The sequence below is a fragment of the Rhinoderma darwinii genome, chromosome 3 (genome assembly GCF_050947455.1).
Source record: "Rhinoderma darwinii isolate aRhiDar2 chromosome 3, aRhiDar2.hap1, whole genome shotgun sequence".
Taxonomy (NCBI): Eukaryota; Metazoa; Chordata; class Amphibia; order Anura; family Rhinodermatidae; genus Rhinoderma; species Rhinoderma darwinii.
In genome coordinates, this window is record NC_134689.1 from 395,262,677 (window position 1) to 395,315,197 (window position 52,521).

Genomic DNA, 52,521 nt, shown 5'->3' on the forward strand with positions numbered 1-52,521 from the left:
TTATCATCTCACTGCCCCATTATCATCTCCCTGCCCCCATTATCATCTCCCTGCCCCATTATCATCTCCCTGCCCCATTATCATCTCCCTGCCCCCATTATCATCTCCCTGCCCCCATTATCATCTCCCTGCCCCCATTATCATCTCCCTGCCCCCATTATCATCTCCCTGCCCCATTATCATCTCCCTGCCCCCATTATCATCTCCCTGCCCCATTATCATCTCCCTGCCCCATTATCATCTCCCTGCCCCATTATCATCTCCCTGCCCCCATTATCATCTCCCTGCCCCATTATCATCTCCCTGCCCCATTATCATCTCCCTGCCCCATTATCATCTCCCTGCCCCCATTATCATCTCCCTGCCCCCATTATCATCTCCCTGCCCCATTATCATCTCCCTGCCCCCATTATCATCTCCCTGCCCCCATTATCATCTCCCTGCCCCCATTATCATCTCCCTGCCCCCATTATCATCTCCCTGCCCCATTATCATCTCCCTGCCCCCATTATCATCTCCCTGCCCCCATTATCATCTCCCTGCCCCATTATCATCTCCCTGCCCCCATTATCATCTCCCTGCCCCATTATCATCTCCCTGCCCCCATTATCATCTCCCTGCCCCCATTATCATCTCCCTGCCCCCATTATCATCTATCTGCCCCCATTATCATCTCCCTGCCCCATTATCATCTCCCTGCCCCCATTATCATCTCCCTGCCCCCATTATCATCTATCTGCCCCCATTATTATCTCCCTACCCCATTATCATCTCCCTGCCCCATTATCATCTCCCTGCCCCCATTATCATCTCCCTGCCCCCATTATCATCTCCCTGCCCCCATTATCATCTATCTGCCCCCATTATCATCTCCCTGCCCCATTATCATCTATCTGCCCCCATTATCATCTCCCTGCCCCATTATCATCTCCCTGCCCCCATTATCATCTCCCTGCCCCCATTATCATCTCCCTGCCCCCATTATCATCTCCCTGCCCCATTATCATCTCCCTGCCCCCATTATCATCTCCCTGCCCCCATTATCATCTCCCTGCCCCCATTATCATCTCCCTGCCCCCATTATCATCTCCCTGCCCCATTATCATCTCCCTGCCCCCATTATCATCTCCCTGCCCCCATTATCATCTCCCTGCCCCATTATCATCTCCCTGCCCCCATTATCATCTCCCTGCCCCATTATCATCTCCCTGCCCCCATTATCATCTCCCTGCCCCCATTATCATCTCCCTGCCCCCATTATCATCTATCTGCCCCCATTATCATCTCCCTGCCCCATTATCATCTCCCTGCCCCCATTATCATCTCCCTGCCCCCATTATCATCTATCTGCCCCCATTATTATCTCCCTACCCCATTATCATCTCCCTGCCCCATTATCATCTCCCTGCCCCCATTATCATCTCCCTGCCCCCATTATCATCTCCCTGCCCCCATTATCATCTATCTGCCCCCATTATCATCTCCCTGCCCCATTATCATCTCCCTGCCCCCATTATCATCTCCCTGCCCCCATTATCTTCCCCACGTCTGTATTAGTTTACACTGCAGCATAGGATTGTATCACTATCAGCTCTACGACGGCTCTTTTCTCCTGTCCTGTGTAAACAGAGGGAGAAGACAGGTTTATTGCACATGTTACACAGGACGGGAGATAAGAGCCGTAGAGCTGATACAATCCTATGCTGCAGTGTTAACATAATACAGAGGTGGGGAAGATATTTACTTTCTATGGGGGCAGGAGGAGATTTTTGCAGGAGGCTCCGGGCAGCAGCAGCCGGACACAGACATAACTTAGTACTCACTGAAGACGACGACTGCTGCTGCTGCTGCTGGACGTATCCTCCGAGGCTGAGCTCATAACTCCCGCTGCTGTGATGTCTCCTCCCCACACGCTGTCACACTGTTGCGGAGGAGGAGGGGCAGGCACATGTCACTCTCCAGCGGGCCCTTACGGTTTTATTCTGATGTAATGAACGGGCCCCTGCTTCGTGATGGGACCTGTTCCTTTCACCGAAATGAAATCGTAAGAGTCACACTGCCGTGAGTATATTAATTCCAGCGGCAGAGTGCGGGCCCCTTTTTTTAAAATTTATGCCCGGGCCCCTCACTGCAGTACCCCCAGTCCCCCCCTGATGGCGGCCCTGCTGGGAAGCGTGGTACGGAGTGGAGTTATAGCATACCCGGGGTGATACCACTGTAGCTTATATGGTCACGGCTAGTGGTTTAACTCCTTCCCCCTGCATGCAATCTGGACCCTAATGACCAAGCAATTTTTTTCGTTTTTCCAGCGTCACATTCGAAGTGCTATAGCTTTTTTATTTTCACATGGACATGGCTGTATGAGGACTTGCTTTTTGCGGGATGAGTTGTATTTTTCAATGGCACCATTTTGGGGTATTTAGAATTTTTTAATTAACTTTTATTAACTATTTTTTGGGGGGGGATATAAAAAAAACCAGCAATTTAGCCATTGTTCTATGCGTTTTATATTTACGCCGATTACTGTGCGGCATAAATAACATGCTAACTTTATTCTATGGTTCGTTACGATTACGGCGATACCAAATCTGCATAGTTTTTTTTGTTTTACTACTTTTGCAGAATAAAAACACTTTTGAACTAAAATAATTTTATTTTGCATCGCTGCTTTCCAAATGCAGCAGTCGCTAATGACCGTGGCATTTGAGGGGTTAAACAGTCACAATCGAAGTAAACTTCTATCGCTACCGTTCGGGCAGGAGCCCAGCTGTCGTCAGACAGCCGAGCCCTGGCTCCAGCCTGCATGGGAGACCCGTGCACGACGTTGATTAGGCCGCCGTGAAAAGGCGGCGGCCTAGAGTAAAGCCTATTAATGACAGCAGTGAAAAGGTGTATCAGCGGTCATTAAGGCGTTAATTGTTGCTTTATTTATATTTGGAGGTTGTCAAGGACTTAGCCACATAATGTTTTCTTAATCTGTTAACTATGTTTTTTATATATCTTAGGTCTTATTCACACGACAGGGTCCGAGTGTCGGCCGATAAAAGGCCATTTTGCATCCGTTTTGGATACGTTCCGATTCCGTTCAGCGCCATGTTGCCGTTTTTAACGGCCGATTTTGACCCGTTTTGCATCCTTTTTTTCCCTGTCTGTTTTAAAATCGGATGAATTTCATTTGTAAATTTTTTGCAACACACTTCCCTCTGTAGATAATGCCACACACTGCCCTCTTTAGATACTGCCACAGCCCCACTGTAGGTAGTGCCACACAGACCACCTTGTAGGTAGTGCCACACAGACCCCCTGTAAGTAATGCCACACATCCCCCCTGTAGGTAATGCCACACAGACCCCTGTAGGTAATGCCACACAGCCCCCCTGTAGGTAATGCCACACAGCCCCCCTGTAGGTAATGCCCCACAGCCCCCCTTGTAAGTAATGCCACACAGACCCCCCCCCCTGTAAGCAATGCCACACAGCCTCCCTGTAGGTAATGCCATACAGCCCCCCTGTAGGTAATGCCACACAGCCCCCTGTATGTAATGCCTCACAGCCCCCTGTAGGTAATGCCACACAGCCTCCCTGTATGTAGTGCCACACAGCCCCCCAGTAGGTAATGCCACACAGCCCCCCTGTAAGCAATGTCACACAACCGCCATGTAGGTAATGCCTCACAGCCCCCCTGTAGGTAATGCCACCACAGCCCCCTGTAGGTAATGCCACACAGCCCCCCTGTAAGCAATACCACACAGCCCCCCTGTAAGCAATGCCACCACAGCCCCCTGTAGGCAATGCCACACAGCCCCCCTGTAAGCAATGCCACACAGCCCCCCTTGTAGGTAATGCCACACAGACCACCTTGTAGGTAATGCCACACAGCCCCCCTGTTTACTAATACCACACAGCCCCTCTGTAGGTAATTCCACACAGCCCCCCTGTAAGAAATGCCACATCCTCCCTGAAGGTAATGCCACACAGCCCCCCTTGTAGGTAATGCCACACAGACCCCCTTGTAGGTAGTGCCACACAGACCCTCTGTAAGCAATGCCACACAGCCTCCCTGTATGTAGTGCCACACAGCCCCCCAGTAGGTAATGCCACACAGCCCCCCTGTAAGCAATGTCACACAACCGCCATGTAGGTAATGCCTCACAGCCCCCCTGTAGGTAATGCCACCACAGCCCCCTGTAGGTAATGCCACACAGCCCCCCTGTAAGCAATACCACACAGCCCCCCTGTAAGCAATGCCACCACAGCCCCCTGTAGGCAATGCCACACAGCCCCCCTGTAAGCAATGCCACACAGCCCCCCTTGTAGGTAATGCCACACAGACCACCTTGTAGGTAGTGCCACACAGACCCCCTTGTAAACAATGCCACACAGCCTCCCTGTAAGTAATGCCACACAGCCCCCCTGTAGGTAATGCCACACAGCCCCCCGGTAGGTAATGCCACACAGCCCCCCTTTAGGTAATGCCACACTGCCCCCTGTAAGCAATGCCACACAGCCCCCCTGTAGGTAATGCCACACAGCCCCCCTTTAGGTAGTGCTACACAGATGCCTTGTACATAGTCACCCCCCATAGATGGCACCACCCCCTACTTTCCTGTAGGGGACGGCTCCATATATGGACCGTCAAGTGAGGGACTTCTCCTGGATCGGAATCCCCGGCCACTGGGGTGGGGATTCCGGTTCAGAAGTCCCTGATGTCACTGTGTCCATATATGGACAGTGAAGTGAGGGACTTCTCCTGGATTGGAATCCCCAGCCACAGGGGTGGGGATTCCGCTTCAGAAGTCCCTGATGTCACTTTGTCCATATATGGACAGTGAAGCCAGGGACTTCTCCTGGAGCGGAATCCCCGGCCATCATTGAACGGCCGGGAAACCCTGTCGGGTGAATAGGGCCTTATAGGTTCTGTAAAAGAACAAAGAAAAACATTTAATAAAGCTGTGACAAGCACCTTCCAATTTTACCTTTATGTCATCCTGTATTTATTAGTTAGGAGGGTGTTTGAGTGCCCCTTGTCACCCTTGCCCTGTTATGAAGGGACCTTCACTTATATATTACAGGACTACATTACCTGTAACTCCTTGCTGATACCTCCAGGACAGCAGCTGAGTGGATTTCATTTTATTTTATTTTTAAAGCCCGAGCCGTGCTTTCTATCACCCAAGTGCAAAAAAAAGTGCAAGGGTGCCACACAAAAAGTGCACAAGGATGCAGTCTATCGCAGCTCTTCTCTTAAAAGAGCGAGGCCCCGCATAACCATTCCCCGACCCTCCAAGCCTAAGGCTGGGTTCACACGACCTATTTTCAGGCGTAAACGAGGCGTATTATGCCTCGATTTACGCCTGAAAATACGGCTACAATACGTCGGCAAACATCTGCCCATTCATTTGAATGGGTTTGCCGACGTACTGTGCCGACGACCAGTAATTTACGCATCGTCGTTTGACAGCTGTCAAACGACGACGCGTAAAATGACTGCCTCGTCAAAGAAGTGCAGGACACTTCTTTGAAACGTAATTTGAGCCGTTTTTCATTGAATTCAATGAACAACAGCTCAAATGTTCGGCCGTCAAAGACGCCTCGCATAATGCGAGGAGGAGCTTTTACATCTGAAACAACGCAGCTGTTTTCTCCTGAAAACAGTCTGTCTTTTCAGACATATAAGCCAGTTCTCGTGTGCACATACCCGTAGGCCAAGAGGATCGATGATCCCCCCTTGCCAGAGCTCAGGGAGACCCAACAACACTCCAAGGCTTCTACGTGGGCTGCCACCCCAGTGTCCACCTTGGAGCCTGCTTCTACTTGCACCTCCTTTCTGAAGAAGGGAGGCCGGGTTGCAGGGAAAACCGGAACCAGATGGCCACACATTTTCCCCCTAGACCTTGGAAGGGTCCCAAAAGGGCACCGTATTAGAAATCCTGTGACAAACACACAGTGAAAAACAAAATTAAATAAGTGGATGTGCGCTGTGATACAGCCTGGACATCCGCCAGGTATAAAAATTGCTGAGGGGATTTCATTGCCCACCTAACACTGTTATTACTGATTTATAAAATTTTTGGGTTGTCGAATTTCAAAAGCCATCATTTTTTTATTTTTCCATAGACATCGCCGTGAAAGAGGACATGTTGTATTTTTTTAATGGCACCATTTTGGGGTACATATAATTTATAGATGAACTTTTATTAGCTTTTTTGATGATGTAAGGCTGGCATGCAGTTGTTTGGTCATGGAAACCCGTGCCATGAAGCTCCCGGGCGCAGTTTTTGTGCGGATGGGACTGAATGAAAGACCTGAATTCAATGATTAAGACGTGTGTCCCAATACTTTTGTCTATATAGTGCAGGGGTCAGAAATCTTCGACACGCCAGCTGTTGGGAAAAGGTGTCAGTGCATGCTGGGAATTGTAGTTTCACAACAGTTAGAGTATCCATATAGTGCTAAAGGTGGATAACCTCTTAGGCCAGGGCTACACCTAGACTTGTAGTACTACATAATTGATTGTAACTATTGAGCGTTAGCTGCAGTCCAAGATAACATGCAACTAAATGTACTTATTAGACATCAACTGTAGCTCAAGGTGTTGTCCAGCTAACTAGACTACTTCGAAGACATCAATTGTACAGATCCGCTGTGTCCGGAGAGGAGGGTAAGTATAGCATTACTGTCTGCTGGGGCCCTGCATCTAAGCTTACCTTGTGGTAGGCTTAGATACAGGGTGTAACAGACAGTATCACACATGGGCCCTGTATCTAAGCCTACCATGTGGTAGGTGTAGCTACAGGGTCTAACGGACAGTATCACACAAGAGCCCAGTATCTAAGCCTACCACATGTGTTACTAATGGTTTTTTTTGTGTTTGTGCTTTTTTTTTTTACAGGTTAGGCTGTTGGACTACGTCGAATTCGAGGACTACTTAGATGACGGCTTTTTTCATTTTCAGTAAAATGGTTAATGAGGGTTGTGTGGGGGTATTTTATTTCAATAAATATTTTTTCTATATCTTTGTATTTTTTTAAACTTTATTACTACTGCCTTAGTAATGGCCGCTGGCTGATTTACAGCATCAATTACTAAGGCGGGGCTTAGTGTAAGCCGGTGAAAAGGCTAACACTAACCCCCATTGTTACCCCGGAACCCACCGCCAACAGGGGTCCCGGGAAGAGCCGGGTACGTTACAGTACCCGACCATCTGTAGCTATGGCCGGGCACTGGGGTGGTTGCAGGCTGTTATTATTATGCTGGGAAAGCCCAAAAAGAGTGGGCCTTCCCACCCTGTTAATGCTAGGCTGCTACTGTATTGTATCTGGCTGGTTATGAAAAAATGGGGGTGGGACCCCACATAATTTAAAAATAAAAAAAGAGAAAAAACAATGTGGAGCCACCCCCCCCCCCCTACCCTGGTGGCAGTGGATATCGGGGTATTGGGGTAATAATGGGGGTTAGTGTTAGCCTTTTCACCGGCTAACATTAAGCCCTGCCTTAGTAATGGACACGGTCAATCAGCCAGCGGCCATTACTAAGGCGGTAGTAACAAAGTTTAAAAAAATACAAAGACATAGAAAACATATTTTATTGAAATAAAAAACCCACACAACCCTCATTATCTATTTTATTGAGAATAAAAAAAACGCCGTCATTGAAGTAATCCTCGAATCCGATGTAGTCCAATAACCGAACCTGTAAAAAAACACACAAAAATAATTAGTAACACATAAAGAAGCAATTATTATCTTAGGCCCTGTTCACATCAGCGTTGCCCTTTCATTGAGGGTTTCCGTCAGGTTAACCCCTCAACAGAAAGGCAAACTGAAACCTTAGCTTCCGTGTCTCTCACCATTGATTTCAATGGTGACCGAACTGTTGCTAAAGGTTTCTGTTTGTCACCGGTGTGACAGGGTTCTGTTGTCTTGACGGAATCAATAGCGCAGTCGACTGCGGTATTGGTTCCGTCAAAAACAAGCGGAAACCTTTAGCAATGTTTCCGACACAATTGAGATCAATGTGGAGGGAAACGGAAGCTAATGTTTCAGTTTGCCTTTCCGTTGAGGGGTTAACCTGACGGAATCCCTCAATGGAAGGGCAACGGTGATGTGAACAGGCCCTTACCTTTCCTGGGTCCAGCGCTGGAGCCACTAAGTCAGCGAGATATCTAATCCTATCATGTGTGATAAAGTCTGCTGAGACAACGCATCCAATTCTATCCAGTGGTGTAGCTATAGGGGGACCTAAAGGGAATTTTACACTAGGAGATTATCATCGGGCAGACAAGTGTTCATAAAACGCTCGTTGCCGATACTTTCCCTGTGTAAACAGGGCAGTGATCCTCTGCTGGTCGTATCGTTTTAAAAAAGTAAAATATTATTGTTGTCGGCAGCGCATCTCCCTGTGTAAACAGAGTCGCGCTGCCGACATGATAATGTATGGGGACGAGCGATCGGAGTAACGACCGCTCGTCCCCATACATAGCTCCGTGTGACAGGAGCAAGCGAGCGCCGATCAACGATGTCTCATTGATCAGCACTCACTGCACCAGCTGACGTAATAGGGGCTTTAGTCTTATAGCTATGCTATCTCCGATACATAATTAAATATTTATTTTTCAGGATGGTTTCATACATCTTGACCCCTTCAGGACCAAGCTCATTTTGGCCTTCAGGGCCAGACCCATTTTTTCAAATCTGACATATTTCACTTTATGTGGTAATAACTCCGGAATGCTTTTACCTATCCAAGCGATTCTGAGATTGTTTTCTCGTGACACATTGGACTTTATGATAGTGGAAAAATGTGGTCGATAAATTCAATATTTACCAGTGAAAAACACCAACATTTTGTGAAAAATTGCAACAATTAGCATTTTTCTAAATGTAAATGTATCTGCTTGTAAGACAGGCAGTTATACCACACAAAATTGTTGCTAATTAACATCCCCCACTCTCTACTTTAGATTGGCATCGTTTTTTGAACGTCCTTTTATTTTTCTATGACGTCACAAGGCTTAGAACTTTAGCAGCAATTTCTCACATTTTCAAGAAAAAGGAAGGTCTTCGGCAGAGCAAAATCTGGCGCCAGTTTCATGTGGACCAGAAGCCGTGGCCGGACAGTAAGATGACGAATTCCGGTCGCGGCTTCCGGCCATATGTGAAGGCGCAAGGAATAGGAGCAGTGGCAGGTAAGTTTTGTTTGTGTATGTAATGTGTGTATTATGTTCGTGTTATACTGTCTGATTAGCACTGTATCTAATCCTCCTACACTGTGCATTCACTCAGAAAATGGCGCCACACAGTGTAGGAGGTTTGAATATTCAACCCCCTCCTTCTGCTGGCACTAGCCAGGATAAGGGAGGGGGGATTGTGTGAGGACACTAGAGCGAGTGTGTCTACCCCAATTTTGCAGCATAAAGCAATGAGGTTGCTTTACCACATTGCCAATGCTGCAATTTTGGGAATTGCTCCCTCTAGTGACCAGCACATGGAAATGTTTTAAATTAGAATCTAATATATAATATTTCCTGCCTTACGAAAACATTTTAAAAAATTAAAACAATGTGTAATCACTTATATACTAACTGTTTAACTGAGAAAAAAAAAAATTTCTAGCAACACATTCCCTTTAAGGCTTGTGTCCCTGCTCTAGAGTGTTTATGGAGACCAGGTCAACTACACAATCTATCTTTGACAATACTATTCAGTCTCCAGAGAGACTGTCAAAAATTGCAATGCTGACTATATTTCAAGTCATCACAGCGGGGTATTGGTAAAAAGTTTTCAATCAGCAATAATCACACCTCGGCTACACCTCATTGGCTATGATACTGCCACTGCGCAAAGCTACTGATAGATGGGAGAAGCTGCAGCCTCCGTACCTTGAACTCTTTTCACACTGCGCAGACGCATATACAGTAAGCGTGGAAGAATATAAAGCAAAGGATTCTGGGTATGAATATGCTAATAAACTCCTCCCTCAATCATGAACAATAGATAAAAGAAGAAGGAAACTTTTAGTTTCACCCTTTTGGCTACGATCAAGTGTAGTATCTTATTGCTTCTCGGCCTTTTGGTTAAGATCAAGTGTAGTACCTGATCAAGCTGAGGTTAGTAATCATCCCTACTGGTGGAAGTTTGGACCATCGTAGGGGGATGACAGAACGCCGAGGTGTGGGCAGGGAACCACAACGGTCATCGCTCTGGTGTACGCATTTGGTTTAAAAGTACCATTTGTAGGTGACCAGGCGACTGCTGGATCGAGGTCAGGAGGTCGGGTAGTTTGGAAGCCCGAGTTGCTATGTGACCCAGGGCTGGTGACCCTGGGGTGCCCTAACTCACTGGGGGTGGGATCCCATTGAGTGAAGGCACTCCTCTTTCACACTTCTGAGCACACACCTTTATTCTCCCGGCCTTCTGGCTGGGAGATGAGGAATTTTAATACCTGGCGGATGTCCAGGCTGTATCGCAGCACACATCCACTTATTTAATTTTGTTTTTTCACTGTGTGTTTGTCACAAGGATTTTGGGACCCTCCTGATGTCTAGGGGGAAAATGTGTGGCCATCTGGTTATGGTTTCCCCTGCAACCCAGCCTCCCTTCCCTTCTTCTTCGAAGAGGTAAAAAAATCTGTTCTTATCAGTGCTTGTAAGGGCATATAGTTCGGAGAACCACTGGGGGCTATTAAAGGAACAGTGTCATAACAATTATTTTTTTAATATGTTAAAGATGTTAGTGCTTTATTAAAAACGTTTATATTTATTTGTGTGTTTGTGTTTTACTTTTTCTTATTTTTACACTTTTTTTTCCATTTCTGTATGTGTCGATTAACGACACATACAGACATGGAATACGGCAGCCACAGTCCCATAGGGGCTGCGAACGGGTCCCGTCCCATCCACTTCTGTGTACGCCGTCTGTGTGGGAACTGCGCATGCGCCGCTTCCACATAGTCCAATTTGAAATGCGCGCCGTCCGGCGCCATTTTCCTGTGGACCGGAAGTCGCGGCTGGACATTAAGATTACTACTTCCGGTCGCGGCTTCCGGACTTGTGCACTTGGACCAGCGGCAGCAGACGGAGCGGACGGGCCGGAGGGAGCCGCGGCGGCAGGAGCAGGTAAGAGATTTCTATGTATGTTCGTGTTTGTGTGTGTTTACTACTGTATGTAAACCTACTACACTGTGTGTTAGCTCAAAAAATGGCGACACACAGTGTAAGAGGTTAGACCGTTCAAACCCCTCGTTTATCCCGGCACTAGCCAGGATAAAGGAGGGGGGGGGATGCTGAGAGCTCACTAGAGCGAGTGCTTTTTTTCCCAATTTTGCAATGCTGCAATTTTGGGAATAGCTCCATCTAGTGACCAGCGATGGGAAATATTATAAATTAGAATCTAATTTATAATATTTCCTGACTCGTGAAAAAAATAAAAAAAATGTGAACAATGTTTAATCACCTACACACTAAATGTTTAATTAAAAAAAACAAAACATGTTTTGCTGGCAACACATTCCCTTTAACATTAGCTTAGCGATCAAAGAGCGTACCAGATGAAGCCAGCGATGATCCAGAAGGGAGAAATCGCCTTCGGGGATGAAGCTCCGGAAGATCGCTGCCGGGAAGAAGGAGAACTGTGACAAAGACCGTCGGAGAAGAGCCGCTGCTGGAGGGGATCTTGGAAGAAGCTTGACAAGGAGCCGCTGCGGAAGAAATTTCGTGGAAGAACCTCGGCCAGCAAGGAGACGATTTGCATAGCTCCGCCTCCTTTGGGAAAAGAGCTAGCGAAGACCCTCCCTAAGCGACAGAAACAGCTGGAAAAAGCCATGGCCTCAACCAGCAACCCTGCCACCCAGGGGCGTAGCTAAAGGCTCATTGGCCCGGGTGCAAGAATTCAGCTTGGGCCCCCCTACCCCTTATCATCATCATCATCCCCCTGCGCGCTCCTATGCCCAGACGCCTTGCCCAACAGCCCCCATAGTATAATGCCCCCACACAGTATAATGCCCCATAATGTATAATGCCCCCCCATAACAGCCCGATACCGTATTATGCCCCCCATACAGTATGATTCCCCCATATCAGCCCCCATGCAGTATAATGCCCCCCATCTTATCAGCCCCCCATGCAGTATCAGCCCCCATACAGTATAATGCCCCCCATAACAGCTCCATACCGTATAATTCTCCCCATACAGTATAATGCTCCCCATCTTATCAGCCCCCATGCAGTATAATGCCCCCCCCCTGCAATATCAGCCCCCATACAGTATAATGCCCCCATATGTGCATAATAGAAAAATAACATAATTACTTACCTATCCCCGTTCCCACGTCGGGTGGAGGATCCTTCGCCACCTCCGGTGTGTACTATGAGTGACTCAGCGCAGGCAGGCGCGATGATGTCGCTGCATCCCGCCTGCCTGCGTCGGGCCGCTCAGGGCACAGTGAATGCTGGATCAAGGAGATGTCAGCTCCTTGCTCCAGCATTGAATGGAACCGGGACCTCGGTGGGTGACTCGCGACCCCTATGAGGTCTTCACACGAACCCCCAAGGGGGACGCGACCCACAGTGTAGGGATGTCACGATACCAAAATTTGCACTACGATACCGATACTTCGTTTACGTTGCCAACAGTAATAAAAAAAAGAAAGTTCTTTCGTTTTCTGATGTGAGGCGCGAGGTGTGATGATGAATTTTGAATGTGCCTCACATTAATAGTAATTAACCCCATCATGTTTCTCAGTCATAATGGGTTAATGTATAAGGTACATGATGGGGTTAATTACTGTTAGGGCTCGTTTACACGAGCGTGATATACGTCCGTCCGTACGTGCGTGCGACGCGCGTGCTTTTCACGCGTGTCTTACGCACCTATATTAGTCTATGGGGCCGTGCAGACAGTCAGTAATTTTTACGCAGCGTGAGTCTGCTGAAAAAAACTCACGACATGTCCTGTCTTTGTGCGCTGTTCACACATCACGCACCCATTGAAGTCAATGGCTGCGTGAAAATCACGCGCACCACACGGAAGCAATTCCGTGGGACGCGCGTGATTCGCGCAACAGCAGTCAAAGTATGTTTGCAAACAGAAAAGCACCTCGTGCTTTTCTGTTGACAAACAATTAAACGGAGTGTCATCATGATGGCGGCTGCGTGAAAAGCACGCAGCCACGCATCATACAGGGCTGACACACGCAGCTGTTAAGTGCCTTTTGCGCACGCAAAACACCGCGGTTTTTGCGTGCGCAAAACGCACACGCTCTTGTAAATGAGCCCTTAATGTGAGGCACATGGAGGTTAAATTCATCATCGCACCTCGTGCCCCACAATAAGTGATAGAAAGCAGTTTTTATTTTATTTTTTACAGCGTACACATCATAAATGATGCAAAAAAATTGTTGTGCAGGTTATTACGGCCGCGCCAATACCGATTATGTGTATATTTTATGTATTGAGACTTATTTTAATGTTTATTGTAAAAAAGGCGTATGTGTATTTTTTTTTAATTTAACATTACTTTGTTTTTACTTTATTTTTAAAATTTTAATGTACTGGCATATATCTATATCCCAGTACATTAGCCTGTGTACAGATAGTATATAGGCTGTTGTTAGGACATACCTAAGTATGCCCTAACAACAGGAAATATGGTCAGACAGCCCTTGGGTCCTTCAATGGACCCTGAGCTGTCTGCCCATATATGGTATGTCCCTCAATCGCGTCACAGGAATTCCCTGTGCCGCGATCCATGGGCATCCCCCTTCTCGTTTTCCCCTGAATGCTGCAGTCAGCTTTGATCGCAGCATTCAGGAGAATAGCGGCGGAGATGAGGTTTCTCTGATCTCCGCCGTTATACAGCGGGGCTGCGGCTGTGTAATACAGCCATTGCCCCGCTCCTGACATTAAGTTCGCGCGCGGTCAGCATGAGGAGATGCGGCCGGCGCTGCACTAATGAGCGGCGGTTCAGGCATTGAGGACAGAACATGGGGGTGTTTTGCAGTGCACCCGCCATGTTCTGTCTTCAGTGCCGCAGATCATTAGTGCAGCGCCGGCCAAATCACATCATTCTGACGGCGCGCACACGTCAGGACTCAGGAACGGGGCAGTGACTGTATTACACAGCCGCAGCCCCGCTCTCATAGTCATGTGTTACTATACTGTATTGTGTTATATTGTGCAGTTTGCGGTGGAGAGAGGAGGGGGGGGGCTGTGATTTAATGCCCCCCCCCCCTCTCCACCGCAAACAGCACAATACAACACAATACATTACAAGGCATCACAACACATCACAACACATCACAACACATCACAACACATCACAACATTACATTACATTACATTACATTACAACACATTACATTACAACACCACACAATACATTACATTACAGACTGCAGCTTACCTGGAGTCCTCCGAACCGACTCTTCCACTCCACTGTCTGGAAGACGTGTCACGTGAGAACACGGTCACATGGTACACTAAGTGTACCATGTGACCGTAGTAACCAGGAAGTGCTGGCTTCACGGCACAGAAGATTTATTTAGGAAGCGTGCTGTATGGCAACGGGGGCCCGTGGGCCCCCCAGGCATAGGGGCCCGGTCACAACTGCGACCGCTGCGACCCCTATAGCTACGCCACTGCTGCCACCCAGATGGAGAAGGGTGATGGACCAAGCCAGCAGACCCAGGCCAGGGCATCTCCTCCTGAAGCCTCGTCAGGCCACCAGGAGGCTGAACCAGGCCGCCCCAACCCTGGAGCCCTGGATGAAGCAGACAGTGGCCCTGAAGCTGAAGGAGGTGGATGGGAGAATGCCGGACATGAAGTGTTCTGCCAGAAGATGCTCCTGGACCAGGGCTTCACTAAGCTGGAGACCATGAGCATTCAAGCCTTCATGACTGGGATCTCCTTTGTGACCTTCGCATCGATCAACATCTGCAGAAGATACTGGGAGATGGTGAAAGCGGCGAGGCCTGAATCCCCTTTCTCTTGCTTTGTGGGCAACTGCCCTGTCCAAAGAGAGGAAAGGCGGGTGACGGTCTCAATGCGGAACCCACATACACCCGGCAAAGACATCACCACGCTCCTGAAGCGGTTCTGCACAGTGGTGAGGGAACCCACCCACATCCTGCATGGACTTGGCTTCTGGACTGGCAAGTGGTCGGTAATCGTCCGACTAAACAAAGACTCAAGCGCGGAAGACGGCCTCCAGCACCTGCTCCAGTCATTCTCGCTGGGCAACTCCTACGGCCTCATCTACTACCCGGACATGCCGCAAATCAGCAGGAGATGCAGCAAGAAGGGTCATTCGATGAAGGGCTGCCGGGTAACAGGACACGAGACCAAAGACTGACCGAAATGGACAATGTGCAACCTCTGCGGACAAGCAGCCCACTCCTACAAGGACTGCCCGAAGAGGGAGCGATCCTGGGCAACTGTAGCGGCGAAAGCTCCAGCGGCGCAGAAGACTGGGAAAAAGAACGATGGTAAGAAGACGACAGTCCCTCCCCCCCTCAACCGGCCCACCCCACCCCACTCTACCCAACCCCCGTCGCCCCCACTAAGGCTCTCAGCTTCTCCTACCCACCCACCTCAGTGGTCCTGTCACCTGCACTCCTCCCAACCCAGCCTTCCTTCTCCCCAGCTCCAGCAGCACTAACATCTTCTCCTCCAGGAGCTGGAGGACTTTCCTTGGAGGATTTTCCCCCTCTTGTCTCCTCAGGAGCCATCCAGAGGAAAAGAAAGGTGAGGGACAGCCTAGCTGCTGATTCCTCAAAGAGAAAAGTCGTGTAAATCTGCAAAGATTCCCTTGCACAGCAGGAGGAAATGGAGCAGATGGTGGAGGAACTCGTGTCCGAACCTGAGGTCATCGACTTCACAACAGACATCCAGGTGGCTTCTATCCTGGAACAATATTTGGCAGAGAGCCTGCTGGATCTACCGGACCCGCCAAACTCCAGAGAGGAGGATCCGACCGACAGGATTGGTAACTAAGGTATATCGTTTGCACTAACGTTCTTTATTCTCCCTCATGGCTGCTAAACTTAACATCTTTAGCCTCAATGTGAGGAGTGTTAGAGATAGGACTAGATGTCAGATGGTGTTAACTTTTCTTTCTAGACAGTCGAGTGATGTATTTATGCTGCAGGAATGTACTCTCCCCTCTTCCAGGTCATACTACCATCTGGCCAGGCAGTGGACCCATGGCCCGTCCTACTGGTCTGGTGGGGGCGACTGTAAATCTGCAGGGGTTGCCATCCTGATTAGGGGAAGCGTGTTCACTGTTGACTCTGTCCAGGAGCTCGTCTGCTGCCGCTTGTTGGTCGTAGACGGTTCCAGGGCGGGAGAGCCGATTAGGTTCATCAACGTGTATGCCCCCCCATGAAGGCTGAGCGCCTGGAACTTTTTCAGACCCTGCGGACCCAGCTCGCCGCCACTAGGGCAGTAGTGATGGCCGGGGTCTTCAACTGCCCCATCGAAGAAGATGGACGAAGTTCCGGCACTTCAAGCAAGCTGGATGTCAGTTCCAAACTGCTCATCGAGATGGTAACCTAAACATCCTTGCAGGACGTTGTGGGCTCCATGGGGAACGGCTCTGTGAGCTATTCATGGAGCTGACCCCATGGCTCAATTCGTTCTCAGATTGACTTTGTGTTCACCTCCCGGGCAATCAAGCAGCATGGGCACTACATGGTCCCCTGCTTCTTCTCTGACCACAGGGCCATTCTCTTCCAGGTTGAAATCGGCCACGGTTTCCCTCCCAGCCCTGGCTCCTGGCAGCTGAATTGCGCCCTGCTGGAAAGAGAGGCGGTACTTGTTTATCAGAAAAGTGATTAAAAAAGCTAAAGCTATTCAACAAGGGGGGCTCATCTTCTGTGGAGACTTTAATATAGTTACACATGCTCGGTTGGATAGATCTGTACCCTCTGCTAGAGGGCCTCCTGATATAGGGGATATTTTATTAGAGGAGAACATCCATGATGTTTGGAGATACCAGCATGCTTCAGAGAGAGACTATTCCTTCTTTAAGAATCCGAGAAATAGATGATCTCTTACATAAAATCCAACAATATGAGGGTTTAATGAAACAAAATCCTTTACCAGGTTATATTGATATATTGAAAAACTTACTAAACAAATCCATTATTAGTTCCTGCACCGGAGAAGCATACAGGGACCTCTACTTATATATTACAGGACTACATTACCAGTAACTCCCTGCTGATCCCTCCAGGACAGCAGCTGAGGGGATTTCATTGCCCACCTAACACTTTTATTACTGATTTATTCCATTTTTTGACCTGTCGCATTTCAAAAACCAGAATTTTTTTCATTTCCCGTAGACATCGCCGTGTAAGAGGGCAAGTTGTATTTTTTAACTGCACCATTTTGGGGTACATATAATTTATTGAATAATTTTTTTCGGGGGGTAATTTGAAAAACCCTGAAATTACGCCATTCTTCTTTGCATCTTAAATTTTCACTACAGTTCAGTTGTGAAGCGGCTTTTAGGGCCTTATATATTACAAACCGCCAAAAAGTCACCCCATTTTAAAATCTTCACCCCTCAAACTATTCAAAATAGCATTTAGAAAGTTTATTAACTCTTTAAACGTTTCACAGGAATTAAAGCAACGTAGAGGTGAAATGTTCAAATTTCATTTTTTTTTTTGCAGAAATTCATTTTTAATCTAGTTTTTTGTAATACAGAAGTTTTTACCAGGGAAACGCAACTCAATATTTATTGCCCAGGTTCTGCAGTTTTTAGAAATATCCCACATGTGGCCCTAGTGTGGTAATGGACTGAAGCACCGGCCTCAGAAAGGAGCACATAGTGGATTTTGGACCTCCTTTTTATTAGAAAATATTTTAGGCACCATGTCAGGTTTCAAGGGCTCTTTCGGTGCCAAAACAGTGGAAATCCACCAAAAGTGACCCCATTTGGGAAACTACACCCCTTGAGGAAATTATCTAGGGGTATAGTGAGCATTTTGACCCCGCAGGTTTTTTGCAGAAATTATTGGAAGTAGGCCGTGAAAATGAAAATGAAAATCGTCATTCTTTCAAAGATAATGTAGGTTTAGCTAATTTTTTCTAATTTCCACGAGGACTAAAGGAGAAAAAGCACCACAACATTTGTAAAGCAATTTCTCACAAGTAAAACAATACCCCACATGTGGTTATAAACGTATGTTTGGACACACGGTGGAGCTTAGAAGGGAAAGAGCGCTATTTGGCTTTTGGAGCTCAAATTTAGCAGGAATGGTTTGCGGAGGCCATGTCACATTTACAAAGCCCCTGAGGGGACAAAACTGTGAAAACGCCAAAAAAGTAACTCCATTGAGAAAACTACACCCCTTGAGGAATCCATCTAGGGGTGTAGTGAGCATTTTGCCCCCACAGGTGTTTCATAGATTTTATTAGAATTGGGCAGTGAAAATAAAAAAAATCCTTTTTCTTCAATGAGACGTAGCTTTAGCTCCAAATTTTTAATTTTCTCAACAAATAAAGGAAAAAAAGAACCCCAACATTTGTAAAGCAACTTCTCTGGAGTACGGCAATACCCCACACGTGGTCATAAAATGCTGTTTGGGCACACGGCAGGGCTCAGAAGGGAAGGAGCGCCATTTGCTTTTGGTGTACAGATTTTGCTGCATTTGGTTTCTGGTCGCTATGTTGCATTTGCAAAGTCCCTGTGGGACCAAAACAGTGGATCCCCCCCAGAAGTGACCCCATTTTGGAAACAACACCCTCAAGGTATTCACCTAGGGGTGTAGTGAGCATGTTAACCCTGCAGGTGTTTTGCAGAAATTCGTGTGCACACGATGTGGGAGAATGAAAATGGGAATTTTTCCTTAGATACGCCAATATGTGGTGCCCAGCTTGTGCCACCATAACAAGACAGCTCTCAATTATTATGCGGTGTTTCCCTGTTTTAGAATCACCCTACATGTGGCCCTAATCTTTTGCCTGGACATTCGACAGGGCTCAGGAGTGAAAGAGTACCATGTAAAATTGAGGCCTAATTTGGCGACATATAAAGTATTGGTTCACAATTGCAGAGGCTTTGATGTGAAATAATAAAAGAAACCACTGAGAAGTGACCCCATTTTGGAAACTGCACCCCTCAAGGCATTTATTAAGGGATATAGTGAGCATTTTCACCCCACGTGTCTTTTCCATAAATGATTGCGCTGCGGAAGGTAAAAAATTAAGATTTTTCCCTAGATATGCCAATTCAGTGTCAAATATGTCGTGCCCAGCTTGTGCCACTGGGGACACACACCCAAAAATTGTTAAAAGGGTTCTCCCGGGTATGGTGATGCCATATATGTGGAAGTAAACTGCTGTTTGGGCACACTGTAGGGCTCAGATGGGTGGGAGCGCCATTTGGGTTTTGGAACGTGGAATTTGCTTGGTAATAGTTTTGTTTGGAGTATCACTGTTGTTTCCGTTTATAATGTGGGGCATATGTGAGCTGGGCAGAGTACATCAGGGGCATAGTCAGGTGGTATAATAATAAGGTAAAAAAGTAATAAAATGATCCATAGATGTGTGTTACGCTGTGATCGATCCTTTCTGCACAGGCCGGTGTCGCACTGATAAATGTCCTTCCTTATCCCCCTTTTGGTCCACACTCCGCACCTTTGCAGTTTGGGAAATTTTGCCGGGAAAGTGTTGTCCTGGTATAATACGGGCACCGTCGCTTCCAGCAGATATGTTTGGGCCCTCCCCTTCCTGGTTCCCTAATTTTAGTGCCTTGATACATCGCCTTTTGAAACAGAAGAAATGTTCCCCTCGGGCCTTCACAACTGGATATTTTTCTTTCCTGACTTATTGGAGCCTTAACTTATTTTATTTTTTCATAGACGTAGTGGTATAAGGGCTCTTTTTTTACGGGACGAGCTGTAGCTTTTATTGGTACCATATAGGGGTACATGCGACTTTTTGATCACTTGTTATCCTTTTTTTGGGAGGCAAGGTGACAAAAAAACCAGCAATTCTGCCATAGTTTTTTAGTTGTTTTTTTTTATACAGCGTCCACCATGCGTTATAAACTACATGTTACCTTTATTCTGCGGGTCAGTACGATTCCGGCGATACCAAATTTATAGAACTTTTTTATAACTTTTTGCACAATAAAATTACTTTTGGAAAGAGAATGTATTTTTTCTATCGCCATGTTGTGAAAGCCATAACTTTAAAAAAATTTCGTCGATGGAGCTGTGTGAAGGCTTGTTTTTTGCGAGACGAGGTATAGACTTTATAGGTACCATTTTTGAATACATGCGACTTTTTGATCACTTTTTATTTCAATTTGTGGAAGACAGTGACCAGAAAAACCAGTAATGATGGCAGTGTTTTTGAGGTTTTTTTTTACGGCGTTCACTGCGCTGGATAAATAACATAATATTTTTATAGTTCTGGGCGGGGCCTAATCAGCTTACGTAATGGCAGACAGGAGTCAATTGTTAGGGCTCCTGTTGCCATAGTAACAGTCGCCAGCCTTGCCATCGCATGGCAAGGCTGCCGATTTTCTACAAACCTCTAGGATGCAGCGATCACAATGGATCGCTGCATCGAAGGGGTTAATGCCAGGAATCGGAGCTAGCTCCGGTTCCTGGCGATAAATCGGGGTGTCCGCTGTAACATACAGCGGACACCCACTGCTGATGACGCCGGCTCAGCTTCTGAGCCGGAAGCTGAGACGGCGCCATCTTGCCGATGGTACCGGAAGCCTCCTGGGCCCCGCCGACGACGGGGCATAGGAGGATTCCGTTACTGGCGGACCGTGAAGTAAGCATTTGCCCTCCGATCGTCTTTGCAGCCACTGGCAACCCAGCGATCACGTTGCTGGGGTGCCGGTGGCTATAAACTTCTCACATGCTGCGATCTCTATTGAATGCAGCATGTGAGGGGTTAGTCGGTCAGATCGGAGGCTAGCTCCGGTCCTGACCGATACCTCAGGGTGCCAGCTGTAACATACAGCTGTCACCCGGCGGTGATGTCGCTGGCTCAGCTCCTGAGCCAGCTTCATCTCCATCACGTACAGTAACGTGAAAATGCGGTAAGACACCAGTTTTAATGACGTTACTGTACGTGATCCGGCGGGAAGGGGTTAAAGGGAAGGTGTCACGAAAAAACTTTTTTTATATAATATTGCTTTTAGTATGTTATTAAAATAAATTTTATTTATTTGTGTTCTCATGTTCTACTTTTTACTTTCTTTTACTTCTCTATGGGGGCTGCCATTTTTTTTTTTCATCTCTGTATCTGTCCATTAACGACATACAGAGATGGAATACGGCACATACAGCCCCATAGAGAATGCGAAAGGGAGCCGTTCCATTCACTATAACGTACGCCGTCTGTGTGGGAACAGCGCATGCGCCGCTCCCACACAGACCAAAAGGAAGGTGTTCGGCAGAGCAAAATCCGGCGCCAGTTTCATGTGGACCAGAAGCCGTGGCCGGACAGTAAGATGACGAATTCCGGTCGCGGCTTCCGGCCATATGTGAAGGCGCAAGGAATAGGAGCAGTGGCAGGTAAGTTTTGTTTGTGTGTGTAATGTGTGTATTATGTTCGTGTTATACTGTCTGATTAGCACTGTATCTAATCCTCCTACACTGTGCATTCACTCAGAAAATGGCGCCACACAGTGTAGGAGGTTTGAAGATTCAACCCCCTCCTTCTCCTGGCACTAGCCAGGATAAGGGAGGGGGGATTGTGTGACACTAGAGCAAGTGTGTCTTCCCCAATTTTGCAGCATAAAGCAATGAGGTTGCTTTACCACATTGCCAATGCTGCAATTTTGGGAATGTTTTAAATTAGAATCTAATATATAATATTTCCAGACTTATGAAAAAATAAAAAAAAATTTAAAAAATGTGTAATCACTTATATACTAACTGTTTAACTGAGAAAAAAAAAAAATTCTAGCAACACATTTCCTTTAAAGGAACAGTGTTATCACAATTTTTTTTTTTATATGTTAAAGATGTTAGTGCTTTATTAAAAACGTTTATATTTATTTGTGTGTTTTACTTTTTCTTATTTTTACACTTTTTCTTCCCTATGGGGGCTGCCATTTTTTGTTCCATTTCTGTATGTGTCGATTAACGACACATACAGACATGGAATACGGCAGCCACAGTCCCATAGGGACTGCGAACGGGTCCCATCCCATCCACTTCTGTGTACGCCGTCTGTGTGGGAACTGCGCATGCGCCGCTCCCACACAGTCCAATTTGAAATTGGCGCCGTCCGGCGCCATTTTCCTGTGGACCGGAAGTCGCGGCCGGACAGTAATATTACTACTTCCGGTCGCGGCTTCCGGACTTGTGCACTTGGACCAGCGGCAGCAGACGGAGCGGACGGGCCGGAGGGAGCCGCGGCGGCAGGAGCAGGTAAGAGATTTCAATGTATGTTCGTGTACGTTTACTACTGTATGTAAACCTACTACACTGTGTGTTAGCTCAAAAAATGGCGACACACAGTGTAGGAGGTTACACCGTTCAAACCCCTCGTTTATCCCGGCACTAGCCAGGATAAAGGAGGGGGGGATGCTGAGAGCTCACTAGAGCGAGGGCTTTTTACCCAATTTTGCAATGCTGCAATTTTGGGAATAGCTCCATCTAGTGACCAGCAATGGGAAATATTATAAATTAGAATTAATTTATAATATTTCCTGACTCGTGAAAAAAATAAAAAAAATTTGAACAATGTTTAATCACCTACGTTTAATCACCTACACACTAAATGTTTAATTAAAAAAACAAAACATGTTTTTCTGGCAACACATTCCCTTTAAGGCTTGTGTCCCTGCTCTAGAGTGTTTATGGAGACCAGGTCAACTACACAATCTATCTTTGACAATACTATTCAGTCTCCAGAGAGACTGTCAAAAATTGCAATGCTGACTATATTTCAAGTCATCACAGCGGGGTATTGGTAAAAAGTTTTCAATCAGCAATAATCACGCCTCGGATACACCTCATTGGCTATGATACTGCCACTGCGCAAAGCTACTGATAGATGGGAGAAGCTGCAGCCTCCGTACCTTGAACTCTTTTCACACTGCGCAGACACATATACAGTAAGCGTGGAAGAATATAAAGCAAAGGATTCTGGGAGTGAATATGCTAATAAACTCCTCCCTCAATCATGGACAATAGATAAAAGAAGAAGGAAACTTTTAGTTTCACCCTTTTGGCTACGATCAAGTGTAGTATCTTATTGCTTCTCGGCCTTTTGGTTAAGATCAAGTGTAGTACCTGATCAAGCTGAGGTTAGTAATCATCCCTACTGGTGGAAGTTTGGACCATTGTAGGGGGATGACAGAACGCCGAGGTGTGCGCAGGGAACCACAACGGTCATCGCTCTGGGTTACACATTTGGTTTAAAGGTACCATTTGTAGGTGACCAGCTGACTGCCGGATCGAGGTCAGGAGGTCGGGTGGTTTGGAAGCCCAAGTTGCTATGTGCCCCAGGGCTGGTGAACCTGGGGTGCCCTAACTCACTGGGGGTGGGATCCCACTGAGTGAAGGCACTCCTCTTTCACACTTCTGAGCACACACCTTTATTCTCCCGGCCTTCTGGCTGGGAGATGAGGAATTTTAATACCTGGCGGATGTCCAGGCTGTATCACAGCACACATCCACTTATTTAATTTTGTTTTTTCACTGTGTGTTTGTCACAAGGATTTTGGGACCCTCCTGAGGTCTAGGGGGAAAATGTGTGGCCATCTGGTTACGGTTTCCCCTGCAACCCAGCCTCCCTTCCCTTCTTCTTCGGAGAGGTAAAAAAATCTGTTCTTATCAGTCCTTGTAAGGGCATATAGCTCGGAGAACCACTGGGGGCTATTAACATTAGCTTAGCGATCAAAGAGCGTACCAGATGAAGCCAGCGATGATCCAGAAGGGAGAAATCGCCTTCGGGGATGAAGCTCCGGAAGATCGCTGCCGGGAAGAAGGAGAACTGTGACAGAGACCATCTGAGAAGAGCCGCTGCTGGAGGGGATGTTCGAAGAAGCTCGACGAGGAGCAGCTGCGGAAGAAATTTCGTGGAAGAACCTCGGCCAGCAAGGAGACGATTTGCATAGCTCCCCCTCCTTTGGGAAAAAGCCATGGCCTCAACCAGCAACCCTGCAACCCAGGGGCGTAGCTAAAGGCTCATTGGCCCGGGTGCAAAAATTCAGCTTGGGCCCCCCCTACCCATCATCACATCATTCTGACGGCGCGCACACGTCAGGACTCAGGAGCGGGGCAGTGACTGTATTACACAGCCGTAGCCCCGCTATCATAGTCATGTGTTACTATACTGTATTGTGTTGGATTGTGCAGTTTGCGGTGGAGAGAGGAGGGGGGGGGCTGTGATTTAATGCCCCCCCCTTTTCCACCGCAAACAGCACAATACAATACAACACAATACATTACAACACATTACATTACAACACCACACAATACATTACATTACAGACTGCAGCTTAGCTGGAGTCCTCCGAACCTGGAGTCCTCTTCTACTCCACTGTCTTGAAGACGTGTCACGTGAGAACACGGTCACATGGTACACTAAGTGTACCATGTGACCGTAGTAACCAGGAAGTGCTGGCTTCACGGCACAGAAGATTTATTTAGGAAGCGTGCTGTATGGCAACGGGGGCCCGTGGGCCCCCAGGCTTAGGGGCCCGGTCGCAACTGCGACCGCTGCCACCCAGATGGAGAAGGGTGATGGACCAAGCCAGCAGACCCAGGCCAGGGCATCTCCTCCTGAAGCCTCGTCAGGCCACCAGGAGGCTGAACCAGGCCGCCTCAACCCTGGAGCCCTGGATGAAGCAGACGGTGGCCCTGAAGCTGAAGGAGGTGGATGGGAGAATGCCGGACATGAAGTTTTCTGCCAGAAGATGCTCCTGGACCAGGGCTTCACTAAGCTGGAGACCATGAGCATTCAAGCCTTCATGACTGGGATCTTCTTTGTGACCTTTGCATCGATCAACATCTGCAGAAGATACTGGGAGATGGTGAAAGCGGCGAGGCCTGAATCCCCTTTCTCTTGCTTTGTGGGCAACTGCCCTGTCCAAAGAGAGGAAAGACGGGTGACGGTCTCAATGCGGAACCCACATACACCCGGCAAAGACATCACCACGCTCCTGAAGCGGTTCTGCACAGTGGTGAGGGAACCCACCCACATCCTGCATGGACTTGGCTTCTGGACTGGCAAGTGGTCGGTAATCGTCCGACTAAACAAAGACTCAAGCGTGGAAGACGGCCTCCAGCGCCTGCTCCAGTCATTCTCGCTGGGCAACTCCTACGGCCTCATCTACTACCCGGACATGCCGCAAATCTGCAGGAGATGCAGCAAGAAGGGTCATTCGATGAAGGACTGCCGGGTAACAGGACACGAGACCAAAGACTGACCGAAACGGACAATGTGCAACCTCTGCAGACAAGCAGCCCACTCCTACAAGGACTGCCCGAAGAGGGAGCGATCCTGGGCAACTGTAGCGGCGAAAGCTCCAGCGGCGCAGAAGACTGGGAAAAAGAACGATGGTAAGAAGATGACAGTCCCTCCTCCCCTCAACCGGCCCACCCCCTCTCCCCCTCTCCCCAACCCCTGTCACCCCCACTAAGGCTCCCATCTTCTCCTACCCACCCACCTCAGTGGTCCTGTCACCTGCACCCCTCCCAACCCAGCATCCCTTCTCCCCAGCTCCAGCAGCACTAACATCTTCCCCTCCAGCTGCTGGAGGACTTTCCTTGGAGGATTTTCCCCCTCTTGTCTCCTCAGGAGCCATCCAGAGGAAGAGAAAGGTGAGGGACAGCCCAGCTGCTGATTCCTCAAAGAGAAAAGTAGTGTAAATCTGCAAAGATTCCCTTGCACAGCAGGAGGAAATGGAGCAGATGGTGGAGGAACTCGTGTCTGAACCTGAGGTCATCGACTTCACAACAGACATCCAGGTGGCTTCAATCCTGGAACAATATTTGGCAGAGAGCCTGCTGGATCTACCGGACCCGCCAAACTCCAGAGAGGAGGATCCGACCGACAGGATTGGTAACTAAGGTATATCGTTTGCACTAACCTTCTTTATTCTCCCTCATGGCTGCTAAACTTAACATATTTAGCCTCAATGTGAGGAGTGTTAGAGATAGCTCGTTTGCGCCCGCTTGTTGGTCGTAGATGGTTCCTGGGCGGGAGAGCCGATTAGGTTCATCAACGTGTATGCCCCCCCATGAAGGCTGAGCGCCTAGAACTATTCCAGACCCTACAGACCCAGCTCGCCGCCACTAGGGCAGTAGTGATGGCCGGGGTCTTCAACTGCCCCATCGAAGAAGATGGACGAAGTTCCAGCACTTTAAGCAAGCTGGATGTCAGTCCCAAACTGCTTATTGAGATGGTAACCTAAACATCCTTGCAGGACGTTGTGGGCTCCATGGAGAACGGCTCTGTGAGCTATTCATGGAGCAGACCCCATGGCTCATTTCTTTCTTAGATTGACTTTGTGTTCACCTCCCGGGCAGTCAAGCAGCATGGGCACTACATGGTCACCTTCTTCACCACAGGGCCATTGTCTTCCAGGTTGCCATCGGCCACGGTTTCCCTCCCAGCCCTGGCTCCTGGCAGCTGAATTGCGCCCTGCTGGAAAGAGAGGCGGTACTTGTTTATCAGAAAAGTGATTAAAAAAGGACAACATTCCTTTATCAGAAAAGTTATTAAAAAAGCTAAAGCTATTCAACAAGGGGGGCTCATCTTCTGTGGAGACATTAATATAGTTACACATGCTCGGTTGGATAGATCTGTACCCTCTGCTAGAGGGCCTCCTGATATAGGGGATATTTTATTAGAGGAGAACCTCCATGATGTTTGGAGATACCAGCATGCTTCAGAGAGAGACTATTCCTTCTTTTCCTCTCCTCATCAGATTTATTCAAGGATAGACATGTTTTTGGTGGATAGAGGTATGCTTTTAAATTCTATATCTTCGGATATTGGAACTATAACTTGGTCTGACCATGCCCCTATTGAACTAGTAATTTCTGACAAATATGACTTACCCCCTAGATCCCCTTGGAGACTTAGAACTCACCTTTTGAAGTCCCCAAAGGTTCAAACGTACATTGAAAAGGGCTTATCTGAGTTTTTTTAAATTAATGCTCCCTCTGCTTCTTCTCCGGAATTATTATGGTGTACCCATAAAGCCTTTGTGAGAGGTTTATTTATACAAGTAGCGTCTAGGGCCAAAAAAGAAAGAACCCGAGAAATAGATGATCTCTTACATAAAATCCAACAATATGAGGGTTTAACCCCTTAAGGACGCAGCCTAGTTTTGGCCTTAAGGCTCAGAGCCCGTTTTTCAAATCTGACATATTTCACTTTATGTGGTAATAACGTCGGAATGCTTAAACCTATCCAAGCGATTCTGAGATTGTTTTCTCATGACACATTGGGCCTCATGTTCGTGGTATAATTTGGTCGATATATTCAGTGTTTATTGGTGAAAAATTGCAAAATGTAGAGAAAATTTTGAAAAAATAGAATTTTTCTGAATTTAAATGCATCTGCTTGTAAAACAGACGGTTATACCACCCAAAATAGTTACTAGTTCACATTTCCCATATGTCTACTTTGGATTGGCATCATTTCTTTTATTTTTGTTGGACGTTACAAGGCTTAGAACATAAACAGCAATTTCTTTTTTTTAAGGTACCTCTTGAGTTCTGAAGTGGCTTTGAGGGGCCTATGTATTAGAAACCCTGATAAAACACCCCATTTTAAAAACTAGACCCCTCAAAGTATTCAAAGCAGCATTTAGAAAGTTTTTTAACCCTTCAGGCATTTCACAGGAATTAAAGCAAAGTGGAGGTGAAATTTGCAAATTTCATTTTTCTTGCTGAATTTCAATTTTATTCATTTTTTTTCTGTAACACAGAAGGTTTTACCAGAGAAAAAACTACTAAATATGTATTGTCCAGATTCTGCAGTTTTTAGAAATGTCCCACATGTGGCTCTACTGCGCTCGTGGAATAAAACACAAGCCCCAGAAGCAAAGAAGCACCTAGTGCATTTTGAGTCCTCTTTTTTTTATTAGAATATATTTTAGGCAGCATGCCAGGTTTGAAGAGGTGTTGAGGTACCAAAACAGTAGGAATCCCCGAATAGTGACCCCATTTTGGAAACTACACCCCTCAAGGAATTCATTTATGGTTGATGTTACAATTTTGACTGCACAGTTTTTTCACAGCACGTATTTGAATTGGGCTATGAAATGAAAAAAATGACATTTTTTCCAATAAAATGTCATTTGTGATCAAAATTTCTTATTTTCACAGGGAACAAAATAACCCATTTTGTTGCCCAATTTGTCCTTAGTGTGGCAATACCCCATTTGTGGTGATAAACTGCCGTTTAGGCTCATGGGAGGGCTCAGAAGGAAAGGAGCGCTATGTGTTTGCTGGAGTACAGATTTTGCTGGATTGGTTTTCGGGTGCCATGTCGCATTTGCAGAGCCTCAGAGGTATCAAAGCAATGGAAACCCGCCAGAAGTGACCCCATTTTGGAAACTACACCCCTCAAGGAATTCATTTATGGTTGTTGTTAGCATTTTGACCGCACAGTTTTTTCACAGCACCTATTTCAATTGGGCTGTGACATTAAAAAAAATTTCATTTTTTCCAATAAGATGTAATTTTTTATCAAAATTTCTTATTTTCACAGGGAACAAAATACTCCATTTTGTTGCCCAATTTCTCCTGAGTGCAGCAATACCCCATTTGTGGTGATAAACTGCCGTTTGGGCTCATGGGAGGCCTCAGAAGGGAAGGAGCGCTGTGTGTTCTTTGGAGTGCAGATTTTGCTGGTTTGGTTTTCGGGTGCCATGTCACATTTGCAGAGCCCCAGAGGTATCAAAGCAATGGAAACCCACCAGAAGTGACCCCATTTTGGAAACTACACCCCTCAAGGAATTCATTTATGGGTAATGTGACCATTTAGACCCCATAGTTTCTTCACAGAACTTATTTGAATTGGGCTGGGAATGAAAAAAATATATATATTTTCCAATAATATGTCATTTTAGCTCAAAACTTCTTATTTTCACAAGAAATAAAATACTCCATTTTGTTGCCCAATATGTCCTGAGTGCGACAATACCCCATTTGTGGTGTTAAACTGCTGTTTGGGCCCATGGGAGGGCTCAGAAGCAAAGGAGTGCTATTTGTTCTTTGGAGTCCAGATTTTGCTGGATTGGTTTTCGGGTGCCATGTCGCATTTGCAGAGCCCCAGAGGTATCAAAGCAATGGAAACCCACCAGAAGTGACTCTATTTTGGAAACTACACCCCTCAAGGAATTCATTTATGGGTAATGTGACCATTTTGACCCCATAGTTTTTTCACAGAACTTATTTAAATTGGGCTGGGAATGAAAACAAAATTATTTTTTTCAAATAATATGTCGTTTTGGCTGAAAATTTCTTATTTTCACAAGAAACAAAATACCCCATTCTGTTGCGCAATTTGTTCTGAGTGCCGCAATACCCCATTTGTGGTGATAAACTGCCGTTTGGGCCCATGGGAGGGCTCAGAAGGAAAGGACCACCATTTGGCCTACTGGGGATTTTCTAGTGCGAAGTCATGTATGCAAAAGCACCTGAGGTACCAGTACAGTTGAAACCCGCAAGAAGTGACCCCGTTTTAAAAACTACACCCTTAAGGCATTCATCTAGAGGTGAAGTGAGCATTTTGACGGGAGACCTACACCCCATAAACTGTAATGTGGGTTCTCCCGGGTATGGCAGTACCCTACATGTGGCTGTTATCAGCTGCCTGAGCACACAGCAGGGCTCAGAGGGGAAAGACAAGGGGGGATAAGCTGTGCGGAGTACATCAGGGTAAGTAAAATTGGGGTAAATTATAAACCAAGGGATATATGATAAATTTTAAAACACTCTTTCATACAGAGCTCTGGTTATTCGGGACACGTGTCACATTGATATATTGTGTCATCCCTTATAGCAAACTTTGCACCTCTTTTGACTTTTTCCCTTCTTGCCAGTTTGGGGAACTTCTCCTGGAAAGTGTTGCCGCACTGGTACGATGCGTGTTGCCTCGCTTCCAGAAGTACTGGGTGCCCCCCCTTCTTGGTCCCTAAAGATTAGGTTCTTGATAATCACCTCTTGAAATTCCAGGAAAGTTCCCGTCTGGCCTGCACATCGACGTAGCACGTACGCATTGTACAAAGCCATCTGTATGATGTGCACGGCCAGCTTCTTATACCACACCGCATGGCGCTGTAGGGCTTCAGGACTTGATCTGACAAGTCCATCCCTCCCATGTACCTATTGTAGTCCAGGATGCAGTCTGGTTTGGGGGTGGCCTTTCCTTCATATATCCTAAACCTGTAGGTATACCCTGATGCACTCTCGCACAGCTTATACATCTTCACGCCATACCTTGCCCTCTTACCCGGCAGGTACTCGCGGAATTGAACCCTCCCTTTAAAATGTACCAGGGACTCATCAATAGAAATACACTTCTTGGGAGTGAATGCTTGGGAAAACCGGGCACTGGAACGGTCTAATAGGGGTCTCCGTTTATACAAACGGTCAAAACTGGGGTCATCTCGGGGTGGGCACGGCTCATTATCAGTATAATGTAAGAAGCGAAGTATTGCCTCATTCTTTAAGTGACCCTAATTTGGAAACTGGACCCCTTGAGGAATCCATTGTAGTTTTCTTGGGGTGCATGCGTCTTTTTGATCAGTTTTTATTCTATTTTTAGGTGGCGTGGTGACTAAAAAACAGCAATTCTACTATTGTTTTTTTATTCTATTTTTTTTACAGCGTGCACCGTGCGCTATAAATGACATATTCACTTTATTCTGCGGGGCGATACGATTACGGCAATACCAGATATTTATAGTTTTTTTTTATGTCTTATGGCGTTTGCACAATAAAATACGTTTGATAAAAAATCATTCACTTTTTGTGTTACCTTATTCTAAGAGCCAGAACTTTTTTATTTTTCAATCAATAAAGCCGTGCGAGGACTTATTTTTTGCGTAACGAACTGTAGTTTCGATCAGGACCATTTTTCGGTACATGCGACTTTTTGATCTCTTTTTATTCCATTTTTTGGGAGGTGAAGTGACCAAAGAATTGTGATTGTGGTTCGGTTTATTATTATTTTCTTTTACGGCGTTCACCGTGCGGGATAAATAACGAAATAATTTTGTAGTTCAGGCCGTTACGGACGCGGCGATACCAATTATGTATAGTTTATTTGTTTGTTTATATATTTTTATTAATAATAAATGACTGATAAGGTAAAAAGGGGGATTTTTACTTTTAATACTTTTAAAACTTTTATTTTCTTATTTTTACACATCTTTTTTAAACTTTTTTTTTACTGTATTACTTTTGTCCCACTAGGGGACTTGAGGGCAGGAGGCCCTGATCGCTATTCTAATACACTGCACTACATGCGTAGTGCAGTGTATTACAACTGTCAGCTACTCACTGACAGCAAGCATAGTGGGTCCTGACGTTGTCAGGACCCACTAGGCTTCCGTCTATGGGAGAGCTGGACGCCATTGTTTTGTGTCCGGTTGCCATAGTCACCATCACCGGCCGCTATCGTGTAGCAGGCCGGCGATGGCAGCTTATAGATTTCTATAGAACGCGGCTTTTAAGGGGTTAATCAGCGGGGACACTGTGATCGGTCCCCGCTGTAGGAGCTGTGACAGCTTTTTTTTTTTTTTTTTTTTTTGAAAGCCCGAGTCGTGCTTTCTATCACCCAAGTGCATAAAAAGTGCAGAGGTGCCACACAAAAAGTGCACAAGGATGCGGTCTATCGCAGCCCTTCTCTTAAAAGAGAGAGGCCCCGCATAACCATTCCCTGACCCTCCAAACCATAGGCCTAGAGGATCAAGGATCGATGGTCCCCCCTCGCCGAAGCTTAGGGAGACCCAAACACACTCCTAGGCTTCTACCTGGGCTGCCACCCCAGTGTCCACCTAGGAGCCTGCATCCTAGTTGCACCTCCCCTCCGAAGAAGGGAGGCCGGGTTGCAGGGGAAAAAGGAACCAGAAGGCCACACATTTTCCCCCTAGACCTCAGGAGGGTCCCAAAAGGGCACCGCATCCCAAAATCCTTGTGACAAACGTGACAAACACACAGTGAAAAACAAAATTAAATAAGTGGATGTGCGCTGTGATACAGCCTGGACATCCGCCAGGTATAAAAAATTCCTCATCTCCCAGCCAGAAGGCCGGGAGAATAAAGGTGTGTGCTCATATAGCGTGAAAGAGAGTGCGTGCAAGTGTGCCTTCACTCAGTGGGATCCCACCCCCAGTGAGTTAGGGCACCCCAGGGTCACCAGCCCTGGGGCACATAGCAACTCGGGCTTCCAAACTACCCGGCCTAATGACCTCGATCCGGCGGTCGCCTGGTCACCTACAAATGGTACCTTTAAACCAAATGCGTACACCAGAGCGATGACCGTTGTGGTTCCCTGCCCTCACCTCGGCGTTCTGTCATCCCCCTACGATGGCCCACGTACCACCGGCAGGGATGATTACTAACCTCAGCTTGAGCAGGTACTACACTTGATCTTAGCCAAAAGGCCGAGAAGCGAACAAGACAGCAGCTGTCACAGCTCCTGTATGTGTCGGGAGGACGGCCGAAACGGCCGTTACTCCCGAGACGTACTATTAGGTCATGGAGCGCGAACGCTATGGTTACCATGACCTAATAGTACGTCCAGGAGCGGGAAGGGGTTAATGAAACAAAATCCTTTACCAGGTTATATTGATATATTGAAAAACTTACGAAATAAGTTGAAATCCTTGAATTTGGGCTATTATGAAACTAATTTGAAACGAATGAAATGGAATTTCTACTAAACATATCCATTATTAGTTCCTGCACCGGAGAAGCATGCAGGGACCTCCACTTATATATTACAGGACTACATTACCAGTAACTCCCTGCTGAACCCTCCAGGACAGCAGCTGAGGGGATTTCATTGCCCACCTAACACTTTTATTACTGATTTATTCCATTTTTTGACCTGTCGCATTTCAAAAACCAGAATTTTTTTCATTTCCCGTAGACATCGCCGTGTAAGAGGGCAAGTTGTATTTTTTAACTGCACCATTTTGGGGTACATATAATTTATTGAATAATTCTTTTCGGGGGGTAATTTGAAAAACCCTGAAATTACGCCATTCTTCTTTGCATCTTAAATTTTCACTACAGTTCAGTTGTGAAGCGGCTTTTAGGGCCTTATATATTACAAACCGCCAAAAAGTCACCCCATTTTAAAATCTTCACCCCTCAAAGTATTCAAAATAGCATTTCGAAAGTTTCTTAACCCTTTAAACGTTTCACAGGAATTAAAGCAACGTAGAGGTGAAATGTTCAAATTTCATTTTTTTTTTTGCAGAAATTCATTTTTAATCTAGTTTTTTGTAACACAGAAGTTTTTACCAGGGAAACGCAACTCAATATTTATTGCCCAGGTTCTGCAGTTTTTAGAAATATCCCACATGTGGCCCTAGTGTGGTAATGGACTGAAGCATCGGCCTCAGAAGCAAAGGAGCACATAGTGGATTTTGGACCTCCTTTTTATTAGAAAATATTTTAGGCACCATGTCAGGTTTCAAGGGCTCTTTCGGTGCCAAAACAGTGGAAATCCACCAAAAGTGACCCCATTTGGGAAACTACACCCCTTGAGGAAATTATCTAGGGGTATAGTGAGCATTTTGACCCCGCAGGTTTTTTGCAGAAATTATTGGAAGTAGGCCATGAAAATGAAAATCCTCATTCTTTCAAAGATAATGTAGGTTTAGCTAATTTTTTCTAATTTCCACGAGGACTAAAGGAGAAAAAGCACCACAACATTTTTAAAGCAATTTCTCCCAAGTAAAACAATACCCCACATGTGGGTATAAACGGATGTTTGGACACACAGCGGAGCTTAGAAGGGAAAGAGCGCTATTTGGCTTTTGGAGCTCAAATTTAGCAGGAATGGTTTGCGGAGGCCATGTCGCATTTACAAAGCCCCTGAGGGGACAAAACAGTGAAAACGCCAAAAAAGTAGCTCCAAATTTTTAATTTTCTCAACAAATAAAGGAAAAAAAGAACCCCAACATTTGTAAAGCAACTTCTCTGGAGTACGGCAATACCCCACACGTGGTCATAAAATGCTGTTTGGGCACACGGCAGGGCTCAGAAGGGAAGGAGCGCCATTTGCTTTTGGTGTACAGATTTTGCTGCATTTGGTTTCTGGTCGCTATGTTGCATTTGCAAAGTCCCTGTGGGACTAAAACAGTGGATCCCCCCCAGAAGTGACCGCATTTTGTAAACAACACCCTCAAGGTATTCACCTAGGGGTGTAGTGAGCATGTTAACCCTGCAGGTGTTTTGCAGAAATTCGTGTGCACACGATGTGGGAGAATGAAAATGGGAATTTTTCCTTAGATACGCCAATATGTGGTGCCCAGCTTGTGCCACCATAACAAGACAGCTCTCAATTATTATGCGGTGTTTCCCTGTTTTAGAATCACCCTACATGTGGCCCTAATCTTTTGCCTGGACATTCGACAGGGCTCAGGAGTGAAAGAGTACCATGTAAAATTGAGGCCTAATTTGGCGACATATAAAGTATTGGTTCACAATTGCAGAGGCTTTGATGTGAAATAATAAAAGAAACCACTGAGAAGTGACCCCATTTTGGAAACTGCACCCCTCAAGGCATTTATTAAGGGATATAGTGAGCATTTTCACCCCACGTGTCTTTTCCATAAATGATTGCGCTGCGGAAGGTACAAATTAAGATTTTTCCCTAGATATGCCAATTCAGTGTCAAATATGTCGTGCCCAGCTTGTGCCACTGGGGACACACACCCAAAAATTGTTAAAAGGGTTCTCCCGGGTATGGTGATGCCATATATGTGGAAGTAAACTGCTGTTTGGGCACACTGTAGGGCTCAGATGGGTGGGAGCGCCATTTGGGTTTTGGAACGTGGAATTTGCTTGGTAATAGTTTTGTTTGGATTATCACTGTTGTTTCCGTTTATAATGTGGGGCATATGTGAGCTGGGCAGAGTACATCAGGGGCATAGTCAGGTGATATAATAATAAGGTAAAAAAGTACTAAAATGATCCATAGATGTGTGTTACGCTGTGATCGATCCTTTCTGCACAGGCCGGTGTCGCACTGATAAATGTCCTTCCTTATCCCCCTTTTGGTCCACACTCCGCACCTTTGCAGTTTGGGGAATTTTGCCGGGAAAGTGTTGTCCTGGTATAATACGGGCACCGTCGCTTCCAGCAGATATGTTTGGGCCCTCCCCTTCCTGGTTCCCTAATTTTAGTGCCTTGATACATCGCCTTTTGAAACAGAAGAAATGTTCCCCTCGGGCCTTCACAACTGGATATTTTTCTTTCCTGACTTATTGGAGCCTTAACTTATTTTATTTTTTCATAGACGTAGTGGTATAAGGGCTCTTTTGTTACGGGACGAGCTGTAGCTTTTATTGGTACCATATAGGGGTACATGCGACTTTTTGATCACTTGTTATCCTTTTTTTGGGAGGCAAGGTGACAAAAAAAACAGCAATTCTGCCATAGTTTTTTAGTTGTTTTTTTTTATACAGCGTCCACCATGCGTTATAAACTACATGTTACCTTTATTCTGCGGGTCAGTACGATTCCGGCGATACCAAATTTATAGAACTTTTTTATAACTTTTTGCACAATAAAATTACTTTTGGAAAGAGAATGTATTTTTTCTATAGCCATGTTGTGAGAGCCATAACTTTAAAAAATTTTCGTCGATGGAGCTGTGTGAAGGCTTGTTTTTTGCGAGACGAGGTATAGATTTTATAGGTACCATTTTTGAATACATGCGACTTTTTGATCACTTTTTATTTCAATTTGTGGAAGACAGTGACCAAAAAAAACAGTAATTATGGCAGTGTTTTTGAGGTTTTTTTTTACGGCGTTCACTGCGCTGGATAAATAACATAATATTTTTATAGTTCAGGTCGTTACGGTCGCTGCGATACCAAATATGTATGGCTTTATTATTTTTTTCTATAATAAATGACTTGATAAGGGGAAAAGGGCGATTGTGTTTTATTTTATTACTTCAAACTTTTATTGTATTTGTTACAACTTTTATTTTTACTTTTTTTACACTTTTTTTTTTACGCTTTTATTTAGTCCCACTAGGGGACTTGAATGTCCAACTGTTTGTTTGATGTTCTAATACATTGCACTACCTATGTAGTGCAATGTATTGGAACTGTCAGTTGTTCACTGACAGCAAGTCGATCAGGCTCCGCCTCTGGGCGGGGCCTAATCAGCTTACGTAATGGCAGACAGGAGTCCATTGTTAGGACTCCTGTTGCCATAGTAACAGTCGCCAGCCTTGCCATCGCATGGCAAGGCTGCCGATTTTCTACAAACCTCTAGGATGCAGCGATCACAATGGATCGCTGCATCGAAGGGGTTAATGCCAGGAATCGGAGCTAGCTCCGGTTCCTGGCGATAGATCGGGGTGTCCGCTGTAACATACAGCGGACACCCACTGCTGATGACGCCGGCTCAGCTTCTGAGACGGCGCCATCTTGCCTATGGTACCGGAAGCCTCCTGGGCCCCGCCGACGACGGGGCATAGGAGGATTCCGTTACTGGCGGACCGTGAGGTAAGCATTTGCCCTCCGATCGCCTTTGCAGCCACTGGCAACCCAGTGATCACGTTGCTGGGGTGCCGGTGGCTATAAACTTCTCACATGCTGCGATCTCTATTGAACGCAGCATGTGAGGGGTTAGTCGGTCAGATCGGAGGCTAGCTCCGGTCCTGACCGATACCTCAGGGTGCCAGCTGTAACATACAGCTGTCACCCGGCGGTGATGTCGCTGGCTCAGCTCCTGAGCCAGCTTCATCTCCATCACGTACAGTAACGTGAAAATGCGGTAAGACACCAGTTTTAATGACGTTACTGTACGTGATCCGGCGGGAAGGGGTTAAAGGGAAGGTGTCACGAAAAAACTTTTTTTATATAATATTGCTTTTAGTATGTTATTAAAATTAATTTTATTTATTTGTGTTCTCATGTTCTACTTTTTACTTTCTTTTACTTCTCTATGGGGGCTGCCATTTTTTTTTTCATCTCTGTATCTGTCCATTAACGACATACAGAGATGGAATACGGCACATACAGCCCCATAGAGAATGCGAAAGGGAGCCGTTCCATTCACTATAACGTACGCCGTCTGTGTGGGAACAGCGCATGCGCCGCTCCCACACAGACCAAAAGGAAGGTGTTCGGCAGAGCAAAATCCGGCGCCAGTTTCATGTGGACCAGAAGCCGTGGCCGGACAGTAAGATGACGAATTCCGGTCGCGGCTTCCGGCCATATGTGAAGGCGCAAGGAATTGGAGCAGAGGCTGCAGCGGCAGGTAAGTTTTGTTTGTGTATGTAATGTGTGTATTATGTTTGTGTTATACTGTCTGATTAGCACTGTATCTAATCCTCCTACACTGTGCATTCACTCAGAAAATGGCGCCACACAGTGTAGGAGGTTTGAAGATTCAACCCCCTCCTTCTCCTGGCACTAGCCAGGATAAGGGAGGGGGGATTGTGTGAGGACACTAGAGCAAGTGTGTCTACCCCAATTTTGCAGCATAAAGCAATGAGGTTCCTTTACCACATTGCCAATGCTGCAATTTTGGGAATTGGGAATGTTTTAAATTAGAATCTAATATATAATATTTCCAGACTTATGAAAAAATAAAAAAAAATTAGAAAAATGTGTAATCACTTATATACTAACTGTTTAACTGAGAAAAAAAAAATAATTCTAGCAACACATTTCCTTTAAGGCTTGTGTCCCTGCTCTAGAGTGTTTATGGAGACCAGGTCACCTACACAATCTATCTTTGACAATACTATTCAGTCTCCAGAGAGACTGTCAAAAATTGCAATGCTGACTATATTTCAAGTCATCACAGCGGGGTATTGGTAAAAATTTTTCAATCAGCAATAATCACGCCTCGGATACACCTCATTGGTTATGATACTGCCACTGCGCAAAGCTACTGATAGATGGGAGAAGCTGCAGCCTCCGTACCTTGAACTCTTTTCACACTGCGCAGACGCATATACAGTAAGCATGGAAGAATATAAAGCAAAGGATTCTGGGAGTGAATATGCTAATAAACTCCTCCCTCAATCATGAACAATAGATAAAAGAAGAAGGAAACTTTTAGTTTCACCCTTTTGGCTACGATCAAGTGTAGTATCTTATTGCTTCTCGGCCTTTTGGTTAAGATCAAGTGTTGTACCTGATCAAGCTGAGGTTAGTAATCATCCCTACTGGTGGAAGTTTGGACCATCGTAGGGGGATGACAGAACGCCGAGGTGTGGGCAGGGAACCACAACGGTCATCGCTCTGGTGTACACATTTGGTTTAAAGGTACCATTTGTAGGTGACCAGCTGACTGCCGGATCGAGGTCAGGAGGTCGGGTAGTTTGGAAGCCCGAGTTGCTATGTGCCCCAGGGCTGGTGAACCTGGGGTGCCCTAACTCACTGGGGGTGGGATCCCACTGAGTGAAGGCACTCCTCTTTCACACTTCTGAGCACACACCTTTATTCTCCCGGCCTTCTGTCTGGGAGATGAGGAATTTTAATACCTGGCGGATGTCCAGGCTGTATCACAGCACACATCCACTTATTCAATTTTGTTTTTTCACTGTGTGTTTGTCACAAGGATTTTGGGACCCTCCTGAGGTCTAGGGAGAAAATGTGTGGCCATCTGGTTACGGTTTCCCCTGCAACCCAGCCTCCCTTCCCTTCTTCTTCGGAGAGGTAAAAAAAATCTGTTCTTATCAGTCCTTGTAAGGGCATATAGCTCGGAGAACCACTGGGGGCTATTAACATTAGCTTAGCGATCAAAGAGCGTACCAGATGAAGCCAGCGATGATCTAGAAGGGAGAAATCGCCTTTGGGGATGAAGCTCCGGAAGATCGCTGCCGGGAAGAAGGAGAACTGTGACAGAGACCGTCGGAGAAGAGCCGCTGCTGGAGGGGATGTTCGAAGAAGCTCGACGAGGAGCCGCTGCGGAAGAAATTTCGTGGAAGAACCTCGGCCAGCAAGGAGACGATTTGCATAGCTCCGCCTCCTTTGGGAAAAAGCCATGGCCTCAACCAGCAACCCTGCAACCCAGGGGCGTAGCTAAAGGCTCATTGGCCCGGGTGCAAGAATTCAGCTTGGGCCTCCCTACCCATCATCACATCATTCTGACGGCGCGCACACGTCAGGACTCAGGAGCGAGGCAGTGACTGTATTACACAGCCGTAGCCCCGCTATCATAGTCATGTGTTACTATACTGTATTGTGTTGGATTGTGCAGTTTGCGGTGGAGAGAGGAGGGGGGGGGCTGTAATTTAATGCCCCCCCCCCCTTTTCCACCGCAAACAGCACAATACAATACAACACAATACATTACAACACATTACATTACAACACCACACAATACATTACATTACAGACTGCAGCTTACCTGGAGTCCTCCGAACCGACTCTTCCACTCCACTGTCTGGAAGACGTGTCACGTGAGAACACGGTCACATGGTACACTAAGTGTACCATGTGACCGTAGTAACCAGGAAGTGCTGGCTTCACGGCACAGAAGATTTATTTAGGAAGCGTGCTGTATGGCAACGGGGGCCCGTGGGCCCCCCAGGCTTAGGGGCCCGGTCGCAACTGCGACCGCTGCCACCCAGATGGAGAAGGGTGATGGACCAAGCCTGCAGACCCAGGCCAGGGCATCTCCTCCTGAAGCCTCGTCAGGCCACCAGGAGGCTGAACCAGGCCGCCCCAACCCTGGAGCCCTGGATGAAGCAGACGGTGGCCCTGAAGCTGAAGGAGGTGGATGGGAGAATGCAGGACATGAAGTTTTCTGCCAGAAGATGCTCCTGGACCAGGGCTTCACTAAGCTGGAGACCATGAGCATTCAAGCCTTCATGACTGGGATCTTCTTTGTGACCTTTGCATCGATCAACATCTGCAGAAGATACTGGGAGATGGTGAAAGCGGCGAGGCCTGAATCCCATTTCTCTTGCTTCGTGGGCAACTGCCCTGTCCAAAGAGAGGAAAGACGGGTGACGGTCTCAATGCGGAACCCACATACACCCGGCAAAGACATCACCACGCTCCTAAAGCGGTTCTGCACAGTGGTGAGGGAACCCACCCACATCCTGCATGGACTTGGCTTCTGGACTGGCAAGTGGTCGGTAATCGTCCGACTAAACAAAGACTCAAGCGTGGAAGACGGCCTCCAGCACCTGCTCCAGTCATTCTCGCTGGGCAACTCCTACGGCCTCATCTACTACCCGGACATGCCGCAAATCTGCAGGAGATGCAGCAAGAAGGGTCATTCGATGAAGGACTGCTGGGTAACAGGACACGAGACCAAAGACTGACCGAAACGGACAATGTGCAACCTCTGCAGACAAGCAGCCCACTCCTACAAGGACTGCCCGAAGAGGGAGCGATCCTGGGCAACTGTAGCGGCGAAAGCTCCAGCGGCGCAGAAGACTGGGAAAAAGAACGATGGTAAGAAGATGACAGTCCCTCCCCCCCTCAACCGGCCCACCCCACCCTCCCCAACCCCCTCTCCCCAACCCCTCTCACCCCCACTAAGGCTCTCAGCTTCTCCTACCCACCCACCTCAGTGGTCCTGTCACCTGCACCCCTCCCAACCCAGCATCCCTTCTCCCCAGCTCCAGCAGCACTAACATCTTCCCCTCCAGCTGCTGGAGGACTTTCCTTGGAGGATTTTCCCCTCTTGTCTCCTCAGGAGCCATCCAGAGGAAGAGAAAGGTGAGGGACAGCCTAGCTGCTGATTCCTCAAAGAGAAAAGTCGTGTAAATCTGCAAAGATTCCCTTGCACAGCAGGAGGAAATGGAGCAGATGGTGGAGGAACTCGTGTCTGAACCTGAGGTCATCGACTTCACAACAGACATCCAGGTGGCTTCAATCCTGCAACAATATTTGGCAGAGAGCCTGCTGGATCTACCGGACCCGCCAAACTCCAGAGAGGAGGATCCGACCGACAGGATTGGTAACTAAGGTATATCGTTTGCACTAACCTTCTTTATTCTCCCTCATGGCTGCTAAACTTAACATCTTTAGCCTCAATGTGAGGAGTGTTAGAGATAGCTAGTTTGCGGCCGCTTGTTGGTCGTAGATGGTTCCTGGGCGCGAGAGCCGATTAGGTTCATCAACGTGTATGCCCCCCCCATGAAGGCTGAGCGCCTGGAACTATTCCAGACCCTACGGACCCAGCTCGCCGCCACTAGGGCAGTAGTGATGGCCGGGGTCTTCAACTGCCCCATCGAAGAAGATGGACGAAGTTCCAGCACTTCAAGCAAGCTGGATGTCAGTCCCAAACTGCTTATCGAGATGGTAACCTAAACATCCTTGCAGGACGTTGTGGGCTCCATGGGGAACGGCTCTGTGAGCTATTCATGGAGCCGACCCCATGGCTCACTTCGTTCTCAGATTGACTTTGTGTTCACCTCCCGGGCAGTCAAGCAGCATGGGCACTACATGGTCACCTGCTTCTTCTCTGACCACAGGGCCATTCTCTTCCAGGTTGCCATCGGCCACGGTTTCCCTCCCAGCCCTGGCTCCTGGCAGCTGAATTGCGCCCTGCTGGAAAGAGAGGCGGTACTTGTTTATCAGAAAAGTGATTAAAAAAAGGACAACATTCCTTTATCAGAAAAGTTATTAAAAAAGCTAAAGCTATTCAACAAGGGGGGCTCATCTTCTGTGGAGACATTAATATAGTTACACATGCTCGGTTGGATAGATCTGTACCCTCTGCTAGAGGGCCTCCTGATATAGGGGATATTTTATTAGAGGAGAACCTCCATGATGTTTGGAGATACCAGCATGCTTCAGAGAGAGACTATTCCTTCTTTTCCTCTCCTCATCAGATTTATTCAAGGATAGACATGTTTTTGGTGGATAGAGGTATGCTTTTAAATTCTATATCTTCGGATATTGGAACTATAACTTGGTCTGACCATGCCCCTATTGAACTAGTAATTTCTGACAAATATGACTTACCCCCTAGATCCCCTTGGAGACTTAGAACTCACCTTTTGAAGTCCCCAAAGGTTCAAACGTACATTGAAAAGGGCTTATCTGAGTTTTTTTAAATTAATGCTCCCTCTGCTTCTTCTCCGGAATTATTATGGTGTACCCATAAAGCCTTTGTGAGAGGTTTATTTATACAAGTAGCATCTAGGGCCAAAAAAGAAAGAACCTGAGAAATAGATGATCTCTTACATAAAATCCAACAATATGAGGGTTTAACCCCTTAAGGACGCAGTCTAGTTTTGGCCTTAAGGCTCAGAGCCCGTTTTTCAAATCTGACATATTTCACTTTATGTGATAATAACGTCGGAATGCTTAAACCTATCCAAGCGATTCTGAGATTGTTTTCTCGTGACACATTGGCCTCATGTTCGTGGTATAATTTGGTCGATATATTCAGTGTTTATTGGTGAAAAATTGCAAAATGTAGAGAAAATTTTGAAAAAATAGAATTTTTCTGAATTTAAATGCATCTGCTTGTAAAACAGACGGTTATACCACCCAAAATAGTTACTAGTTCACATTTCCCATATGTCTACTTTGGATTGGCATCGTTTCTTTTATTTTTCTTGGACGTTACAAGGCTTAGAACATAAACAGTACTTTCTCATATTTTTAAGAAAATTTCAAAAGCCTTTTTTTTAAGGTACCTCTTGAGTTCTGAAGTGGCTTTGAGGGGCCTATGTATTAGAAACCCTGATAAAACACCCCATTTTAAAAACTAGACCCCTCAAAGTATTCAAAACAGCATTTAGAAAGTTTTTTAACCCTTCAGGCATTTCACAGGAATTAAAGCAAAGTGGAGGTGAAATTTGAAAATTTCATTTTTCTTGCTGAATTTCAATTTTATTCATTTTTTTTTCTGTAACACAGAAGGTTTTACCAGAGTAACACTACTAAATATGTATTGTCCAGATTCTGCAGTTTTTAGAAATGTCCCACATGTGGCTCTACTGCGCTCGTGGAATAAAACACAAGCCCTAGAAGCAAAGAAGCACCTAGTGCATTTTGAGTCCTCTTTTTTTATTAGAATATATTTTAGGCAGCATGCCAGGTTTGAAGAGGTGTTGAGGTGCCAAAACAGTAGGAATCCCCGAATAGTGACCCCATTTTGGAAACTACACCCCTCAAGGAATTCATTTATGGTTGATGTTACCATTTTGACTGCACAGTTTTTTCACAGCACGTATTTGAATTGGGCTGTGAAATGAAAAAAATGACATTTTTTCCAATAAAATGTCATTTGTGATCAAAATTTCTTATTTTCACAGGGAACAAAATACCCCATTTTGTTGCCCAATTTGTCCTTAGTGTGGCAATACCCCATTTGTGGTGATAAACTGCCGTTTAGGCTCATGGGAGGGCTCAGAAGGAAAGGAGCGCTATGTGTTTGCTGGAGTACAGATTTTGCTGGATTGGTTTTCGGGTGCCATGTCGCATTTGCAGAGCCTCAGAGGTATCAAAGCAATGGAAACCCGCCAGAAGTGACCCCATTTTGGAAACTACACCCCTCAAGGAATTCATTTATGGTTGTTGTTAGCATTTTGACCGCACAGTTTTTTCACAGCACCTATTTCAATTGGGCTGTGACATTAAAAAAAATGACATTTTTTCCAATAAGATGTAATTTTTTATCAAAATTTCTTATTTTCACAGGGAACAAAATACTCCATTTTGTTGCCCAATTTCTCCTGAGTGCAGCAATACCCCATTTGTGGTGATAAACTGCCGTTTGGGCTCATGGGAGGCCTCAGAAGGGAAGGAGCGCTGTGTGTTCTTTGGAGTGCAGATTTTGCTGGTTTGGTTTTCGGGTGCCATGTCACATTTGCAGAGCCCCAGAGGTATCAAAGCAATGGAAACACACCAGAAGTGACCCCATTTTGGAAACTACACCCCTCAAGGAATTCATTTATGGGTAATGTGACCATTTAGACCCCATAGTTTCTTCACAGAACTTATTTGAATTGGGCTGGGAATGAAAAAAATATATATATTTTCCAATAATATGTCATTTTAGCTCAAAACTTCTTATTTTCACAAGAAATAAAATACTCCATTTTGTTGCCCAATTTGTCCTGAGTGCGGCAATACCCCATTTGTGGTGTTAAACTGCTGTTTGGGCCCATGGGAGGGATCAGAAGCAAAGGAGCGCTATTTGTTCTTTGGAGTCCAGATTTTGCTGGATTGGTTTTCGGGTGCCATGTCGCATTTGCAGAGCCCCAGAGGTATCAAAGCAATGGAAACCCACCAGAAGTGACCCCATTTTGGAAACTACACCCCTCAAGGAATTCATTTATGGGTGTTGTGACCATTTTGACCCCATAGTTTTTTCACAGAACTTATTTAAATTGGGCTGGGAATGAAAACAAAATTATTTTTTTCAAATAATATGTCGTTTTGGCTGAAAATTTCTTATTTTCACAAGAAACAAAATACCCCATTCTGTTGCGCAATTTGTTCTGAGTGACGCAATACCCCATTTGTGGTGATAAACTGCCGTTTGGGCCCATGGGAGGGCTCAGAAGGAAAGGACCACCATTTGGCCTACTGGGGATTTTCTAGTGCGAAGTCATGTATGCAGAAGCACCTGAGGTACCAGTACAGTTGAAACCCGCAAGAAGTGACCCCGTTTTAAAAACTACACCCTTAAGGCATTCATCTAGAGGTGAAGTGAGCATTTTGACCGGAGACCTACACCCCATAAACTGTAATGTGGGTTCTCCCGGGTATGGCAATACCCTACATGTGGCTGTTATCAGCTGCCTGGGCACACAGCAGGGCCCAGAGGGGAAAGACGAGGGGGGATAAGCTGTGTGGAGTGCATCAGGGTAAGTAAAATTGGGGTAAATTATAAACCAAGGGATATATGATACATTTTAAAACACTCTTTCATACAGAGCTCTGGTTATTCGGGACACGCGTCACATTGATATATTGTGTCATCCCTTATAGCAAACTTTGCACCTCTTTTGACTTTTTCCCTTCTTGCCAGTTTGGGGAACTTCTCCTGGAAAGTGTTGCCGCCCTGGTACGATGCGTGTGGCCTCGCTTCCAGAAGTACTGGGTGCCCCCCCATCTTGGTCCCTAAAGATTAGGTTCTTGATAATCACCTCTTGAAATTCCAGGAAAGTTCCCGTCTGGCCTGCACATCGACGTAGCACGTACGCATTGTACAAAGCCATCTGTATGATGTGCACGGTCAGCTTCTTATACCTCACCGCATGGCGCTGTAGGGCTTCAGGATTTGATCTGACAAGTCCATCCCTCCCATGTACCTATTGTAGTCCAGGATGCAGTCTGGTTTGGGGGTGGCCTTTCCTTCATATATCCTAAACCTGTAGGTATACCCTGATGCACTCTCGCACAGCTTATACATCTTCACGCCATACCTTGCCCTCTTACCCGGCAGGTACTCGCGGAATTGAACCCTCCCTTTAAAATGTACCAGGGACTCATCAATAGAAATACACTTCTCGGGGGTGTATGCTTGGGAAAACCGGGCACTGAAACGGTCTAATAGGGGTCTCCGTTTATACAAACGGTCAAAACTGGGGTCATCTCGGGGTGGGCACGGCTCATTATCAGTATAATGTAAGAAGCGAAGTATTGCCTCATTCTTTATTTTTTTAGGTTCCAGTTCAGTTCTGAAGTTGCTTTGAGGGGCCCATATATTAGAAACCCCTATCAAACACCCCATTTTAGAAACTAGACCCCTCAAAGTATTCACAACAGCATGTAGAAAGTTTATGAACCCTTTAGGTGTTTCACAGAAATTTAGAGCAAAGTAGAGGTGAAGTTTAAATTTTATTTTTTTTAAGAAAATCCTCTTTATTCCATTTTTTTTACAACACAAAAGGTTTTATCAGTGAAACGCAACTTAATACGTATTGCCCAGATTCTGCAGTTTAGATAAATATCCCACATGTGGCCCTAGTGCGGTAATGGACTGAAGCAGCGGCCTCCGAAGCAAATGAGCACCTAGTGGATTTTGAGGCCTCTTTTTTATTAGGCACCATGTCCGGTTTGAAGAGGTCTTGTGGTGCCAAAACATTGGAAACCCCCCAAAAGTTACCCTAATTTGGAAACTAGACCCCTTGAGGAATCCATTGTAGTTTACTTGGGGTGCATGCGGCTTTTTGATCAGTTTTTATTCTATTTTTAGGTGGCGTGGTGACTAAAAAACAGCAATTCTACTATTGTTTTGTTTTTTTTTACAGCGTTCACCGTGCGCTATAAATGACATATTCACTTTATTCTGCGGGGCGATACGATTACGGCGATACCAGATGTTTATAGTATTTTTTTATGTCTTATGGCGTTTGCACAATAAAATAAGTTTTGTAAACAATCATTCACTTTTTGTGTTGCCTTATTCTAAGAGCCAGAACTTTTTTAAAAAACCCTGAAATTACGCCATTCTTCTTTGCATCTTAAATTTTCACTACAGTTCAGTTGTGAAGCGGCTTTTAGGGCCTTATATATTACAAACCGCCAAAAAGTCACCCCATTTTAAAATCTTCACCCCTCAAAGTATTCAAAATAGCATTTCGAAAGTTTCTTAACCCTTTAAACGTTTCACAGGAATTAAAGCAACGTAGAGGTGAAATGTTCAAATTTCATTTTTTTTTTTGCAGAAATTCATTTTTAATCTAGTTTTTTGTAACACAGAAGTTTTTACCAGGGAAACGCAACTCAATATTTATTGCCCAGGTTCTGCAGTTTTTAGAAATATCCCACATGTGGCCCTAGTGTGGTAATGCACTCAAGCATCGGCCTCAGAAGCAAAGGAGCACATAGTGGATTTTGGACCTCCTTTTTATTAGAAAATATTTTAGGCACCATGTCAGGTTTCAAGGGCTCTTTCGGTGCCAAAACAGTGGCAATCCACCAAAAGTGACCCCATTTGGGAAACTACACCCCTTGAGGAAATTATCTAGGGGTATAGTGAGCATTTTGACCCCGCAGGTTTTTTGCAGAAATTATTGGAAGTAGGCCATGAAAATGAAAATCCTCATTCTTTCAAAGATAATGTAGGTTTAACTAATTTTTTCTAATTTCCACGAGGACTAAAGGAGAAAAAGCACCACAACATTTTTAAAGCAATTTCTCCCAAGTAAAACAATACCCCACATGTGGGTATAAACGGATGTTTGGACACACAGCGGAGCTTAGAAGGGAAAGAGCGCTATTTGGCTTTTGGAGCTCAAATTTAGCAGGAATGGTTTGCGGAGGCCATGTCGCATTTACAAAGCCACTGAGGGGACAAAACAGTGAAAACGCCAAAAAAGTAGCTCCAAATTTTTAATTTTCTCAACAAATAAAGGAAAAAAAGAACCCCAACATTTGTAAAGCAACTTCTCTGGAGTACGGCAATACCCCACACGTGGTCATAAAATGCTGTTTGGGCACACGGCAGGGCTCAGAAGGGAAGGAGCGCCATTTGCTTTTGGTGTACAGATTTTGCTGCATTTGGTTTCTGGTCGCTATGTTGCATTTGCAAAGTCGCTGTGGGACCAAAACAGTGGATACCCCCCAGAAGTGACCCCATTTTGGAAACAACACCCTCAAGGTATTCATCTAGGGGTGTAGTGAGCATGTTAACCCTGCAGGTGTTTTGCAGAAATTCGTGTGCACACGATGTGGGAGAATGAAAATGGGAATTTTTCCTTAGATACGCCAATATGTGGTGCCCAGCTTGTGCCACCATAACAAGACAGCTCTCAATTATTATGCGGTGTTTCCCTGTTTTAGAATCACCCTACATGTGGCCCTAATCTTTTGCCTGGACATTCGACAGGGCTCAGGAGTGAAAGAGTACCATGTAAAATTGAGGCCTAATTTGGCGACATATAAAGTATTGGTTCACAATTGCAGAGGCTTTGATGTGAAATAATAAAAGAAACCACTGAGAAGTGACCCCATTTTGGAAACTGCACCCCTCAAGGCATTTATTAAGGGATATAGTGAGCATTTTCACACCACGTGTCTTTTCCATAAATGATTGCGCTGTGGAAGGTACAAATTAAAATTTTTCCCTAGATATGCCAATTCAGTGTCAAATATGTCGTGCCCAGCTTGTGCCACTGGGGACACACACCCAAAAATTGTTAAAAGGGTTCTCCCGGGTATGGTGATGCCATATATGTGGAAGTAAACTGCTGTTTGGGCACACTGTAGGGCTCAGATGGGTGGGAGCGCCATTTGGGTTTTGGAGCGTGGAATTTGCTTGGTAATAGTTTTGTTTGGAGTATCACTGTTGTTTCCGTTTATAATGTGGGGCATAACTGAGCTGGGCAGAGTACATCAGGGGCATAGTCAGGTGGTATAATAATAAGGTAAAAAAATAATAAAATGATCCATAGATGTGTGTTACGCTGTGATCGATCCTTTCTGCACAGGCCGGTGTCGCACTGATAAATGTCCTTCCTTATCCCCCTTTTGGTCCACACTCCGCACCTTTGCAGTTTGGGGAATTTTGCCGGGAAAGTGTTGTCCTGGTATAATACGGGCACCGTCGCTTCCAGCAGATATGTTTGGGCCCTCCCCTTCCTGGTTCCCTAATTTTAGTGCCTTGATACATCGCCTTTTGAAACAGAAGAAATGTTCCCCTCGGGCCTTCACAACTGGATATTTTTCTTTCCTGACTTATTGGAGCCTTAACTTATTTTATTTTTTCATAGACGTAGTGGTATGAAGGCTCTTTTTTTACGGGACGAGCTGTAGCTTTTATTGGTACCATATAGGGGTACATGCGACTTTTTGATCACTTGTTATCCTTTTTTTGGGAGGCAAGGTGACAAAAAAAACAGCAATTCTGCCATAGTTTTTTAGTTGTTTTTTTTTATACAGCGTCCACCATGCGTTATAAACTACATGTTACCTTTATTCTGCGGGTCAGTACGATTCCGGCGATACCAAATTTATAGAACTTTTTTATAACTTTTTGCACAATAAAATTACTTTTGGAAAGAGAATGTATTTTTTCTATAGCCATGTTGTGAGAGCCATAACTTTAAAAAATTTTCGTCGATGGAGCTGTGTGAAGGCTTGTTTTTTGCGAGACGAGGTATAGATTTTATAGGTACCATTTTTGAATACATGCGACTTTTTGATCACTTTTTATTTCAATTTGTGGAAGACAGTGACCAAAAAAAACAGTAATTATGGCAGTGTTTTTGAGGTTTTTTTTTACGGCGTTCACTGCGCTGGATAAATAACATAATATTTTTATAGTTCAGGTCGTTACGGTCGCTGCGATACCAAATATGTATGGCTTTATTATTTTTTTCTATAATAAATGACTTGATAAGGGGAAAAGGGCGATTGTGTTTTATTTTATTACTTCAAACTTTTATTGTATTTGTTACAACTTTTATTTTTACTTTTTTTACACTTTTTTTTTTACGCTTTTATTTAGTCCCACTAGGGGACTTGAATGTCCAACTGTTTGTTTGATGTTCTAATACATTGCACTACCTATGTAGTGCAATGTATTGGAACTGTCAGTTGTTCACTGACAGCAAGTCGATCAGGCTCCGCCTCTGGGCGGGGCCTAATCAGCTTACGTAATGGCAGACAGGAGTCCATTGTTAGGACTCCTGTTGCCATAGTAACAGTCGCCAGCCTTGCCATCGCATGGCAAGGCTGCCGATTTTCTACAAACCTCTAGGATGCAGCGATCACAATGGATCGCTGCATCGAAGGGGTTAATGCCAGGAATCGGAGCTAGCTCCGGTTCCTGGCGATAGATCGGGGTGTCCGCTGTAACATACAGCGGACACCCACTGCTGATGACGCCGGCTCAGCTTCTGAGACGGCGCCATCTTGCCGATGGTACCGGAAGCCTCCTGGGCCCCGCCGACGACGGGGCATAGGAGGATTCCGTTACTGGCGGACCGTGAGGTAAGCATTTGCCCTCCGATCGCCTTTGCAGCCACTGGCAACCCAGTGATCACGTTGCTGGGGTGCCGGTGGCTATAAACTTCTCACATGCTGCGATCTCTATTGAACGCAGCATGTGAGGGGTTAGTCGGTCAGATCGGAGGCTAGCTCCGGTCCTGACCGATACCTCAGGGTGCCAGCTGTAACATACAGCTGTCACCCGGCGGTGATGTCGCTGGCTCAGCTCCTGAGCCAGCTTCATCTCCATCACGTACAGTAACGTGAAAATGCGGTAAGACACCAGTTTTAATGACGTTACTGTACGTGATCCGGCGGGAAGGGGTTAAAGGGAAGGTGTCACGAAAAAACTTTTTTTATATAATATTGCTTTTAGTATGTTATTAAAATTAATTTTATTTATTTGTGTTCTCATGTTCTACTTTTTACTTTCTTTTACTTCTCTATGGGGGCTGCCATTTTTTTTTTCATCTCTGTATCTGTCCATTAACGACATACAGAGATGGAATACGGCACATACAGCCCCATAGAGAATGCGAAAGGGAGCCGTTCCATTCACTATAACGTACGCCGTCTGTGTGGGAACAGCGCATGCGCCGCTCCCACACAGACCAAAAGGAAGGTGTTCGGCAGAGCAAAATCCGGCGCCAGTTTCATGTGGACCAGAAGCCGTGGCCGGACAGTAAGATGACGAATTCCGGTCGCGGCTTCCGGCCATATGTGAAGGCGCAAGGAATTGGAGCAGAGGCTGCAGCGGCAGGTAAGTTTTGTTTGTGTATGTAATGTGTGTATTATGTTTGTGTTATACTGTCTGATTAGCACTGTATCTAATCCTCCTACACTGTGCATTCACTCAGAAAATGGCGCCACACAGTGTAGGAGGTTTGAAGATTCAACCCCCTCCTTCTCCTGGCACTAGCCAGGATAAGGGAGGGGGGATTGTGTGAGGACACTAGAGCAAGTGTGTCTACCCCAATTTTGCAGCATAAAGCAATGAGGTTCCTTTACCACATTGCCAATGCTGCAATTTTGGGAATTGGGAATGTTTTAAATTAGAATCTAATATATAATATTTCCAGACTTATGAAAAAATAAAAAAAAATTAGAAAAATGTGTAATCACTTATATACTAACTGTTTAACTGAGAAAAAAAAAATAATTCTAGCAACACATTTCCTTTAAGGCTTGTGTCCCTGCTCTAGAGTGTTTATGGAGACCAGGTCACCTACACAATCTATCTTTGACAATACTATTCAGTCTCCAGAGAGACTGTCAAAAATTGCAATGCTGACTATATTTCAAGTCATCACAGCGGGGTATTGGTAAAAAGTTTTCAATCAGCAATAATCACGCCTCGGATACACCTCATTGGCTATAATACTGCCACTGCGCAAAGCTACTGATAGATGGGAGAAGCTGCAGCCTCCGTACCTTGAACTCTTTTCACACTGCGCAGACGCATATACAGTAAGCATGGAAGAATATAAAGCAAAGGATTCTGGGAGTGAATATGCTAATAAACTCCTCCCTCAATCATGAACAATAGATAAAAGAAGAAGGAAACTTTTAGTTTCACCCTTTTGGCTACGATCAAGTGTAGTATCTTATTGCTTCTCGGCCTTTTGGTTAAGATCAAGTGTTGTACCTGATCAAGCTGAGGTTAGTAATCATCCCTACTGGTGGAAGTTTGGACCATCGTAGGGGGATGACAGAACGCCGAGGTGTGGGCAGGGAACCACAACGGTCATCGCTCTGGTGTACACATTTGGTTTAAAGGTACCATTTGTAGGTGACCAGCTGACTGCCGGATCGAGGTCAGGAGGTCGGGTAGTTTGGAAGCCCGAGTTGCTATGTGCCCCAGGGCTGGTGAACCTGGGGTGCCCTAACTCACTGGGGGTGGGATCCCACTGAGTGAAGGCACTCCTCTTTCACACTTCTGAGCACACACCTTTATTCTCCCGGCCTTCTGTCTGGGAGATGAGGAATTTTAATACCTGGCGGATGTCCAGGCTGTATCACAGCACACATCCACTTATTCAATTTTGTTTTTTCACTGTGTGTTTGTCACAAGGATTTTGGGACCCTCCTGAGGTCTAGGGAGAAAATGTGTGGCCATCTGGTTACGGTTTCCCCTGCAACCCAGCCTCCCTTCCCTTCTTCTTCGGAGAGGTAAAAAAAATCTGTTCTTATCAGTCCTTGTAAGGGCATATAGCTCGGAGAACCACTGGGGGCTATTAACATTAGCTTAGCGATCAAAGAGCGTACCAGATGAAGCCAGCGATGATCTAGAAGGGAGAAATCGCCTTTGGGGATGAAGCTCCGGAAGATCGCTGCCGGGAAGAAGGAGAACTGTGACAGAGACCGTCGGAGAAGAGCCGCTGCTGGAGGGGATGTTCGAAGAAGCTCGACGAGGAGCCGCTGCGGAAGAAATTTCGTGGAAGAACCTCGGCCAGCAAGGAGAC

At 45.8% G+C, this 52,521-nt stretch overlaps 4 non-coding genes and 3 pseudogenes across 4 annotated transcripts; 2 read left to right on the top strand and 5 right to left on the bottom strand.

The window, feature by feature from the left end:
* Positions 1 to 9,705: 9,705 nt before the first annotated feature.
* LOC142751326 (U4 spliceosomal RNA) lies at positions 9,706 to 9,846 on the bottom strand. Its single transcript, XR_012882877.1, has one exon. It is a non-coding gene; the product is annotated as a U4 spliceosomal RNA (small nuclear RNA).
* Positions 9,847 to 22,879: 13,033 nt separating this feature from the next.
* LOC142751322 (U4 spliceosomal RNA) lies at positions 22,880 to 23,020 on the bottom strand. The gene has a single exon (XR_012882873.1). It is a non-coding gene; the product is annotated as a U4 spliceosomal RNA (small nuclear RNA).
* Positions 23,021 to 24,722: 1,702 nt separating this feature from the next.
* On the top strand, positions 24,723 to 25,621 carry LOC142750548 (uncharacterized; annotated as a pseudogene).
* Positions 25,622 to 32,550: 6,929 nt separating this feature from the next.
* On the bottom strand, positions 32,551 to 32,620 carry LOC142751168 (U2 spliceosomal RNA; annotated as a pseudogene).
* A 5,331-nt stretch (positions 32,621 to 37,951) lies between these two features.
* On the bottom strand, positions 37,952 to 38,092 carry LOC142751331 (U4 spliceosomal RNA). Its single transcript, XR_012882882.1, has one exon. It is a non-coding gene; the product is annotated as a U4 spliceosomal RNA (small nuclear RNA).
* Positions 38,093 to 39,793: 1,701 nt separating this feature from the next.
* LOC142750549 (uncharacterized) lies at positions 39,794 to 41,755 on the top strand (annotated as a pseudogene).
* A 9,561-nt stretch (positions 41,756 to 51,316) lies between these two features.
* LOC142751325 (U4 spliceosomal RNA) lies at positions 51,317 to 51,457 on the bottom strand. The gene has a single exon (XR_012882876.1). It is a non-coding gene; the product is annotated as a U4 spliceosomal RNA (small nuclear RNA).
* Positions 51,458 to 52,521: the final 1,064 nt, after the last annotated feature.